Consider the following 61,477-nt stretch of genomic DNA (forward strand, 5'->3'; position numbering starts at 1 on the left):
GTCTTACACGTTTCACCTAAATGAAAGAGATCTTCTAAGTTACTTCCACCTTTACCGACTAAGACGTTTCGGTTTATTATATAGCCTTTTTCGTATTGGAGACTGGTAACTTTGCAGATGGTATACAGCTGTCACTACTCATTCGAGGATTCTATCGCAAAAATTTGACAAATTTATCGTTGGAGGCTGCAGCACCCTTCTTTCAACATTGAATTGCTTGCCTGATTTAGGGAACATGCTAGAAACTCCATTTTTACGTATTGCTACACCAATAGCTCATTATAGATGTGGAACATGTTCATGTGCTGAACGCTTAACGTTGAATTAAACTAGCACACGTCATTCAGCAGTATTTAATGTAGTTCAATTACAAGCTTCCAGCTCTCAACAATATTATTATAACTCCACTGAACATCATGTTCGTCTTACCTGCTCACTTTACCGCACCTCGCCTATTTTTGTAAATTTGTAATTCCGTATAAAAGGATGTATTTTCACTTTTTTGTCGATGCATTTTGTGCAATGAAAATTATACAATTATCTTTTTTGCAGCATATTAGGAAACACTTTTTGTGTAATTCAAATTGTGACTTGTAAGGCTTGTTAAATTCCAAACCGTCCTGTGAGCAGGATAATAATCTGGCTCCTCCAGTCACCACTTCTACTCTTCTAGCTCGAAGAAAGAAGGGGTGTTACCTTTTAAATCACCCTATAGGCTGACCAGAACTGTAAAATTAGTACCTAAGTCCTGAGGCTTATTTGCATTTCCAGGCCCAGGATTGGACACATTTTTGGCACATTATAGAATATCTGTCTGTGGTTGGCTCAATAAATCTGTAGCTTTATTTTCAGTTCTTAAGAATAAGAAGCTATCCCGTGATCTCCTGGCTTAAGACCAAGCGAGCAAATCTTTATTTTGAGTATAATATTGAACTCATGGCTTCCCTTCACTACTTGGTATTTTATTTTTGGTTTTTAGTTTAACCCCAGACTCTTAACTTTTGTTTTTGACTTTATCTGTCCTCTGTTTTATCTCGATCATTTGTACTCGAACCCGAAGTTGAATGGCCCGAACCAATCAAGTTGTCAGGGCATGGATGTTTAATATTCAAATAATTACCCCTCTTGTACGTGGGAGTGGGAGTAGGGGTCATAGATTTGTATTTAATGAGATTAAAGGTTTAGAGCAGTAAAAGCAGACAGCTGTGCTCCGAGTTCCGGTTACCAGGTTACCCACCAACTCTAGCAAATGTTATACAACTCACAAACCTGCTACCTGCTCCATGTTTCAAAATTAGCCGCACGGAAGAGTGCTCAGCACGGAACTAAAGTTGAAGTTATTAGAGGGAAGCTAAGGCTCTGTTCCAACACCTGACCGAGTTTGAGTTTAAAGCTGTGACCTGAGCAGCTTATAAAACAAAGTAATGAAATTTATCCGTTTCGTGGCAACCCGTACTCGGCCTCTCTATTTCTCTCTGTTCCCTTTGACTGCATTTTCTTCTGCGTAGATTTCTTTGACTGCATCTTTAGTATCTGCAATAGCAGTATTGAGTACAGTCGTTTTATTTTTGTATTTGTTTCTGTGTCTGGTAATGATGAAAATCTTATAATTTCTTTACCCTTTGTTACTTATTTAAGTTTGTTATTGGGGCAGGTAATTTTGATTTAAATGTTAAATCTTATTCAAGTTTGCTACCAGAATTTTTCAGAATAGCCGAGAACCAGGGATCCTGAGCTTGACGAAAAGTGCGTGAAATATTTCGTATCCTTTTGTAATCGCAATAATGACGGGGGTAGATTCTCACATTAGTAACTTTGCATGTAACATACCATTTCAGCATCATACCACAAAAATTAAAAAACTTGAAACAACAATTTATAGCGAACGCTAAAAAGTTTAAGAGGCTATTAAGCAATATAGAAGGTTTAAGGTGGTATTAAAAGAGGTAGGTTTTGTTTTAAGAAAGAGCTTTTACAAATATTTTGAAGGTTCAATATTATACAAACATTCTTCCTTTGAAAGTACTCATTACAAGCTTATAACAAACTTGTTTTCAGGAGGATCTCAGTTATCAGGGCTGCTACCACAGCGCCAGCACAGTTGATGGTCTTACATCGACCATCACGGTATCCTTTTGCGCAAATTTGACCGCATGCACGTCTGATAAACGAAATATTATTTAGGATAATATCTAGCAGAGAGACTATTGTAATAGTCCCAGAGGAGGTTTCAAGGTTTTGAGTAGTTCGCATGCCAGAGGAAGGCAATTGTCATTTTAGTCAAAACATCTTTTAAGGTTTAATGTTATCGTCTAAGTTATCGTTAGAATCATCCCTGTTTTCGCAGCTGCAGGTTTACTGGATTCGTTTAGTCGGTGTCTCTGTCACTAATCTTGGTTTCTTAATGCTGATTTGGTGATAGTCTGACCCAGATCAATGGTTTACGAGCAGATCGACGGTCTCTCAACAAGTAAATATATGCCCAAAATCTTAATTTAATTTCTCAATTTCAATCGTATCTAATCATCTAATCGTCAACATGTATACTGGTATACATTGATGTTAAGTTATTAATAATGAGTCTCGTGATAATTATCTTAAAGTTAAGATCATCTTTCTTAAATAGTCCTTTTCACTAACAATCAACAACCGTTTTTCAGATAAGAAAAAGAAGAGACTAGCTATTGTATCCTTTTGTAATTCCATAATGAACCGTTAACTTAAGACAGGCTAGGTAACAGGCTAGGTAAGGTTAAAAATATATTGGTTGTAGTACAGGTACTTGTGAGAACGCAGGTAATCATCGCGAGGTTAAACTGTTAAGGTAATTATCTGATATGTTGAAAACGCATGATGATATGCATGACGGAGAATTATCGTTGCATCGCTCCACCCCATATTGGAGGTGATCATGACAGTAGTCGGGGTGGTTGTTGGTAACCTACTAACACCTCCCTCAGATCTTGGAGATTATGACAACCTCTACAAGGGGCTGGCAGACATAGTTCTTGAATGGTCTGATGCCAGTATAGAATCTTGTAAAGAAGCTGATACGTTCAGAATTGACCTTAGTCAGCAGGCTGCGTGCGTTGACGGGAATTGCAGAGTGGCCTTTATTCTTCTCTACCCTGAAGAGCTTGACTTTCAATCAGTGAGAAACACACTCAATGCTGGACAATATGCCCTTTAGATTAGGCAAACAAACATATTATGTACAATGATCAAAATACTGGCTATAAGTCTTATTTGCCGAAGCCAAAGATTCGGATCAACTCATCAACTGTTTTAAAATTAATTTCGGTTGCTTATTTCAGATCTCGTGGACTGACACGGCAAACGAACAAAAAACAACGTTGAGAAATGACTTAACAATTGAAACAGATGAACAATTCAAAATAATAATACCCGAGGAGGTTTTGCTGAAAGATCTGACCATTACCTTCGATGGATCTGTCAGTATTTGTGAAGTTATTGTTGCTGGAGAGAGTGCGGGTGAGTGTATTTCTTTTATCAGAGAATGTCGAACTCTCCATATCATGCATACTAGACTTACTATCTCGTTCACCTGAGTACTTATACTTATATTATGTACTCTGATATTTTTACTAGAATACTAAGTAATAGCTACTCTATCTCTTCTAGACAAGTACGAGTGCCCGGCTGGGAAGTTCCTCAAATCCAATCCAGTTCAGTGTGATCTCTGTTCCGAAGGTTAGTCCAGACAGTCTCACCCGTTCTCTTTATTGTTTAGTTCTCGTAAACCACTCGTGGTGGCCACTTTATCAATGACGGCTTATCTTATTTGTAATCTATAATGGATCTGATTCATTGTCATCATGAATAGTTCTGATTTCCTATTTCCGGTTGTGTTATGAAGTAATTATGTAATAAAGTATAATATGTGTAATATTTACAGGTGAATACAGTGACGTAGCAGGACTGAAGGAGTGTAAACAGTGTGCTGAGAATGAGAAGACAGAAAACACAGGGGAAGGTAATTATATCAATTAAAAACCACGTCATTATTATACATTACACTCAATACAACAGCATATTCGAGTTTGTATAAACGTTTCTCGAAACTGATGTCGATCTGTAAATCTTCTCGAATGCTTATTATATAGTTACCCATAATTACCTATTAATTGACTATTAATTACCTATTAATTACCTAATTACCCCCTCAGGTAACACAGGATGTACTCCCTGTGATTATCTACAGTACAGTGCTACTCGTAGCTCTGCTTGTAGTCCGTGTGACGGAACCTCCCAGAACAAAGCTGCTTGTTTTCTGAGCAGAGATCAAACTGATAACCGGGTCCCAGGCACTTTCGGGCACACAGATCTCAGATCCCTCGAAAGAACAGATGAGTACGCGGGGTACGATATTATGAGCGGTATATCTACTATCTCATTACAACCTGGAACCTTCCTCATCTACTCTGTAGTCCTGATTGCTAAGGAGCCAGGGGTAAGACTGATTAAGAATCTCATTCAGCTTAGCATTATAAACGCTTTTTCCTCAGATTCATTAAAAACCCAAACCTTTACTGAGTATGGCATATTCATGATAATATTGGTACAATGATTCCCTCAGGACCAAAGTATTCTAGAATCTCTGACAATAGATTCCTGTGAGAAGGACACCACATTAAGTTTCCCTGCTGGAACTGCTGTATTCACTTGCGAGAAGTCAGGACTTGCGTCTCTCTCGGTCACAACACAGTCACAAATAACACTTAAGAAAATGTTTGTGTTCGGTGTCCCGTTTAATGAGGCCTCAGCTCCTCCAGGATACAGGAACACCGGGACTCAGTTTGAGATATGTCCTCCAGGTACGAACTTTATATTCTCTCCTCCTATAAACCGCCTGGAAAGTGAACTTCATTTATTAAAACTCATCGCTGTTACTACAGCACTGTGTCATAATTTTGGCGCGTTTGATCTTTCGAGTAAAATTCCAGATTAAGCTCTTTTCTTGGTAATATTATTTTAAATCACACCTCCCCTCCCACAGGAAGCTACAGCCAAGGAGGTCAGGTGACGGAGTGCACTAAATGTCTTGATAACCAAGAACAGGCCGCAGCAGGACAGACTAGCTGCACCAACTGTAACCAGGGGTTCTACTCCAATATTGGGGACCCTACCTGCTCTAAATGTGGACCTGATTCCCCGGAGTGTAAAGGTGAGTTCCTCTCACCAGCTTAAAAAGTTAGGATTTTAGTTTCGGAAACAACAGAGTTTGTTGCTGACAAGTTATTTGCAACTACATCTGTTATCGAATAGGTCACACAATTTAAACAGTTTAAAATTACATTGCAATAATAATGATGATATGTCCCTCCCCAGACGCATGCCAGAGCGAGGAAGAGACAAATGAAATTTACGGAATTTACTCCTGGCCCTCAACCTCACCAGGAGAAACAGCCACAATTAAATGTGCTTACAATAACCACGTGAGTACACAATTCAGGGGCAGAGTTTACTATAGTTGGCTATAGTTGGCTATAGTTGGCTATAGTTGGCTATAGTTGGCTATAGTTGGCTATAGTTGGCTATAGTTGGCTATAGTTGGCTAAAGTTGGCTATAGTTGGCTAAAGTTGGCTATAGTTGGCTATAGTTGGCTATAGTTTGCTATAGTTTGCTATAGTTCGCTATAGTTCGCTATAGTTCGCTACTTACTTTTTTTGTTATATTGGTGTGCTTCATAGAATTAATTTAATTTTAAAGACGGGAATGTATTTCAGAATGCCGGCAAAGCCTTTAAGATGTGCGATTCTTCAGAGAAAACATTCGGAGAATCAGACTTCGCACAGTGTCACTCCAAAGTACACGAGAACATAAACATTATTAATAAAGAGGTAAATTTGAAACAAGAATAATCACTTATAATTGATTAGTCTTATTTTAAATGCTTATAAATAAGACCATTATGTTGTGTTATTACTCATGCAGCTTAAACTGTACATCACTATTCTCCAGCCGAGTTAACCTATCATTTCTTGACTATCACTGATGTCCAGGCTGATAAAATGGCGTCACCAGAAGATCAGAAAGCCGTGTCAGAACACATAGAAAGTGTGACTAAGAAAAGCTCTGGTATCATGAACTCAGATGACGTGAAGATGACCTCTCAGATTATTGACAAGCTTGTCGAGTACGACGAGGCCACAAAGTTGGATGAAGATGTAAGAATGAACAGTTTCCAGATAATCAGAACAAATGTTAACTTTTTTGTTAAGTTACAACTTATACCACGAAGTTGGCCAGCTTTGTAACCCAGTTATTTGTTTAGGTGAGAAACAACATCGTGAAGACAGTGGAAGGAGTTCTCGACTCTACCAGCGCCTATGAGATAGCTAAAGGAGACGTTGCCTCCAGGTTAGACTGAATATTCGATCGGAGCTGCAAAATTCTTTTCTTTAATTGTCACATTTTCATGTCGCACATTTGCCGATTACTGTGTTACTCATTCATCGCTTTCAGTATGAGGAACTCTGTAGAAAAGTTATCAAATAAGATCTCCAAAGACTCTAAGGATACTGAAGACAACTCGCCGATCTATGTGAAGGAGCGGAAGATGGGAGTTATCGTCTCCAAGACAATAGGAGACGACACTTCCTTCACCGTATCAGGAGATAAGAGTAACTACACTAACACTGACCTGGCTACTGACAAGAACAGTCCCGTCTTGTTCACGGTGAGTTGTGTCTTATCAGTAGCAAATAGTGCTTTTGTAGGTAGCCTTGCCCCTTACAAGGAAATAACCATAAACTATTCATGGTTTTCCGCCCTCATTATCTTGGTTAAGTTTTGTAATCAAATAAGAAACTGTTCATAATTCCTACTCGCACACAGTTGAATGACCAACCTTCTTTTAGCCATAGAAATGCTTATGGGAATGATTTGTCAGTAATTGCCATTACCAAAGCGCGACTGAAATCAGTACTCCCTAAGCCAAACAAGAACCAGTCTCCGGTATTCCAGGTGAACAGCCCTCTAACAACTGCATTTCTAATAGCCCTCTAACAGCCATTTTTGGGGGACAAAAACCTTACTGAACGGCTCTCTAAGAGCCGGCTAATTGCAATTTTAATCGTATTTCTAACAGCCCTCGAACAGCATTTTTTATTTTTGAAGAAAATTCTAACAGCCCTCTAACAGTCCTCTAACAGCCCTCTAACAGCCCTCTAACAGCCCTCTAACAGCCCTCTAACAGCCCTCTAACAGTCCTCTAACAGTCCTCTAACAGCCCTCTAACAGCCCTCTAACAGCCCTCTAACAGCCCTCTAACAGCCCTCTAACAGCCCTCTAACAGCCCTCTAACAGCCCTCTAACAGCCCTCTAACAGCCCTCTAACAGCCCTCTAACAGCCCTCTAACAGCCCTCGGCTAATAGCAATTTTAATCGTATTTCTAACAGCCCTCGAACAGCATTTTTTATTTTTGAAGAAAATTCTAACAGCCCTCTAACAGCCCTCTAACAGCCCTCTAACAGCCCTCTAACAGCCCTCTAATAGCCCTCTAACAGCCCTCTAACTGCCCTTGAATTTCTTCTTTTAGCCATAAGTAATGTTTATGGGAATGTATTGCCAGTAGTTATATTATAAATATTAACCCAAAATGTAATTGCCATTGTCAAAGCAGGACTGAAATCATTACTCCTTTAAAACTAAAGGGAGTGATGATTTCAATGAACCAGCCCCTGTATTCCAGGTTAAAGTTCCAGCGAATGAGAATAAGAGTCCAGTAACGGCTATACTATACGACACCCCCAAATTTTATCCTGACAAAATAACTGTCGAGGACTTCTCATCCGCACTTGCTGCACAGTTCACCAGCCCCAACCGTTCTAAGAAGGTATTCTGCCTTTACTTTTCTCCGTGTATTGTTTTATATTTGTAGATAGTATAAATATATTAGTATAAATACTAATATTACTAATATTCAAGTAATGTTGCATAATATAAAAATGTTGCATAATATAAAATTTTTAATGACCATTCTTATATTACTACGAAGTATGAAGACAGCTGTTCTTCTTGCAGGCTCCAAGTAGAGTAGTTTCCATGGTAACCGAGATAAAGTACGCGGAAAGCACAGGAAGTGTTCAATTTGAGGATGGCAAGGAGATTGAGATGAAATACAGTGTCAAGGTAACTTTACTGAACTTCTATCATGTTATAATTCGAAATCAAAGTTTAAATTTCAATAATCGATATACATTCTGAGACATTGAGCCCTTCTTTTGCAACAAATTACTGTCAATTAAATTAGTTTTTCTGAGAATTTCAAGTGATCAACCAATTGCCAATTACAGGAAGAGAAGCCTCGAACACACTATAAGATGCACTTAAAGTCCAGCTACGATTGTGTTTTCTACGACACAAAAACAGAATCCTGGATATCAGGCGAGGAGTCAGGTAATTTGCTTCTAACTTTAGGGTTTTGTGAAAATCAATATTGGTCAAGTGATAGTCTCAGTAACTTAGCTAGTACACCGCAGAGCCGTATCTGATGTGTTAATACTTCAGGCTGTGTCACGAAGGAGGAGATTGGGAGCAACGGAGAGAAGCTGGTATCTTGCCAATGCTCTCACATGACTAGCTTTGCTGTTCTCATGGTTTGTTGCGACAGATTTACACTTTCAGCACTACAAGCACTTACAGCTGCTTATACGATGTTTTATAGCTTATAAATTATACTTTTAAATCGGTCTACCTAATAACTTTGCCTAAACTACAATAAGTAGAGACTACTTCTTCTCACCGTCCAATAACTGTTTCCAATGCTCTTCGATCAGTCTTATCTGTAGACTAGCTAGCAGTCTTATCTGTAGACTAGCTATTAGTCTTATCTGTGGACTAGCTAATAGTCTTATCTGTAGACTAGCTAGTAGTCTTATCTGTAGACTATCTAGTAGTCTTATCTGTAGACTAGCTAGTAGTCTTATCTGTAGACTAGCTAGTAGTCTTATCTGTAGACTATCTAGTAGCATGGAAATAATCAAGATACATGAGAAGAGGAAGAGTATAACAGCTTACAATTTCAGTCGTTTGACAGTGACTACGACCCACTGGAAGAGACGGTGACTTCCATACTCCTGGGAATCAGTTTGGGATGTCTCTTCTTTACAATCATAGCTTACCTTCCAGCCAAGTATGCAGTTTAGTTTTTACGGATAATATGTTTAAAAAATAGTATGATCTGTGGGTTCAAAAATTCTAAAAAATTTTAATTTTGATTCAAGGTATCTATGAGATATTATTTAACAATTAACCGCACAGTATAGCAAGCCCTCCATTTGCAGGGATATGTTACGGACCCGGTCAGTTCGGATAAACCTGCTGCTAGTCACATCTCTCATGTTCTCCATCATTATCTTCTACTTTATGGAGCTGGTCGTCACTACTGATATAAAGGAGGACAATGCCCGCTCTGAGACTGATACCGCTGCCTTCCCTTGTGTTATCGTGAGTTTCTCTTTCTGTTCCTCTTTCTGTTTCTGTTTCAGTTGTACCTGTACAAACTTGTACAGGTACAACTGAAACACTAAGGTACTCTAAACGTACTGATAATGTTTGACAAATCTCTGAACGTCCCTCCCTCCTCAGGTTGCATTCCTGATGAACTACTTCTGGCTGTGTCAGATGGCGTGGATGGTTTGCGAGGCTCTGGTCATGTACAGAGCCCTCGTCAGCGCCGTCATGGATTCCCATATTCACAGATACATGCTGAAATTCAATCTGGCTTGTTGGGGTGAGTAGTTTTTAATTTATTTAGTTGTTTTCACTCGTTTATCACCCTTTTATTGTTGTCACAGAACGAATGTAACATTCGTTTATCCTGTAAAATTGCAGATACAGTCAGCTTTTAGAACGTCACAACTAGATATCCAACTCTTAACTACTTCGTGATCATTCTTCACTACTTGTAAGATATACTGATATATATTATATACCCAAAAGATTCCTGGAATTAAATGCTAAGTTGGGTACGACTAATCGCGTGGTGCTCAACACCGTGCGTAGTGCTTGCTTTGAACGGTATAAATCTTCAATCTCCATAAGTACTTTTAAGGCTTAAGTGCCGAAAGTTGAGTCGTGGTGTAAATACTGCAATAGTGTCATTTTAGGACTCTTTTAGCCGTGATATGATACTTTGGTGAAATTAAGTTGAGCTTTTTTATTTTAGCTGCTGTTGTTAGTTGGACCGAGTAAATTAATTTATTCTCACAGTTCTGTGATAAAATTGTACTTTAATCATGCGTTATCATAACAAGAGCCTGATTCCAAGCAATATCTAGCTATGTTATCCCTTAAACACTCCCCTTCAGCACAAACTCAGCTGAATCTATTCTTGTACGTTTACGTAGACACTAGACAATCGTCATTTCAAAGAGATGGTTCTACTGCAATATCATTCGGGGATTAAACGATTTAGCTTTGTAGTTATCTTGACAATTCAGGCGGTGACCCTTGAATGCTCGTTCTGGTGATCAACAGCAATATCGTACACCTCCACTGGAGGTCACACAATATTTCTGTTAATCACCGAATATTTGGTGCCCGTTGTCATCTGTCTTTGAAACTATTCACTGTCCACGACAGCATGGCTTGTTAATGATATTGATGTTAGAGTGTAGTGATAACGGTTTATCACGTACTACAAATATAATATTCATCACAGCTGACTTTTAGAAACAGGAGCTCCTCATTTTCTCCACTTTTAGAAACAGGAGCTCCTCATCTTCTCCACTTTTAGAATCAGGAGCTCCTCACCTTCTCCACTTTTAGAATCAGGAGCTCCTCATCTTATTCACTTTTAGAAACAGGAGCTCCTCATCTTCTCCACTTTTAGAAACAGGAGCTCCTCGTCTTCTCCACTTTTAGAAACAGGAGCTCCTCATCTTCTCCACTTTAAGAAACCGGAGCTCCTCATCTTCTCCACTTTTAGAATCAGGAGCTCCTCATCTTCTCCACTTTTAGAATCAGGAGCTCCTCATCTTCTCCACTTTTAGAAACAGGAGCTCCTCATCTTCTCCACTTTTAGAAACAGGAGCTATGTTAAGATGCTACACGATAGGATTACTTTCCTCGTTCTTTTTATCATCTTGGTTATTTTTCTGCTGTCCTATACTGTCTCAAAGGTAAACTTCTTCGTTTATGTGGAAACACAATTTGTTATAGCACTCCTAGAAATTGATATAGGTTGGGCAATGGAGAGAGTGATAGGAAGGTCAAGTTAGACATTGGAATGTTCTCTCTTCAGTCTTCGCTTGCTCCACAATCTTAACCTACTATCGTTTCAGGGATACCTCTGATATTCCCCATCATTGGCATTATCTGGGGACAGACTGACTTCGCCAACCCTAGAACGTGAGTAACGCGAGTGATTATATTCTTAAAACTCGTAATTATTACCTTCTTAGAATCTTAAGTATTTTTCAGATTTTAGATGATGTCGGTTGGTCATAAAACCAATTTATAGATTATCGATTAGGGGTCTTTCTTCATGCGACCATCTACAAATGAGTTTTGCTAAACGAATATGTTTAGTTACGTAAAAAAACGTCTGGTATTTTCTAAATCTGGATTTCAATTTATAACGTAACGTTTCCCTCCGCAGATGCTTCATCCGTCAGAAATATGGGCTGGTGACGTTCTACGGTCCTGTCATCTTCTGTATCCTCTTCAACATCTTCATCTTCGTCAGGATAGCCTGGTCCATATTCAGAAAACAAAGCATGGAAACCGGCAAGAAACCCGTCAGTGACCTCGAGAGGAAGAAGGTAGGCATTTAGAGTGTTTTTAGAGTGTTCTCTTTTCCCATTTTATAGAGACATATTGCACTTTGTGCAACGATTATTATACTGATTAAATTATTGAACTGATCTCTAAGCCTCTAAGATCTCACTCTTTGATGCCAATTTTAAAATAATCCCAAGCTATTTATTTAATTATCCCACTTTTAAAGACCCATTTACCCACAGAAGCAGTTCAAGTTTGCTATCACTGTAATGACCCTGCTGGGAGTTGCATGGATATTTGGCTTCTTCCTCATCATCAAGGGAGATAACACCATCTGGCTCAGATGGCTCTTCATCGTATTCAATTCTACCCAGGTACTTTCACTTTCACGTTCGTTTTCAGTTTCTCTTTTCATCGAATAACTTGAAGATGCAATAACCTGTCTACTCAGGGTATATTCATCTTCATTCTGTACGTTGTGATGAATGATAACCTAAAGAAAGTGTGGAGTAAACTGCTGAACATCGCCGACTCAGACAAACCGTCGCACTCCAGTGTCCCTTATTCTAGATCTAAAGGTAAGACTTGTCACGTGGTGTGACGTCACAACTCTTGTTTTGTGATGTCACGTGGTGTGACGTCACAACTCTTGTTTTGTGATTTCACGTGGTGTGACGTCACAACTCTTGTTTTGTGATGTCACGTGGTGTGACGTCACAACTCTTGTTTTGTGATGTCACGTGGTGTGACGTCACAACTCTTGTTTTGTGATGTCACGTGGTGTGACGTCATAACTTTCATGTTGTGACGTCACATCTCATTATGTGACCTCACGGGGATTACGGTACTTTCTGCTGATAGAGACTAGTTTCAGAAACTAGTAGTTTCTTGACTTTCTTGTATGCATTTATGCTTAATCCACAAATACATGGGTTGCTTACTTAAAGTTAATGATTTAGAAGCAAGCTTGTATAATGTAGAACTCAAAATATGGACTGCAAACTTTATCAGTATAAGCACTGCATGAATATAGCCCATAATTCCACCTTATCTAAACTAGGGCATGCATACATGGACATGAATAAAGCAGATATCTGTAGTGGCTCAGATATCAATATTAGTAAGTTGCATGGCCAATAACTGCAAACGAAGATCAGGCTTCATTCCATAACTTTAAATACTCAGGACATCAATTTTAACTTGATTGAAAATCTAGAGGACAATTATTTTAATTTCTTCTAAGTTTTTTCCTAATTTTTAAATCTCTGAAGATAGATCAGAAATTGTAGCTGCGAAAGGGCGACATGAGCCTCTAAAGCACGAATCCACTCGTGAAATAGAGCTATCCTGTAACTATGATTTCTTGAGCTCTTTTAACATGATGAGCATGAAAGTGATGTGCATGAAAATCAATACAATATTTGCCGAAGCTGAATAGCTGAATAACCATTGTTTACGCACGTAAAGCTGCATGGGTTACTTCCATCACACTTCACGTACCTCTAGTAGTTGAGATTGGATTGGTTGGTGTTTTGTAAGTATTCATTTGCCGAATGTTTCTAAAGCAGCTTCGCAGCACCAACCTCCCAATGTCTCAATGTCTCAATATCTCATTGTCTCAATGTTTCAATGTCTTATTCATGCCTCAATGTCTCAATGTATCAATGTCTCAATGTCCCAATGTCCCAATGTCTCAATGTCTCACTGTCTCACTGTCTGAATGTATCAATGTCTCCTTGTCTCAATGTCTCATTGTCTCATTGTCTCAATGTCTCATTGCATCAATGTCTCAATGTATCAATGTCTCAATGTCTCAATGTCTCAATGTCCCAATGTCCCAATGTCCCAATGTCGAAATGTCTCAATGTCTCCTTGTCTCAATGTCTCAATGTCTCATTGTCTCAATGTCTCAATGTCTCAATGTCTCAATGTCTCAATGTCTCAATGCCTCATTGTCTCATTGTCTCAATGTCTCAATGTATCAATGTCGCAATGTCTCAATGTCTCAATATCTCTAAGTCTCATTGTCTCAATATCTTAATGTCTCAATGTCTCAATATCTTAATGTCTCAATGTCTCAATGTCTCACTGTTAGAAACTGTCAAGAATCTCTCTTAAAGCAGCATCACTCACCTTTACACATCACAATAGAACGTGATACCCTGTTCTTACGACTGTACATTTCTGCGGAAGTCTGCTACGACGATTATAAATATCTCCCGAAGATTGAAACATTTCCAGATTTAACAGCTCTCTTCCCCCACTAACCGGTTGCATATATTATAACAATTAACAGGTACGGTCCTGACCACTCTGACTACTGCCACTGAGCTCTGTAACGAGACTGAAGCGTGAGATAAAGTGTGATTCTGACTATGAGTGAGCGAGAGGTCTGTGTGATCAGTTTGTGTGTGATAGCGTCAAGTGTGATTGAACGTTAAATTAATGTATTGATGTGAGAATTTGTGTGATTGAATAACTTATTAGGATAATTAAATGCACAAGGTGCAGGTGTGTGGTCTAATTAAACTAAACGTTTTAAGTGTGACATTGCCGAATGCTGTGAATAGGATGACTTTCGTACACTCTTTCTATTTGTTCACGATTCATTCCCAGCATCCACTAATCTCCTCATTATCCACTACACTAATCTCCTTATTATCTATCTTCTCGACAACACCTCACTAGAATGGCACTAGAGACCATCGTGGTGGGCTATACGGGTTATACTACACAGTACAAATTTTAATGTCAGAACATCTGCTCCTTCCTCAATCCTCCCCCGCAATAATGACCCTCCAGTGTCCTCTCTTCCAATAGAATAAATCAAAACCAGTCACGTGGCCCCTGACAACCAGTCCCTAGGCCCCTGACAACCAGTCCCGTGACCCCTGTCAGGAGCTAGTTTGACCGAGCAGCCACCTGGACCCAGTTAATGACCCGTTAAAGGACCCCACCGCTCTAATTTTTGTACTATCGGAGTGTGATACTACTGGTCTCTGGGCGGTCATTAGAGGGGACGTCAAGACTAGGAGTTACTGTTTCCGAACAGATCATGAGGGACCATGCGGCAAAGAATTAGTCAAGAGCGGCAAAATGCTGAGTTAGGAACGGAAAATTAAGGTAATTGCTGAATTTTTATGTGCTCGAGGAACAGTTCGCACGGCACACACCTGTGACCTTTACAACTTTTCTAATGGTATTACTGCTGCTGGTCAAGGATTCCATATATTCAGCCATCAGACATCACGTGGAAGAATACTTAGTAAGAGATGAAAAAACTGAGTTTATATATATGTTTTATGTATTATAAGTCCTGAATCAGAATAATGATTTGTATCAACATGAAAATTAATCATGTGAGTGACAGTGCACCTGCCACTTTAACTACAGCTGGCATATAAATCTCATATCACTAATCAAGTGTTTTTTTGTAATAAGCTGACGCATGGCTTGATGTTGAATCAATGGCGTCAATGAGTTCAAAATTCAAATCTGTGTCACCTGTCACACCCTAATCCGAGTCTAATCATTTTTAATCAAAATTCCAGAAATTGAGGATACTAAACCAGACCTTACCATCATTTCAATAACCACCATCATATTCAAACCCTAGCAGTTATAGTGAGAGTGAAATATCACTCAAAACATCGTCATCTCACACTCAACTTCCAACCTACTTCCAGGAGCTGGTACAAAACAGACATTCGCTGCGACCAAGAGTGAAATGGACCCTCTATCCACAGCCACCACCATCTCTACCCGCTCTAAGACCAGTAACGTTACCATGGTTTCAGAGGTGGACAGGTCGAGATCTGCTTCACCTCGCTCCACTCTGATGACAACCTCTCTGGTGTCTCCGGAGAGAAACGTCTACAAGAACAGCCCGGGAGGCGTGCACATCTACGATAATGTGGCCTCAATTATCGGCAGCTCGTTGGACAAACATACCTCAGCTCTCAACACCAATGCTAGCTCTAACTTTACTAACTTTGATCAGAACTCAAGTAAAATTGTTAATGTTAAGCATCGCAGAGCCTGATGGTTCTTTAATTAACAATTTATTGTGTTAATTATTAAATTCTACTATCTACACATTTTCAGATTTGTAATTTTCCATATGTAGTGCTTCAACTAGATTTTTATCGGTCTACCTAATCTCTATAGATTGTTAAGCTTGTAGAGATTAAATATATAGAATATAGATAGTAGTACCGATTGAATAAGTAAAATATTTCAATTTGATGTAGTCTAATATCGATTTAAATATCTCAAACATGTATTGATAATACTTGATTACAAAAGGGTTTGACTTAGCGATGTGGCCCGTTTAGCGTTTATTTAATCATCCATCAAATATCGACAACGCTACCTAAATTTATTTGTTTATCAATTGATGATTTAACTATATAGTGACGTAGCCAGCAATGAATTCTTAATATTTGATTGCCGAGTTAATGTTATACTTCATGCTTGGAGACAAAATTGCCAACGGTGAAGTTATTTTGTTACCTTTCAAATTCATAATGACGTCCTGTTTTAGAAAAATCTCGTTTTCTTTAGTATCTTTTAAATTTAGCTCACCATATATATGTCTAAACCTGAAGCAAATAAATATAAATTCGTTCATCTATCCTCTCCTATAACAGTCCTACTATTACTCTTAAGGTTTTGTCATCCTTCAAGTAGTGGTGGACGAAAGTTCTAATCTTAACAGTCCACTCTCCAGGTTTCATTTGTTATTTTTAATCGACGAGCTAAAAAAGATAACCTGCGATAAATTAGAAGCATCTTGGCGGATTCGTACAATTCAGTTGCCGCACAAATATCTGATAATGATATTCATCTCAACAGAGGGTCAAATACAGATAAGAAAAATAAACAAAAGATAAACGTCAGCTGCTCCTGTTACACTTACATGATTGGATTTGGTAGGATCGGTGTCACTTGATAATGATATAACGCATCAATTGCCATTGGTCGCTGATCAGGGACAGACCACATTTTGACCCGTTCCTAATATAATTTAGTGTTATTGATTGTATCGTGTTGGATGAAAATGCCAGATTCGTGGTTCAATATTCCTATTTTTGAAACACTGAATAACAAATGAGACACAATTTTAGAATTTTACGAATATAGAATAGAATTTCAAAATAAAAATACATTTTTTTCTTCCTTTTTCCCAGAAAGGTTTTACCAGGGAGGACCGAGGATAGCAAGTTGATTAAAGGTATGTCGTCAAAAGTTCATGTCTTGAAAAACACGAACATACTCGGCTGGATCGAAGGAGTCTGGCTCGTAGTGCGTATCTATCGGTGTTGCAGTATCTGAGGTGTTGCAAGCGTTCATGTAACTTGTCCAGCGTACTTTGAAATCGTAGCTAGGTCGACTGTCAGGATTGTAGATCAGGAAGTAGAAGCTATTCCATGTTACTTTAGCTGGTAGAGAGATGATGTAACCTTCGTTATCTTCATAATTATAGTCATTGGAGCGATCGAAGAAGAGTTCAAGAATTTGAGGCTCGACAGCTTCTAGTGCCAGTGGCCATCTGCACGCCCTCATGTCAATTTGTACATATCGAAAGTAGTAGATCTCTTCGGAGCTCTGGTTGTATGGATTCCAAACGGAATCGGAGCCTGGACTTCCTAAAAAGGTTCCAACGCAAAACTTGTCGCAACCTCTGTAGGTGATTCTTGGAGGGTCATTTCCGTAGTGGTCGTTTTTGTTTAGCTGGATTACCATTGGATCTTTGGGTAGAAACTTTGCCTCATTGTTCACTTCTACATCATTTTGACTTCGAGCGTCAGCCACTGAAATAATCAGTGCTGTGAGCACGAATACCAAACTCATCCTGAAGATGATTTACAGTTAGGAAAATATTTAAGAATTTAAACGGACTGGAAAAGCGAACCCCAAAATGAACTTCTTGGTGCTCCGATAAGACTTATTAGATAATTAATCCGTAATGTGGTACCTGCTCTGATCTCATTGTCTACTGTTTAGTGATTCAGATAATTTGGAGGCACCTGGACCCAACGTTTTGGAGTAAGAAAGAACTAAGCCAACCCTCCCTGGCATATTGAATTTCATCATTCTAGAGGCAAGGTAGAACCGAAAGTCTGGATGCGATCCTGTGTCTGATCACAAACACCAAAATCACGAGTCATTACTGATCAATTCATGCATATGACAAAGCCGTGGAGATTTTAGAGATTTTAACTTGCTACAATGGAATTTTCAAGTTTGATAAATCGATTTCTGACACTGTCGAGAATTGGAATTTAACGAGAAGAGAAGAGCCTCAACTATTGCCATTTGAATGTATTGAGCTAACGAATAAGAAAGGGCATGAGTTACAAGTTGAGAAGAAAGAAGCCGCAACTTGTCACTCGAGATAGTGGTACACACTACACAACTGAGAAACTTGGAAAGAAATGGCGCGCCGCATTCTTGTACACTCTGACCCTTTGAAGTATGTGCTCAATGACAATTATACCATATTTGGGGAAGACACGACGCCATGACTCCACTCACTATACTGTATACTCAGTGCAATATCATTTGTCGCAAATCAGAATAATCAGAAACTATTTGGAAAACCCAAAAACTGTCTATTGTATACTCAGTGTTAGATTTGGTATGTGTACGCTGCTACGAACAGGTAATACTGCGTTTTCTGGCAGACTACAAGGACCAGTAAATATCAGTTGTTGTGGTTCTCCAATCTCCAGTTATATGATCAAGTCTGAAGTCATCAGCAGAACGCAGGTATGACACTTTGATATATTATATATCCACTAAACCATAAAATAACCAATTATTTAAATATATCAGGGGCAATTTCGCGTACAATTACAAACCCTGATATCATATTCAGGAGATATATTAGACTGAAGACATGGAGCAGTTTTCAAGAGACAAGAAACCTAACCAATCCGTTGTCAACGAAGTCCACTGCTGTTTAGGTTAGTAACTAGATTAGTCCTATAACAGATGCATCTTCTTAAAAATTATGTGATCTAGATCATTAATGGATAATATGTATTGTTTCGTGAAGGCGGTGTGCGTTAAAGCGCCACCTAGCTCTATTAACCTTGTATTCCCTGCGTTCTTTGTATTCCTTCTATTCCTAATGGTTTTCTTTGTATTCCTTGTTTTCCTTGAAAACCATGTTGAATATCGGTCGTTAAATACTAGTAAATCATTAATGAACCCCCAATGTATTTAATTATAATGAAGTTGTTTAACTTATTGATATTCAAGAAGGATTTCTCGTAGTGTTGGGGATCTTTATATCGATGTTTGGTCGAAGGTAGATGGCTGATGGACAGCTAGGACTTTGCTCCTTGTGGGTTACTCAAGCATTCTGTCCTTCTACAATCTACATTCTACAAAGTGAATTGATGTAGGATACAACGAGAGATAAAGTCTTGGGTTAGAAAGAGGTCGGTAGATAAGGTCGAGCATATTATGAAGGATGCTAACTCGGGGGTAACTATAATTTAGGCATTATGTCTCAGTCTGATGAACTTAAGTTTCCTCGTCCTCAGGGAGTGGAGGCCTTCAGAAGATTAATGGCTGAAGTTGCTAGACCAATCGGGAAGATCAAAGCTTTGTGAGATTTGGGTATGATTGGAATTCTCTGCTTTTTGTTCATTGTTAATAGGAGTACTGTAGATGGTTTAAGTTCCATTTAAATGTTCGTGTATAGTAGTCGCTGTGGTAATTTTACATAAGCCCACTTATAACTGTATAAGTTCTAATAATTCTCCCAACCTCTCTTTGGGCGGTGCTCTCATGAAGTCCCTACTCCCTATTTTCATCGTCGGAGGTGTCTTGAGCCTAGATACCGGGCCTCCATATCGGTCCGTTTAAGATTTATATCTATCTCAGAAGTGATTATGATAATGCTCATCTTCTTTTTATCGTTCCAATTTTAATGCAAACGCTACCGAATTAGTACGAGTGTATTTGTTAGTAAATGATTCGTTATCTTCAAGTAAAATAGTATACGAAACAAAGACATAAACCCTTCTGGCGCCTACTGAAACAATATATTAACTTAATCTATTGTTTCAGTAGTCGTATAATATTAAGCAATACATTATGAAGCAATATGTCGAGAAATATTTTATAGTTATTACTTAGTTATTTTTTATTGCTGCGATGCCAGATTTACACAAATTTAGTGATTATTGATGTTTAGGTACATGTTTTCTTATAGTTTGCCCCGTGCGTTCATACAGAGTGAGTCACCCTGGGTGACTCAGAAATCTGTACCCACACGCACCCCCAATTTCAGTTAATCACAATGGCTGTGAACATACTCACTGTATTATCGTTTGTTTTAAAGAGATTCTTCCACGGAAAAAGTTGAACTCTGAAATCTAACTTACCGTTTGCAACCAAGTGTTTGACTATTGTTATGAATGGACATATTTGGAAATTACAGTTACAAGGGAAAAACAAATCGATGAGTTTTTAAATTATTAAACTCGATAATAATAGAAGCTTTAAAATGTTAACGAAGTCATAAATTCAATAGGACATTCAATAAACCAATAAATAAACATGCGAAGAGTTAAACCTTGAACCATGATATCAATAGAAACATTTAGTCACAAGATTCCTAGGTTGTTACAAATTACGTTTAGAAATTGATACTTCCGTTGCACTGTGCATAGTAAAATTCCTTAATATGTTCATATGAAGTTCCAGATGTGATAACAGGAAAATCAGTAAAAACAGTAACTCCCTCCTGCAACCAAGGCGCTGTATTAATTGTACAACAGACAAGCTTGATGCTGAGTGGTGTGTATGCTTTTATGTTGAATGTTTGGGCGATCGTTTATTAGCCACACAGAATATGTTGAATGGTTATAATTCAGTACCAAACATCTAAATCATCTTAACCTTGTCTCTCCATCCTCCTACTCATTTCACTCCCTCTTCCTACCCTTACCTTCCACACTCGGTAACGAGAAGCATAAAATAAGATCGAAGTGTTTTGAAAGTAGAAAGAAACTCATTACCCAACAACAGAGTCTAATCTCATTTAGAAACCATCCTACTGTGAAGTTTCCTAATTGAATATGACGGCTTCTTTTGAATTTGACGGGTTCTTTTGAATTTGAAGTTGTGTTTGGTCATTTTCCTAATTCCAGCGCAATTTCAATGGTTGCAACAAAGATATTGTAAAATTCAATTTGAAGAAATCTCGCCGGTAAAGAGTTTTGGCGGGTTCTTTAAGCATGTGCAAATTGAAAAGTGCCCAACATAATCTCATGTTACCTTTATGGAATCAGCCTTGGTTGTACATCGATAATTGTGGTGTCATCATTAAAATTTCTCATTTAATATAGCAATGAACTTTTTGTTTTGTTTCCATGTTAGCTTTGACTCCGGTATTTGACAAATTCCGCTGATATCACATATACAGCTGATATATTAACCAGATTAAAGTTAGAATTTCTTCGTTTGGCCACCAAGAACAGTCGAATGTTTCTATTTGTGATTATTGGCTGATTATGATTGATGATTAACGTTCAAAGAGATGCTGTAATTTAACATTTTTTTCGTTCTCTATTCGTTGAAAATACCGGATTCATGTTTAAATGTCCGATTGCTTTACGGAAAAGTTACTAGATTTCCTCATATTTAGTTCAGGCATTCATTCAATGACTATAAGTATAACTTTTCTGGCCATCTTGCAATTCAACTAGGGTTTTTATTCTTGCCAATATTTGCTTTGCATTTCATTGCCTCGTCAACTAAGTACTATAGTCAGTAACTTTTATAAATAATAATTGTATAATATTAATACTGCCCGCAGAAACCAATTTAAACAGTAGTATGCATGTCCAAAGTCCATTGAGCTGGATTGAGAAGCAATCCCAGCCGTGAGGAGTGACAGAAATCTTATCAATGGCAATTTCAATTTAATAATATTACACACGAGATCTGTTGAGGACTTGATAAATTTGATATAGCGATCAAGTAAAATGTTGAAAGCAGGGAGCTCGTTTTTTAAATATCTCAGATTGCATGCATGCATGGAGCTTCTTACCGCCATGACGCATCGGTTCATTACTATCTGTCTTTTTCATTGAACGTCAATTAATCTTGGTCGGATGATGCCGTTACTATTAAAGCTTGTTAATGTTCGATTGTCTACTTTTCACTTTTAACTCGGATTACATCTGTAGTGAATTTGATGGTTTTAATTCTCGTTTCCGATTAACTGTGCTTGATACGGTCGCTACGATTTTAGCTGATGATGAGGAAACAACAGTACCTACCTGTACTTGGTGAGTGAGTGAGTGTGACCATATCTTGTAGCTATCAGCGATTATTGATATTTTTGTTCACGATCTTTCAACCAATTATTATTAATCTGTTCAACAATTTTTGAATTTTTGGTATTATGCTTATTGCTTATGTTAGATATAATACCACATCAGCAATAACTAATACAACTAAGACGTACTATGATTGTCAGTATTACTACTGTAAATTTTTCAATGCGTTTTGACGGGAAAGTATTACATTATCACGAAGTCACTGCAACCATTTATTTAGTTGTCAGATAGTTGATGGAAGGGTCACAGCCAGCTTTTAAGCCACGAAAAGCAGTGACAGGTTGTTATCTTGCTTTAGATACCCGGGCCGGCTCATTTACAATATTACTATATATAAAGCGATACGCTATATATATATACTTACTTGTGCTTGAAAAGGTCTCCTCCTATTCGTTGGAGTGGCCTGTACCACATACATAGTAACTCCTTTCTCCGGTGTATTAGACCTCTCCAATGTACCCTGTTTGTTGCTTGTTGTTCTGCATCTTCTATCGTGATGTTATCGACACCTGTGAAGATTGCTGCATCCTCCCGGAAACATGACAACCAGTTTTTCCGAGGTCTACCTCTTGACCTTTTACCATGCTTTGGGATCCAGTGCAGAAGATAGTTGGGTATTCTTTCTTCTGACATCCTCACCACATGGCCAAACCATCGGAGTCTAGCTGCTCGTACGAAAGTATCAACAGGGGCGATGTTAGCCCGATTAAGTACGTCAGCATTAGATACGTGATAAAACCATTTGATTTTCAGGATTCTTCTCAGACATCTATGATGGAACACCTCGAATCTTTTCATCTGCGTTTGTGTGGTATTCCATACCTCACTTCCATAAAGCAGTATAGTGAGGATGTATATATATCTGTTTATACCATTTTACTGACACCATGACTTCAACTTTAACAAGACTTTCCGCGAACACCGTGAGAGATATACTTTTGAAATTATTTTGGTTGGGTCGAATGCTTTTTTGGCCTTTTGATCAGTATAAAGAAAGAAAAAATTGGCCAAGGAATAAACAATTTAGGTTCCGAAAAATGAACCCCCAGGTGGTGTCAAAATCACAAATTATGTAAAAGTACACCTTGCAGTTTGCACATGCTTCGATCTTGCTACAATAACAACATTTCCTATTTCGAATCAAGTCATATAAGCATCATTAGAGTAGTATGAATCTGCTTCAATCGCTGCATTACACAGTTGCTTTCTTCGTATAGTCCATATTGGATTAGTTGACATAATGAAAGCTATAATAAATGTTTCATGTTGCTATAATGCTTACCTGTCACGTATGATGTACGAACCGTACGATGAACGAACGTATGATGTACGAACCGAAGTCTTCGAGAAAAGTACTATTTTAAGATGTCGGTGGAGCATTAGCTGAGATTGGCCACCGTTGCAAGTTACTTGCAGATGCTACGATTTAAAACCAAATCAGCCGTTGCATCGTTTTATCGAACATTTTTTCACATGGAGCCGATTAAAGCATGTTTGCAGAATTTATGACTACTTGGATTGGATATTCAATTGTCAAAAATATTAGATATCCAGTGAAATATTGCAATACATGTCCAGTTAGATAGTCAATTAAAAACTTTACTACAAATTTAAGCTTGTTACATGATCATGATGATGAGCTTGCAGTTCTAGAAGCATATCAAGACAAAACGTTAAGAGCGTTTCAATCTTTAAAATGTTGTCGAGCGTGATACTAGAGTGATATAGAAATAAATCGAGTAATAAATAGTGAAATAGCGATTTCCACATTTCATTTGCAGAAGTTGTTGTGATGCTGCTGCACATATCTTCACCTCTTGATCTGCAGGGAGAGTGATAGAGGATGACAAGAAGCGACATAGAGGTCTGGGAGGAGGAGATGGGCCTCCCAGACTCAGGACAGTGGTTGAGACGGTTAAGAACCTGCTCAATATCTCCAGGGATGTCAAGGACTGGCAGGCATCTATGAAACAGGTACTTGCTACTCATTACATACCACTATCATTTCACAATTCCTTATATTTACGAGGCTAGGTAGATTTGCTCCTCAACACTCAATCAAATCACCATTATCAACTTAATAACACCAGAATGTGTGTGTGTCTGTGTGTTCGTGTGTTCGTGTGTAATTTCCGGTCGGTTATACAAAAAAAAACGGTAAGAGTTACGGGACTGGTTTTTTCGGTATAGTGCCGACAAAACTCTGATGAAGCCCATAAGCAAATTGTTTTTAAATCGGCCGGTGGTAAGTGGTTTAATTGACGGTTTTGTACCACAAATGTTGCATAAACTGGCTTGAGCAGAACGGCAAGAGTTACGGGGCTTGCTCTCTATATCTCATTACTGTATAATATGTAGCTGCATTTAAGTAGCGTCATAATTGCGTTAGCCCGGGAAGATTCGCTGTAATGTTATACCATAAGCTTATTAGGGGAGGGGGACTGTTAGTGTTTGGGGTCTGTTTGGACTGCAGAGAGAGAGAGAGAGAGAGTTCATACGACAATGTTATGCGTGTTTTCAAATATAATAGGCGGGTGTGGTGCGGAGTTGACAAGGGTTAATTTCTATAACGATTTAAATAAAAATAGAAAGCGGTTCAAGACGGGAGTGATGAGGTGTAATACTCGGTGTTCAGACCTTATGATCATGGAATGTGGTGCCTCATGGCTAATAATGACTTAATTATCCACAAGAACTAACTGATTAACTTACTCGGGATTATTACGTCGGGTTTATTAACGACCGGTTAAAATATGGTTCGGGAAAAATATGGCGAAATTGCTCAAAACCCACCACATTTTCCCGGTCGCCATTTTACCGGTGTCCAACCTTTCAATTTTAGATTCAAAAATTTTGTCTCAGATGTAAATTTCCTTATTAGAGATAAGCAAGTTTAGAAATTTTCGCAATTATGAATAAATGACTGATGAAACTGAGTCATGTTATTGACAGTTTTAATTAATTCAAGTTTTAATTTAACTGTTACTTTTACTTTAAGTCCTATTTCATTATGTAGAGATAGTCAATACCTAAGAAATTAAAAATTGGCCTATTTAAATCAACTTTGACAATAAGGATATATGACAAGAATTGGGCAAAAAGGTGAATTTTTTGCAATTTTAGCCAAATGAAGTCGAAAAACCTACAACAAGTGTCCCAATAGTCTTCTTTAGTGAATATAAGACAACGATTAAAATATGAGCACCCATACCCCTTGGGAACCCTAAAAGCTGAGACGGTGGGTTTATTAACGACCGGTGAAAATGTGGTTCGGGAAAAATATGGCGAAATTACCCTAAACCCGCCACTTTATCCCGGTCATAATTATCCCGAGTAAGATATGAGATTATTGTTTAAGAAACTATTGGGTCACCTAATGCGGGTTTTGACTCAGCGGGTAATTACTCCTACCCTTTTTAACTGCAGCAGTGAAATCCCGGCCGAAGGCCGGGTTACACTAGTAACCCTACAATCCAAGATGCTCGTTGAATAATCATTATCTGATAATTATCTGATCATTATCTGATCGTGTTACTGTGTTAGCGGCATGACACCTAGCATGGATCTGGATTGCATTCTAATAGTCTAATATCATGTATAATATGGCGCTATCAGTGCTGGCCACAGTATTAATAGCGTGCACGTTGTTGCCACTTAGTAGTGGTGCAGAAAAACACAATATGCCGACAAGCACTGTTTAGACGTCACACTGTCAGAAAACACTGCCAGGAGAGACGCTGTGGGAGCTGTATTTCAAGTTGTGCACTTTGGTTGTGCACTTTAGCACTCAGTTGCACTTTAGTTGCACTCATGTATTGTCCCTTACTGTTATTCAGGTGTTCGCGAGCCTACTTCATGCCATTTTCATCCATTCTCAGTCTTATGAAGTGTTGTTATTTTTGCTCGTGCAGCAATTAATCATTCAACTGCTGACTTATAACGTCAACCGTTTCTGCTGCTTTCAGTAGTGTGCAGCTTTGCACCTATATATACTATACTATACTACCCTGAATATAGAATACAACGGTATTTGCACCTACCCTGAATATAGAATACACCGGTATTTGACAACATTATTAGTAAAAGTTATAAAAGTAGATTGTGGAATTTCCGATCAATCTCACACACACGTTGTTTTTCACGTTGTATCTTGGCATGTGCATTCTGTTCGTATATAGCTGTTGAATAATGGAAAGATGCTGATCAGCTCAGTTTTGGTCGCTTCTTATCTATTCTGAGCCCAGCTTGGATCTTCAGTGGTTTCACATGCTCATTTTCCTCTTTTAGTGTAAGAATTAAGGAATATTCACCCAATAAAGTTACAAAACAAAAATCATTCGGGATAAAATTCTCGAGTGTGTGCACATGGGTATGCCGAGCAAATTGCACTGTTTCTTGATATATAATGCATAACATACAATATATAATGCATAATATATGACGCATTATGTCACCGGTTGGGGAAGTCTATTTAAATCGATCGGTTCAATTTATCAGAACTCTAACTAGGAAAGCTAATGACTGCTCACGGGCTCACCTTGACAAATTCTATTTGACATGTTTCTTCTAACAAATTGTAAATTGAATCCGGTTATAATTAGAAGTAAATTCAACATAACTCTTCACTCATTAAAGTGGCCGTAAAGACATTAGGGAAGAGATGGTAACAATATTTCGTTGCCATGGCAGCAAATGAGCCAGAGTAAAATGGCCACATGTCATTACTCTAGGTGGTATACAATATGTACACTACTACTACTAGCTATCCTCATTATCGATTTTCTTCAGAAACGTCTGGACTCCGCCTTTTGTTTTTAAAGTTTTTCAGTGCTTTACCATTATGCTGCAATGTTTGGTTGCTAGGTTGTTGTTACGCAGCCTCTAGTGATTTGGATATTTGTATCCTGATAATGTAACCTCGTAATTTGAGACCGCAGTATATCCGGTTCTGTCTGATTCGATACGAGTTTAACATTGCTAGATATCATTTTCTCACTTGCTTACTTGTACCACCAACAATTCACAGAATATGCATTCGAAATCATAATTCATCAGTCATCGACAATCAAGCAAATATCGTGTACTACACGAGCAACAATTTTAGATCTTGTGCTTACTTCATTTGTATTCTCTATACTAAAGCTCTGTGCTACCTGCATTTTTGGTTTAGACTCTTTCTGCGGTTCAGTTTTATTGGTTTCTTGTCACTTTGAATGAGGTGAACTAAAGGTGGGATTAAAGCATCGGCTCCGGCTTGATTTTTAAAATTGTTTAAATATTAAATATTATTATTTTAAATATTTAATATTGTTTCACGTTCTATGCACGAATTGGGTTCCCTTTATCGGTTATCGGTAGGGATTTATCACTGATAACCGGTAGTGAAAAGTTGCCTTATAATCAGTGATGATTTTATCGCCGCAAATATTAGTTGCAAACCGGCCTATAAAGCAATGAAAGGCATTAGTTTGGTCAAATCAAACGGAACATATGCTATCAGACTTTCAACTGACTAAGGCAGGGTTAAAACAGTTTCGACGCTAGCAACGATCCCCTTTTACATAGTTCCACTAAAATGATAATTTAAGATTAAATATGTATAGTGATAGGTAAATAAAGTCAAAAATATTATAAAACGGTAGGGATAAAGTATACTGAAACTAAGTAAACGTAGTCGACACGTCATAAAACGAACTGACCCAAATTAAACTGAAAGATCTCCCGCGTAATTTCCCGCGCAATTTTAAAACTCCGTGTACGAGTAGATGTCGATGATAGCCGTTCATATAATTAACCCCACGTTTATATAACGACCCCTCAGGCTAAAGTAAAAGCAGAGAAAATGAAGGGGGCTAATCCTCAGAGAAGGCCTAGTGTCCACGAGCCTATTATACAAAGGTAGGGACAATATTTCAGGATAGGGACCGAAGGAGAAGGCTCGATTCTAACTTCTGCTATTTCTGTTCATAAGTTAGTGAGACATAATTGAAAAGCACTGATGTCAGTAATATTAACGGCTCACTACTATGCAGCTTCGACACAAAAGATAACATCCAGCTGGCAGAACATGTGACAATAAAAGACCTGAAGGAGCTGATGAACCACTTCTCTCGGGGGGACAATGGTTCACCCTCCTCGGACATTAGGCTTGATAAGGGCCAGTTTATGGGGGCCATTACAGAGCTGCTGGCTAACTCAAAGTGGGAGTATCTGCTGGGAAGTCCTGATTGGGAGAAACAGCTTGACATGCTCTTCAACAAGGTTAGAGACAAAACAAGGTGTTACATAAAAGGTTAGAGACAAAACACGGTGTTACATAAAAGGTTAGAGACAAAACACGGTGTTACATCGCTGTTGGAGAAAACCTCCTTATTTGCTCCAGAACCACATTATTGAACAAACCAGAACCTTAAATTATTAAAACCTCTGACGTTTTATTGCAGGTTGATGCTTCCTGCGACGGTATGGTGGATTGGAATGAGTTCTGTACCTACATGTTACTCCAATATCAGGAAAAAGACGCCGTCCATAATCGTAACGCTCCCTTCAGGTTACTAAATTTTAGTTGGTTACCAGATATGTTTAGGCTACTCAAAAATATCTTTAGTAACTCAACGAAACCTTAACTAAGATCACTAAAAAGTACTAACCGTAACTGCAGAACAGGTTGACAACTGTAACAATGTCTTCAGGAGGGAGGAAAAGTACGTTAAAGACAGTGCCAGTAAAGAGACAATAACCCGCGTGTGTTACGCTAGCAACCCCAGCAGATACCTCAGTGTTACCAGGGTAACTACACATTTGTACTATTAGATAACTCAATGTTACCAGGGTAACTACACATTTGTACTATTAGATACCTCAGTGTTACCAGGGTAACTACACATTTGTACTATTAGATACCTCAGTGTTACCAGGGTAACTACACATTTAACTCAGTGTTACCAGGGTAACTACACATTTGTACTATTAGATAACTCAATGTTACCAGGGTAACTACACATTTGTACTATTAGATACCTCAGTGTTACCAGGGTAACTACACATGTGTACTATTAGATACCTCAGTGTTACCAGGGTAACTACACATTTGTACTATTATATACCTCAGTGTTACCAGGGTAACTACACATTTGTACTATTAGATAACTCAGTGTTACCAGGGTAACTACACATTTGTACTATTAGATACCTCAGTGTCACCAGGGTAACTACACATTTGTACTATTAGATACCTCAGTGTTACCAGGGTAACTACACATTTGTACTATCTGTCAATGAACACTGGATAACAGTCTCAAAAGACTTGTAATATTTTATCCGGAATAACCTAGATCCCAGCACAATAAGACTTGTGTTGCAGGATGGTAACTTATCACTGTGGTCTATGAACATGGAGCTGCAGAAATCAGTACAAGTATGCGACACTCAACCCACCTCCTCAGTGCAAACCTTCAGGCTGGTGCTACTCCCAGAAAACAAAGGTGCCATCTTAATTAAAGACCTCTATTATACTTCTATAATTCACTGAATGGAATAACATGTTTATTGTTTAATCTGATATGCTATATCTGACACAACTTTGAAATGTACACTAGCGCTCCCATTGTCCAGGTTATGGATAACCGACATGTGTGTGATGGAGAACGTAAACAAGCTAGTGATAACAACCACCTCCCGGGAAATGTTCTTCTACGATATGAGCACTAAAACTTACTCCGTCCAGTTCCTTCTCTTTGGTAACAATCACAGATCATAGTTTTTTTAAATGTCTCCTCAAAAGATGTAACCTGCCAAAATAAACGGTGCCGGTCAGAACATCATAGTTCCTGAAGTTTATTTTCTGGCCATTGCCCATGTTGTCCATGCATGTTGCATATATATCTTATCTAATTAGTCAATGATGTTAGTTACTAATGTATTCCCTCATCACCTACAGAGTTAGAGTACGTGCCATTGTGTATGACATATTGGTACAATAAGTCGGACCCAGGAGGCAGGAGCTTCCTTATATTCGGGGATGATAGCGGGTGTCTCCACATCTTCAACTTCCTGCAGCCCATGAAGGGCCTCTTTGAGTCCCCCACTAAGAAACAAGAGGGATATCTCAAAATCAACATGAAGGTTAGACTCTCTGTAATATTTCATGTCCTGATTTCTTACATTCTGTTCACAAATAATCCATACGCATCTTACATCTAGTTATTCTAGTTCCGAACATGCTACGAAATCAATAATAAGCTCAATTTTGCTGTATTGTTTGATCGTTTATTGATTATAAATTTTAAAGATTTCGATTACAAACTTTCTTCCATTTCTGTTTACTTTTGGTTCTTTGCTACTCGGTTTTCTTCTGCTCCAATGTGAGGCATGTAATCAAATATTTTAGCCCCACTGCCAGAAGATTGCTTCAAACACGAGAAAAATAACGTTCTCATCGTCTGGGGCAAATGATGACAGGAAACTTGATACACAAACAAGAATATCGAAACAGTTTAGCATGACAAAAAGATGTGTAGTTGAGGTGTCTGAATTCCTTGCTAAGGTGTTTGATTTTCCTTGGCTTCTGAAAGAGCATAAGGAAAGGAAGTTTCCAGTGACCCCCAAAATTAATCTTACTGAAATGTAGTGTCACCGTGTCCATAATCATAAATTCATACCCAAGCTGAAAATATGATGGTTAGTTTATCCTTGTTTGATCGAAAGTATTCGTTTGATCGAAAGTCTTCGTTTGATCGAAAGTATTCGTTTGATTTTCACTGCACTACTATTGCATACTATGTGATTAGCTTCTGCACACGAACTTTAGAAGACAATCAGAGACAATAAATGATGTATTTTGTTTTACAGTGAGTGGAGACTCTCATTTCATCCCAAGTAATCTATCAATCAACTGATCTTACTAATGAGATCTGTACAGATGATGATAATATTGGCTAGTACTATTAGCATTGGAGTACTGTTAGAATCGCCATACAGCTGATCTCTAATTCATAATCTGGTGGATTTTTATTAACATCTTAATAAATGAATATACAAATGAAATAATCAAAATCAGAAACAGATCTTCGGCGCAGATGGTTCGGCGCAGATGGTTTGGCGCTAGTCAATAGTCAATAATCATAAATCTACATATAGTTTAATATGAAGTATATCATTTCAATATTTTAATATTTTACTACTATTTACTGAGAACATGCTACAGTTTACTTATAGTCGATTATGCAAATATGTGTCCTAATAATATCAACTAGCTTTATGAACTAATTCGATGTCTACCACGCATTAAATAACGACTTGTAGACGGAAACATTTAACATCGCAAATCTACTGATCCTAAAGATGGCATGTGCAAAATACTATATCTGTAATCTGTTGCCGCACAACTATCTTAAAAGTCGTATTTCCAAACATATGCTGTTTGGTTACAATAATATATCAGTGTTATTGAGAAGCAATCTACTGCTCCAGTGAACAACATACCACATCAATAAAATATATTTCATTGATGTGGGATATTTTGTGGAATAATATTAAATCTAAAATCAGCAACAGCCTGATGAATGCACGTCAAATTTGCAAGACAGTCAGCAGATCTAACGAGCGAATTGTATAGATTGGATAGAAATAACTACTGGGAGTAGTCCAAACTAAAGGGCACCTGGTCTTCGATATTTCGAAAGCTGGAGGATTTTTCTTTGTGTACTGTGATAGTTTGAAATGAGAGAGGCACAGATTTGTAATTGTATATAATATTCCTGTCACACAAGTCCTAACTGATCAAACCCCCGTGCTCCAGGATCTGTCAGATCACAGTCTAAAAGTACACCACGCCCTGTGCATGGGAGGACCTGTGCACTCTGACTGGGTCAGAAAGGTGGTATACATTCCGGAAACAGACTACATCCTCTCCTGCTCGAGCAGCTCCGAAGAGAGTATGGTACTCCAGGACAGACTCAAAAAGAAGAAAAACTATATCTACAAAGTCCGCAAGGTTTAGGTTTGATAAGAGTTATTTTCTGATTGTTGACTGATCAGAAAAGTATTCGTACTCTGGAAGCTGGTAACATGATATTAAAATAATGACAAAAAAACGATATTTGTTGAGTATAATTGGAAGTGTGTTTCTAAATTAGGCCCTCTTATATTACAGGGGATTAACTGCTTCGACTTCAACAAGACCCTGAATATAATAGCGACTGGCAGCACTGACCACACTGTACGGCTATGGAACCCTTATGTAGAAAGTAAACCTACTGCTCTGCTGAAGGGACACCAGACTTCTATCCTGGACGTGGCCATTCACGAGAGTGCTGGACAAGTCTTCAGTTATAGTATGGACGTGGTGAGTGATTAGTGTTTTACAAGAAGAATATCCTGCGGGTGGTGCTTGAAAACTTTCGGGATGAAAACAGGTTACTTGTCGGCAGATTATCATTGCTCACTCAGTTTAACATGACTATCTTTTACCATCTTATATCTTAACGACTGTATATAGTTTACATCTTTACTTTTGGATGTTTTAGCGATATCTAATTTAATATTTCCGTCAGGTCCTAAAAGTGTACGATATAAAGGAGCACACTTGTCTCCAAACAGTAATCCTCAAATTCCCCCGAGGCAGCAGAGTGCCCGATCATGGCCCCTTCGTGTTACATATTCAGGTAACACGTCTCTTAATTTGACAACTTCGTGCACTCTCTTATTCGTCTTTGTTCTCAATTCTTGATACTGGTATGGAAAGGGCACATTTCTCTTCGAAACATTAACATAATCTAAACATGAGCATGATAAAAAGATAAAACAGAAACATGAACATAATAAACATGAGCAACATTTTTTCATCTGTTCAGAAGAAAGTAACGAGCGCGCTGATAGTGTGCAGTAATGACTGCATGGCAGAGTTCAGGATGGGGAACAGAACTAACAACAGCCAAGTAAAAGCAGTTCAGAGCCACGCCAAACCAATCAGCTGCTGTGCTTACAGTCCTCAAACACATCAGGTGATGGGCGAGAGAGCTTAGAGTAAAAAAAGAGGGTTCTTATAAGTCCATGTTAACAGAGCCATCAGTATTTCTCACTAAATCCTCTTTCCCTGACAGATAATGACAGGCTGTGAGGGATCAGTGGTAACTGTGTGGGATATCAATACAGGTGCGAAGATGCTCAAGTTGAGCAACACTCACGGTAAACAAGAGATAACCTGTATGAGCATTGACACTGGCGGGAAACGACTTTTAACTGGGGCAAGAAATGGAAATGTTAAGGTGTGTTAAATCTCACTCTCGTTTTATGTTATATTTCATTGAGATATGATGTGATGGTATTTAATTTCCTGCCTGGAAGTAAATTTAAGTAAGAATTCTACTGTAGCTAATATTTTGATGTCAGGTGTGGAACTTTAACAACGGTCACTGCTTGAAGAAGTTGGAAGGTTTAGTTGAAGCAGAAGTGACTGGAATCCTTGCCTTCTCAGAGAAAAGTGTGATATATACAGCCGGATGGAACAAATGTATCAATGTCTACAGAGATGATAAGGATGTATGAGATTTATTTATACCTGGTATTTGTCCAACTTTATTGTCTATCTGTGCAACCCTTTTTAAACCCTTTACACCTTTAGTTCCTTCACCATCACCCCACAATCTCTAGGCGTTTTATCTGCGACCTCAGCCAGAGTGGCGAGGAGGGAACGTGCACAAAGACGACATTCTAACCACCGCCTACTGCCCTCCTAACCTCCTGGCTACAGCTAGTTTTGATGGGGAGATCATCGTGTGGAGCACAGAAACTCAGAAGATATTCAGAAGGTTCCGATCAGGAAGTAAACCCGTGAGACACAGAGGAGGAAACAAACGTCCCTCTAGCAGAGCTTACCAGGAGCGACCTGCTAATACTAACGGGTCAGACATAAGTTAGATTAGAGAATGTATCTAGCAACTCTTTTATCCATGTGATAATAATTCATATTAAACGATCTTGCGTAAAGTCGCGCAACCACGTCGTGACGTCACATCATATAACAGAGCGTCACCAGTGACGTCACATCATATAACAAAGCGTCACCAGTGACGTCACATCATATAACAAAGCGTCACCAGTGACGTCACATCATTTAGAGAGCGTCACCAGTGACGTAATATCATATTACAGAGCGTCACCAGTGGATAAAGTGGTATTCCTGGAGGAGAGAGTTAAGGAGAGACGTAACGAGGATTGCATGCTTGTGAGCAGCGAGAGCGGGTACGCTTTCTTCTGGAACATATACGGGGTAGCTCAGTGTGGGGGTAAGTTGATCGTTCCTCTGGAAAATGAACTTGATGATTTTAATGTTTTATAATACTGCTAGTTTATTCAACTTCTTTATCACAGTATTTAGTTTATAATAACGGTGTTTGCTCGTGCAGGTTCGTTCCAGACAGCGTGTCGTGATGGAGAAAGTGTGTTGGCAATGTGTACGGACTCTCAGAACAAACGGCTAGTTTGTGGGGACACAGCTGGTTACATCGCCGTCTACGACATCAGGAACTACTGCACCGTCAACAACAAGGTCTGTGTTTGCTTCACCACGCATCTTAACTTTTTGATTTCGAGGAACGTTTTGCGATGTTATTCTAATTTTAACGTGATGCTTTTTCACATGAGTAACGTATCCTGATTCCCCAGAAAAACACGACTCCTAAAAGGTTGACGGCGTGGCACGGTCACTGTGCAGCAGTGACAGCACTCGACCACATAGAACACGAACATGGCCTGTTCCTGGTGAGCTGCAGTACAGACAGCACCGTCAGAATGTGGACTGTGCACGGACACTTCATCGGCACTTTCGGGCAGGATATTCCCTGGAGTTTAGGTTATTTTCTACTTTCTTCTTTAGTCTTAGAGTGAGATATTGAGTCCAAACATATTGTGCAATTAGGGGCTAAGCTTTTGCGGACTTAAGGTATTGTCAATATTACGACTTCAGTATTGAATAATCAAACTGGAACGAATTTGACGAGCGACTTTGATTACATATTTGTACTAATCACTGAAAACTGGAGCGTTGGGAGAATAATTTAGGAATAAATTAGAAAAATGGGCATCATTTTCATAATTTTCGGACAAAAAATAAATAATTACATATATATATACATAAATATATACATATGTAAAATCCGGATTGGAGTATTGTTTATGAGTCGCATGGTTGCAATGTATAGTTCTTGTGTAAATTTGTATTAATCCCGTTTGATGCGACAAGGAAAAATGCTCTTATCAGGAAAGGAATTACTCAATTCCTTTCCTGATAAGAGCATTTTTCCTTGTCGCATCAAACGGGATTATAATACAAATTTACACAAGAATACATATATACATTTCACATATGTACATTATTTATAATTATACAGGTGCATTACAATAAGAACAGTATTAACCGGTAACCACCCTTGCAGCGGACAGAAACACGTTCAAGTATCCTCAGTCTCCGTTTGAAGCTGAGGGAATCACGCCGCCAACCTACATTCCCAGTATAGATGGAGCGGCTAGCAGGTAATTTTATATCATAATAATCTCTACTATAATTCAAAGAATTGTTTTTGTTTGTCTGTCGGTACGACCGCCCGCGTGCAAATCAGATGAGAAATAGGAAGTTGCATAGTAACCAATAACCATGGTAACGGTGTTCAAAAGCGTACGTGCACGTGCAAGGATTTGAGAGGGGCATTTTGATCGGTCTTGTAGTTGTGGTAATTATGTTGTGTTCAGTGCGAGCTACATTGTAAGATTGTAATCGGCTGTATCTTCGGTTACGCGGTGACGGATATTTTTTGATGTGATAAAAACTGACTTCCAAAGAATACTATTACTATTAGCTTCCTCCCGTGACCACGGGCTTTCTATCTTACTTATAATTCAGAGAATTATTTCTGTACACTGTACACTGTACACTGTACGACCGCCCACGTGCAAATAAGGTAAAAAGCAAAAGGTTGCGTAGTTACCATGGTAACGAGGATTGTTACACGCATGTGCACGTGCAATGATTATTTTAACGTCATTTTGATCGGTTTTGTTGATATTACGCTGTGTTTAGTACGAGCAACATTTTAATTGGCTGTATCTTCAGTGGGGATGAATACTTTTTGACACGATTAAAACTGACTGCCAAAGAATACTATTAGCTACCTCCCTGTGACCACGGGTTTTCTAGTCTATATTATAATTCAAAGAATTATCTTTGTACATTGTACAATGTACATTGTACGACCGCCCACGTGCGAATTAGGTAAAAAGCAAAAGGTTGCAAAGTAACCATGGTAACGAGTGTTGTTACACGCCCGTGCACGTGCAAAGATTGTTAGCTAGAACAGCATTTTTATCGGTTTTGTTGATATTATGTTGTATTTAGTCATAGTGCGAGCAACATTTTAATCGGCTGTATCTTCGGTTGCGTAGGATATTTTTTGACGCGATTTAACTACTTACTAACAAAAAGTACTATTAGTATTAGCTACCTCTCTGTGACCACGGGTTTTCTAGTCTCTTACTTATAATTCAGAGAATTATCTTTGTACATTGTATGACCGCCCACGTGCAAATTAGATGAGAAATAGGAATTTGCATAGTAACCATGGTAACGAGGGTTGTTACACGCACGTGCAAAGATTTTTAGTACGGCATTTTTATCGGTTTTGTGGTCATTACGTTGTGCTTAGTGCGAGCTACATTTTAATCGGCTGTATTTTCGGTTGTGACGGATATTTGTTGATGCTATAAAAACTTGCTAACAAAAAATACTATTAGCTTCCTCCCTGTGACCACGGGTTTTCTATCCATATTATAATTCAAAGAATTATTTCTGTATAATAATGTACGACCGCCCACGTGCAAATCAAACAAAAAATATGAATTTGCGTAGTAACCATGGTAACGAGGGTTATTACACGCACGTGCAAAGATTGCCAAGCGACATTTTGATCGATTTTGTGGTAATTACGTTGTGTTCAGTGCGAGCTACATTTTAATCGGCTGTATCTTCGGTTGTGACGGATATTTTTTGATGCGATAAAAACTGACTACCAAAGAATACTATTAGCTTCCTCCCTGTGACAACGGGCTTTCTAGTAATATGTATATATAATTATATTGTATAGAAAATATATATAATATAGCCAATAGTGTAAAATACATATTGTTTAATAATTAACAGTTAATATCTTATATTTTACATTAAATTATATTATATATAGTGCTCGGCTAGTTGACATGGCAACGGACGTAAGGAACACGAAATATTCAGACCTGCCTACCACGATCTCCAAAATCCACTTTTTTCTGCAAAAAATTACCATTCGTAACCTTTCACTTAACATTTTTTCAAAATTGTGAAATGAAAAAAAACCGGAAACGATCGTTCTTTTGAGAAACAGTAATGGTTTCACTTCTTCAGAAGGTCGTCATTCCATTTATGGTCATGAAAGTAAAAAAGTCATTAAAAAAGACAAAAAAGCAAAGTAGGACTAGGAAGAACAAAGGACCTGGTAAAACAATTTTTTGGGAACAACAAGGGACCGTTTTCATTTTCAGAAGTCTCCTCTGCAGCGGGCAGCCACTTTACTGTTACACATGGGCTATTGCGTAGAAATTATTTTAGCGTAAGCTTTTTTCTCCCACTAGGCTGGCGTACATAATATGTAATATGTGAACGATTCCTGCTAGATCTCAATGAAGTATTCTTGTATCCAAATTTGACGCTCTAATGCATCATAGTCGACTATTCAAATTCCAATACAGTGTCGATAATAACGCTTCAAGTATTTTCCAACACATAGAACTTGAACATGGTCTCTCCCTCAATCACGGCCTGCATCGTCAAATTGCGGACGCTGTGGAATGTGGATGCGGATTGTAGATGGGGCAACTATACCGTAGATTACAGGATATATAGCTGCTAATGCCCCGTGCATTATATATATATAATGCACGGGGCATTAGCAGCTACTAACGAACAATAAATTTAAGATAATAGCGTATACCTTATCAAATATGAATATGGATAAGGTCAAATAAGGTCAAATCGTTAATAATCCTTCTTCACTTCAAGTTCAAGTTTTTTTAAATTTTTTTACTGTAGTTTGATAATTTTAGTCAAAATATCATGACTTTAAATGGCCGTTGAGCTTTCATAAAGAAACTTGATAGTTTGATCTACGTTTTATACCTCTTTTCGCGCGCGAAAATATTTTCATCCAGTGCAGCTTTTTTGGATGAGGAAGAACAGCGAGCGTGCTGCCGTGCTAAAAGTAAATCACTTTACAGTTACACCCCCCCCCCTGACAGTTGAAAGCACTTTAAATCGATGTATTTTTGAAAATGAATGCTGATTCCAAATCACCCCACATGACATAGGGTAAATCTGCACTGAGATAATACTACAGACTTTTACAGTTATTGCATCACTTACAAGTACAACTGGTATTAGTATTACATCTGATTTAATTACTATTCAAAAATACATCGATTTAAAGTGCTTTCAACTGTCAGGGGGGGGGTGTAGAGTGATTTACTTTTAGCAAGGGAGCATTATAATATAATGCTCCCTTGGCGAGATATCGTCGTCGAAAAACCGTCTCAATCACGTTATATGTCCATAACTGTAAGGAAGTTGGACTAATTTCTCGTTAGGGTTAGGGATTTAGCGTATGCTTCAGCTTTAGGGATCGGGTGAGGGTTAGGGTTGGGGTCAGTGTAGAGAGGGTTAGGGTTTTGAATAGTCATGATCATTCAGGGCCACCGAGAGAACGTGTTAAAAAGTCACGTGTCAGTCCAGTGCAGAGTGATTAATCATCATCCGAAGAAAATACTGATTCAAGCCATTAGCAAACAATTAATCTTTTTTGGTCCTTTGTGTTTGATTTGAATCAGATAATCTCTAGAGTCTAGATTTTGATAAATCTGAAAGCTTTGTTCTCTTTTTCAAAATTTGATGGTTGCCGGTTGGTAAGAGTCTCAAATAAGGGGCCATCTACTTAGGATCCAGGCTGTTAAATTCGCCAAATTTTTGTAAAAAAGTACGGCGTATTTAGAGTTCTCAAAAAGTACGCGAATAATTCGCCAATTTAAAACTTCAATTTTTAGTTTTTAGGGCTGTTAAATTCGCCAAAAAATGCGCGGAAAATTCGGTAAAAATACGGCTGTGGGAACACGCAGCATTCTCGAGTCTATAATTTTATAATCTAGAATTGGATATGTGAATTTTGACGTTATACTTCAAATCTCAAACTTACAAATCTCGACAAGTAGACTAGACAGAGACTGTGGAGGAAATTAAGTGATCTCAAGTTTATTAAAATAAGTTAGTTTACTCCATAACGTCTTCGGGTATGAGCTAAATTAAACCCCTTGCGATCTTGGTCAGTACCCACGCTAGTCACTAACCAGTAACCACGCACGTGTTGCAGGAAGCACATGTTTTGGCAATATTCCACCATACAAAGCCAACTATCGTGAACATTTTGATGCGGGCACGTGATTCCTGTTCCCGTATTTGGTATATTTTTTTAAATGCGGTAATTTTCAGAGAACAATTCGTAGCGTATGCAAATTTAATTCGAATAGTTATAATACGTTTAGTGCGAATTTAACAGCATTGCAGTTAGGATGTCCGGCAAATAGGGAGGGGGTGGTTTTGGAATTTCGCACAAATCCGGACAAGGAGAGGGGGGGGGGTGGTTTCTGAAAATCCGGACGTCCGGAAATTTTGGCAGAATTAACGAAAAAGTCCCATTTATTTTAACTCTTTGAAATTTCAACTCTTTGAATTTTATTAACAATGAATTTGAGTTGGTTTTATTTGTACTCTTAAAAGTAGCTGGAAATCCGGACGTTCGGGGGAGGGGCCGGGGGTGGTTTTGAAAATTCGGACACACCCGGACAGGGGTGGTCTGAAAATCTGCGATTTTGGCGTACATCCTAAATAGATGACCCCTAATCGATTTGGAGCAAAGCCATTTAAAAGCTAGCATTTATCTTTTGTTCACTATCTTTACAGAGTTCTCTTAGTAGTCTTCACAAAACCTATATTTCATAAAAAGAAAGATATATGCACCAATATATTCTCCAAAACAATGAGAGCCGAACTTTGCAAATGTCTCCCAAATGATGAAGCCTGTAGCGTTTAATTGGTTTTACAGGCCAACGTCGCGACTTCGCGGTGTTCCTCAACATTTAGAAGATGCCAGACTCACTTATTCTTAACGTTTCGAAACCAAAGGTCCGCACTATATGGTGTTACCAGACGTTATTGTTAAGTACAAAGAGGTTAAATGCTACTGCAACGCATTTTATATACGACTATTTACTACGACTATTTAAAGCTCAAATTGTTTGAAATGATATATTCATATTTTGCAATCTTCCTCTATGACTAAGGGAGTGCTAGGAGAGATGATACGAGTGTTACGACTGTGTTTCCTCCTACAACTCCTCCTTGACAGGGGTACCACTTGTGCGACTGAGGTAATAGAGTTCTACAACTTCCTGCAGCTGGCATGTAAAAACACTTCCTCCTTGGTGATGAAATGCCCGTTCTCCAGCGAGACATACTTCCTCAGGACCACGTACCTGGGACGATTGAGGCAGGTGATAGTTAATGGAACCTGCTCCAATGACCCCATCTCCTACCAGGCTTGTGGACTGAGGGGATACTCTGATTTCCTTAACTTCCGGAAAGCCACTGACTCGTTCTATCAGGAAGAACGCAGGACTTTCTGCGGGTTCGTGTGTGAAACAATGAAGCAGGGCATGCTGGCGCCTGGTAACATCTGGTACATCCCCAATTCAGGAAAGTTTGGCATGAACTCAGACACAATGAATATTAAAGCGACCTGGTTAGAATTCTGCGATGGGACGGAGGACTGCAAAAACACTGAAATAGACGAGGAAGGCTGTTTTGACGACATGTATACTATGAGGACGGGCGGAGAGCTTGAGGCGAGTAAGATCTGTGACGGCGATTGTGAAAGAGTCACGTTCTTTGATAACAGTGACTACTGTGAAGATGAGGCTTATTGTAACGGATTCACGTACGGGATTTATTGTGATGCCGATACCAGGTATATTTCACCCATGGACATGAGATGTAATCAGTTGTCCTGTGATGAAGAGAGTACTGGGGTGAGTCTGTGTGATCAAGAGAACGTTACAGCCTGTACTAGGGGAGGTTTGGTGGTTCCCCTTCTCAACTCAACTCGCTGCTTTACCTTCTCAGACACACCAATGTGTGATAATGGGCTGGATCAGACCAACTGTTCAGACCCCTCCAGAGTAGTCCTCAGTTGTGAAATTAACGGCTACATTTCCACAGTATCCAGAACTGCGGTGTGTACCAAACAGAGCAGGTTTCTCCCTCAACTCTGTGATAATGGACTAGACAAGCTATGTGTGGAGACGAGTATATTCTGTTTGGTACACAAACACCAGCTGTGTGACGGAAGAGTGGACTGTCCTGATAAAACTGATGAATTGGGAGCTCCTTGTCTAAAGAGAACCGTCTACACCTGCACCAGACCCTTCAGTTTGGATACTAGTTCAATAAATGTAGTGAACTTTCCTCTGGTGTGGGTTAATGATGGCGTGGAAGACTGTCAGGGTAGTGAGGACGAGAATGAACAGTGGCCTACTTGTGGAACCGGCATCACCATGAGGTACAGGGGGATAGAAGAGATGTGCAGTGAAGTGTATCTCTGTGCTTCAGGCTCATTTGTAGAGTTACCAAGTTTGTGCGACAAAGTGGAGACGTGTGGTAACGAGATCAGGGTGTGTCAGATCTCCAGTAACACGGTTAGCACTTCTAACAGAGTGGTCGCAATTGAAGGATCCATCACCACTCCTAAAGTTGTTATCTTCCCAAGTTGCCTGGATGGTCTCATGGAAATCGAAAGGTTCCAAAACTCACTTTGTAGAAGAGTACCATTCAAGCTTAAGAACTATGAGTTCTTGGGTAAAACTAGTTCAACAGAAGTAGCAGCTCCCGGGAGAAGGCTCAGCTGCGACTATATGTTTGGTGAAGCATATGTTTATCTGAGCTGTACTGGTCAGTGTATCAACTCTAGCTGTCCTCTTACTAAACCAGTGCAGCACAGCTCCTGTGCCAACCAGTTCCCCGGTAGGATCTACTCTCTCAGGAATAACGCTGACATCACCTTCGCAGTTAGATCCAGAGACCATCTCTATCACAACGACTTCTTTGTGTGTGATAACAGCAACTGCGTTCCTTTTGAACATGTATGTAACCTGGTCGACAATTGCGGAGATGGTTCGGATGAGAGACAATGTACCAACAATTTCCTCTGCGTCTCTCAGGACTATCTTGCTCTGTCCCAGAAATGTGACGGTAGTATCGACTGTCCGGACACGTCTGACGAGTGTAATGATGAGTGTGGGAGACAGATCATCAACACGATTTATTTAAAGATCACTGCAGCGGTGATCGGAATACTAGCCATGGCTCTAAACTTTGTTGCTATGTCACAGTCACTGTTTGGAAAATGGGAGAGTAAACATGTAAATTCGGTGACAAACAAGGTTTTTATTGTGCTGATAGGATTGGGAGACCTCCTGACAGGGGTGTACTTGGTTATTTTGTCTGGACTTGACATTTATTACGGGGAGACGTTCTGCATATTTCAGATAGAGTGGTTGACCAGCAAAGTCTGCAGCCTGATAGGGGTGGGCAACACTATAGGTTCCCAGATTTCACTTTTTTCCATGACAGCATTGAGTATTATCCGCTACCGCTCTATTAACTCTTTTACAGCTCCTAGAAATGTGAGTTGTAGATTCTGGGTTAAGATTTCTCTGATCTGCACGTTGATATTTTTGGCATCAGTAACCATAGCGGTCCTGCCTCTTCTCCCAGTCATGGAGGATTTCTTTGTGAATGGACTGGTGTATGACCAACACATCCGACTTTTTGTTGGAAGTAAAAGTAAAATCGCCCATTTCAGTATCTTCCAGGAATACTTTGGTCGAATGAACAAGAAGGTATTGAAGTGGTCGGTGATAAACGAACTAGTGGACGCAATGTTCTCACGAGATCATGGTGGGATAAGGAGACATCCCCTTAGATTCTACGGAAATGACCCAGTATGTCTGTTCAAATATTTCGTAACTAACGAGGACCCTCAGCGAGTCTTTGTCTGGTCAGTCTTACTACTGAACTTTATTTGCATCTTCACAATAACCTGCTCTTATGTCCTGATAAACTTAATAACTGTATCCTCTTCGAACCTAGTTGCCGATGATAGGTCTAAGAAGTGTCTCCGCAAACAACACCGGAAAATGCAGAGGAAGATTGCGAAATTAATAACGACTGATCTTGTGTGCTGGTGTCCTTTCTTAGCTATTTGCATTCTACACTCCTTTGAAGTTCTAGATGCCACTCCAATGTACTCTTATTTTTCAATACTTGTTTTGCCCATAAACTCTGCCATCAATCCGGTGCTTTACAATGAGATTGTAAATTCGTCGATTCACGAAGCGGTTAAAAAAATAAAAAAAAACTTTTAATAAAACCTTAAATTCTGTAAGCGTACTTGTACGAAGGGGAAGGCAGGGTCAGGATGCTACTGTGGAAACTATAGAAATGGATGTTATGAGTTCAAGTAAGGTAAATAAACCAATGCTTAATCTCTTTAAGTCATTATATTTCATAAAATCACCTAATCACTCACTAATTTCGTTACGATAGGTTATAATGAACACTACTAACGTTTAATACTAACCAGCTTAGAAATCGAACCTGACCTTACTTTCACTTAAGTACAACTGTATAACAACTTCACCCCCTCAGGTCAGAACTAGCAAAGAGTGCGATGGACCGTCTGCAGTCTCCTGAGCACGACAGTAACGACGTCTCCCCCGACCTGCCCTCATTGTCAGTACATAAATTTATAACTACCGCCGGGATTTTAGTTATCCCAGCTTCTTCTTCTTATTTGATACAAGAGAAACGAGGCTACTCTAGGACACGAAGAGGATTAGCACTCTTCGAACTAGATTAAGTACACTCCTACCGTTAAACTGCATTTATATCTTTAAGAGAAAAGGAAATTGTTTTTTTGTCCGGGCTTAACCCAAAAAAGCCCGGTTTTTAGGACTAGGTCTCTCGATTATTCATCATTATTTGACTTTATGGTTTGTAACGGAGAATGTATGTTTACAGTGCTTTGGGTTTTTTGGACAGTATTCAAGAAGCGCGACACGATAGTGACATTACCTCATCGTGTCGGTATTTTTGGTACTGTAATTTTATTTGCTTCATGTTATTGTTGGTCCAATCGACACCATTTACAGGACCCCAGACTATTTGGGACCTGACAGAGCAGAAAAAGAAGTTCAGCAAAGGTGAAATAATATCTTATAATCATATAGTAAGGCCGAGTTTTAGCATTGTAGTGGTTTAATAGTTAGTAGGGAGCATTACGGCAGACAAAGTCTGTCGAGAGCCGTATATGATGCTCCCTTCTAACCACTACAAAATAATATCTAGAAGAGTTTTTAAACTTGAAGTTTTACAGAGACACGGTTTTAACCAATTTCCCCTCAGCGGTGTCCTGAGTCCGGTTGCTGTTCCCAGAATAATTGACAGATCGGAGCCCTGGGACACGAAAGACCTGGAGAGTTGGCTGAATACGACCACAGGAAGCACCATTCTAGGAGAATCGTGGGATAGGGTCTACAGAAAACGAATGATCACCAGACAGGTATAAGATTGGGATGATCAACACTTTATCGTATTGAAATGGTTACGTGAAAGTTAACATCTCCACTTTCTGTTATCTCCCCCGTCAACTATAAGCTACTACACTGATCTCTTTTGCAACTCAGGAGAGACGGCATGCTGTAGGAACTACAGACACGAAACTAGCTCTCAGATTTGGACACCACTGCTCACCTTTTGCTGCACTGGCAACACCGGTATTGTGATAACGTTTCGAGCGTGCTCAATCAAACAATTATCTGACCATTTGTGGTGTTTTAGGATCGAAAATACTTACAAACGATTATGTAAGAATTATACTTATAGCAGTTCAGAATCTAAGCGAACTCTCTCCCAGGTCATGACAGATGTTGCAATACCAAAAGATCTGCCAAAGACTCCCCGAATGTTGACCAACAACTACGGATTTGAACCAGCTTCTGACAATCCCAAAAAGCTGACTATCCGCTTCACTCCTGATCCGATTGTTCAAGCGGTAGCGAAGAAGTCCATGACCCACAATCAGTCGCGACCTAATTCGACAGTGGGACTGTTAAAATAGTTCTTATTAAACTAAAAACATCCGTCCGAAGATGAAATTAAGTGAACAGGAGAAAGCATGTTCGCGCTAAAATACCTTCCAGCTCAGAGACCTTGACTGATTTAAGAAATAATACTCTTTGCAGTTTTTTGCTTTACATAAAACCAGTTTTTTAGATTATGGTACTTTCACTGTACTTTGCTGTTGAAAAGATTTGTATGCAGTTGCCTTGTAATTTAAATTTTATATATCTGTACAGAATTCAAGAACACATTTTTCGTTATTGTTAAACAAAAAAGCTAAAGTACAGATATTTGATTGTAGGGATAAAAGAGAAAATGACATAAAATACACATCAAACAATCATAAAAAATAGTGTTTAAATGCCACACATTTCCTTGCTCTTTATTTACAAACGTGATCAAAATAACAATTCTGTTAAAACAAGTTGATAATGGTATCTACTCTCTTATAATCGTGATCTGATTTTAGTGACGTTATTAACAGGATTCTGAGACCATGAGAATGCAGCCCCTAGAAACTTGAATCTATATTTATTTGTAGATAGATAATGGACTAAATATTTTAGAGAGTGCTTACATAAAATCAAATGATAATAATAAGGGGACATACTTTTCATCAAACACATCTTCTATAAAAAATCAATTAAAGACCCGTATCAGTCACCCTTTTAAAAATACTGCATTGAATCGAAATATTATGTATACAAATTCACGAATAAACACAGACGTCCAACGAATCTACCGATTCAAAATGTGAAAAAGTCCATGTCATTACAGTTTTTTAATCAAGTTGGACGTATGAGGAGGGGAACATCCCTTTGTTCCCATCGCTAATCCCAATCCACCAGCCCTCGTCAATAATCTCGATATTTGTCACTCTTCCACTTTCTGTCAAGCTTGTTTCGTCTTCAGCAGCTGCGGTAAGAGAGATTATCAAATATCACTGGACACTCAACACTGTTATTTGTACTCATGTTTACATTTCGAATTAATTTAACCACGCGGCAAAACATTCTCTTGATTAGCAAAAAAACAAATCTAGCGTTATAAAATTTGATACGTACGTGTCACAGATACTCATAAACACTCTCATTGTATTCGGCGTCTGCGCGTGCCGTCTATGTATCAAGGAAGCAGAATACGATATAGTTGTACTTTCATTTGCATGATGTACAAGCGACAAACTGAAGGAAGAGTCGCAATTCAATATCGGTAGCGCATGGCATTTGAGTACAACATACCTGCTTCATAGTCATATATTGCAGTGCCGCATTTTCCTAGGTCTTCCTGTACATCACTTAGTTGAACATATGCTTTAGGAAATATTCCTCTCTTTCCTCGACAAATTCCTATCCACCATCCCGGATCTGGCATCTCAATATTGGTAATCTCCTCTCCTTCCGCAAACGAGATCTCGTCGGAATCCGCTGATGAAATAAGCAATCAAAATATTAGTCATCAACATGTTTAAATAAAAAGATCAAGCAAGACGCAAGATCGAAAATACACAAGATCGAAAATACACAAGATCGCGATCCGTTAACTGTAACTCGATCTGAGTGATCATAACTAAAACAACACTAAAAGACTAAAGAAAAATGCATATATGAGTAAGATGAAAAATAAAACACAAACCTGCATCGTAATCGTAGACAGCAGTCCCACTCAGCCCCTTATCTAGGGGCGCAAGAGAAGGTTCCGGTTGTGGTTGTGGTGTAGGTTGTGATTGGGAAATGGTGCGAGTAGGTTTACTTGGGGACACGTCCTCTACCATCTCTACATAGCCAATAGGGAACATTCCAGATTTGCTGTTAAGTGAGCCAGTTGCCCAGCCATCATCAATCATCTCTATCTGCGTGATAAGATCTCCCATTGAGAAGGACACTTCATCATCATCTCCTGCAAAATTGGGTCCTTTTGTGATTGGGTGTATTATCTAGCAGAAAAATATGTATTCGTATGAGTACAAGACTTCATTGCAATTAAGTACATAAGCGACATAAAATCAGAAGATACTGTCTGCCATACTCATTACTCATAGAGTTGGGCGAACTCTATTCACAGGTTAGTCAGGCAGTGGCTCACACTCTGATGATATCTCAACTTTACTTAGTTGAGTGTGTCCCACAACTAAGCACTTTGCCTAGAAGGCCGGCTTTATGTATTATAATGATCCTGGACCTAAGTGGCGAGTAGCTCTAAGTCAAGAAAAAAAAAACATAAGCGGCACCATTAATTTAACTTACATGATTCAGGAATTTTAGTGAAGTTATTGACATAAAAACCTGCTACATAATCGTAGATAGCTTTAGCCTGCTTTCCCCCACTTTTAGGGCTAACTTGTTGTTGTTGTTGTTGTTGTGCAGCTAGTTCTGCTGCTATTCTGTTTTCTTCCGCAACTCTTCTCTCTTCTGCTATTCTGTTTTCTTCCGCAACTCTTCTCTCTTCTGATATTCTCTTCTCTTGTGCAATTCTTCTCTCTTCTGATATTCTCTTCTCTTCTGCAATTCTTCTTTCCTCATCTCTCCTTCTTTCTTCAGCGATTCTGTCTTCCTCTACCCTCCTTCTCTCTTCGTCCCCCCTATTTCTTTCGTCTTCTCGTAGTTGTTCCTCAGCTCTTCGTTTCTCTTCTTCCCGACCACGCTGTATCTCTAATCTTCTTTCTTCTTCCTCACGACGTTTTTGTTCGAAAGCTTGTTCTTCTCGAGACCTATTTTCGTCCTCGATTCTCCTCTGCTCCTCTGCTGCTGATCGTTGCTCTTCAAGTTTTTGTTGCTCTCTTTCTGCGCCTAGTCGGTTAGCTTCAGCCTCCCTTCTCTCCTCTTCCCCTCTTCTTCTTTCTTCACCTTCTCTTCTCGCTTCTTCTTCCTTTGCTCTCTGTGCTTCTGCTGCAGCCTCCTGCTTTTTCGATGCCTCAACTCCCCGTTTAAACTCAGCATCTCTCTTCCTTTTCTCTTCCTCGACTTTCCGTTTATTTTCCTCCTCTGCAGCTGCCCCGAAGTTTTCGAATCTTGAACGGAAGTTTTTAACATCTCCCTCTGAAAAATTATTGTCAAATTATACAAACCACATGATTTTTTGCAGACATGAACTAACTTGCAAAGGTATTATCGTGGTATTTCTGGAAACAAAGAGGTAAATGTTTTCTTGAATAAATTTCTATTGATCCCGTTGTAGAACGTTGTAACAACAAAATACTAATTTTCAAACAATGAGTTCGTTACTTACTGACATCAACTTTTGTTTGGTACTGAGCAGAAGTGTCGGTTCTCTCTCCAAAGCTATGTGCGGACTGAAACAATGCAAAAGATAAGACAAAGAACAAGACGTGAGGTATTCGTTTGAGAATTTACAAAGTCACGTTATTTTGTAAACAGTTTGCAATTTCTTTCACTGTACCTTATCTACTCTGTCTTTCTGTACTCCGAACTTTCCCCCGAATCCTTTAGCAGCGTCAGTTTGTGAGCCGTGTTTACTTAACTCGGTCTGGTGCTCGTAACCTACTGAACTCTGAAATACAAAGATTCGGTTGATTTATGAACAGATTTTAAGTTGGTAGACCTACTAAGGAATGGGACCAAAAGCAACTGATAGATATCACTCCCCTCTATTAGGGAAAAAAACCTCCATTTTGAGAAAATGTTCACGAAGACCTCGACCCCCCCCCCCCCCCCCCTTAATAAAGGAGTCACTTGTTAAATAAATGTATTGACTAGAGTCATAGTTTGTAACCAAGACCACAGACAAAGCCATCCACCAGAATATAGTACGTAGTAAGAACAAGTAGTGCAGACGAAATGTTACTTACGTAGGTAATAGGTAAGCACATGAGATTGTGTGTCACATATTCCTCATCAGATCACTTCAATATTATAATCAGAGACATTAATCTCTACTTGAACCAACTTATCACGTAAACGATAATATTGCAAAGTGTATCTGGGTAGACATAATAACTTAACGTCTCCCTCCCACGTCTAACATTTCATGCGGCTTGCTGGACGTTGCTCTTATTGCTCTAGTTCAACTATAACTTACACTCGATACAACTTGTTGTTTACACTTTCATTTGCACTAGAGTTTGTACTAGGCAGGTTGTCACTCGTGTATATATTAAGAGTACATGTCATCACCTCAAGTACTAATTACTAATTATACGTGTACACATTATTATCATTTCAAGACTAACGAGATTTGATAATTTGCAACAAGAGCTGATCTTCAACAAATGAGTGGGGAATTACAATAATATTTATCTAGATTAGTTTTACCCCATTTATGAGATCCTGCACCTGAACGTTATATAATGAGAATAATCTCATGTATAATCCTATGTATTTATATTATAAAATTCTATTCATTGTTGTAAATACTCACCTTGTCGACCCTGTCTTTCTGTACTCCGAACTTTCCTCCAAATCCTTTAGAAGAGTCAGTAACAGAGGAGTGCTTACTTATCTCTGATTGGTGGTCGTAACCTACTGAACTCTGAAAACACCAGGCATAAGAGACCATCAAATTAGCCAGGGAACTTCTCATCGCCGTGATTTAAATAAATGCGCAAATCTTCTTGCTTTTGAGGTTGAATCATTACCTAATTAAAAAACAAAGCACGAAATTAGGCAGTCCGCTTCGGTTAAGATAATTATGGTAAACTCAAATAGTATCCTCATCTATGTTGGGATTTAATTGCAGGAACGTTTAAATGAGTCCATAAAATGCAAATCTGAGATATTATATAATGAGTTATTCATGTTAAATTAGATAGTCTATCTACCAACCAAGCACAGTGACACAAGCATAGTGGTTACATTTAGTTCATTATTAAACATTGCTTTATTTGTTATAGTATGGGCACAATTTGAACAATATTGACCACTTGTCTTGCGGATACAAAGAAGCCAAGTACCTATCATTCTATCAAGTACCATAAATTTGTCGTGGTTTATAATGATCACGTGACGTGACGTCAGGTTCCAATTCTCAGAACAAGTCGCCATATTAAAAGAATATACCTAGCACTAGATCCTACTAGTGCTACTTGTGCTCCGTAGCGAGCAGTGGTACCTCAGTACTAGATCCTAGTAGTGCTACTTGTGCTCCGTAGCGAGCAGTGGTACCTCAGTACTAGATCCTAGTAGTGCTACTTGTGCTCGTAGCGAGCAGTGGTACCTCAGTACTAGATCCTAGTAGTGCTACTTGTGCTCGTAGCGAGCAGTGGTACCTCAGTACTAGATCCTAGTAGTGCTACTTGTGCTCCGTAGCGAGCAGTGGTACCTCAGTACTAGATCCTAGTAGTGCTACTTGTGCTTCGTAGCGAGCAGTGGTACCTCAGTACTAGATCCTAGTAGTGCTACTTGTGCTCCGTAGCGAGCAGTGGTACCTCAATACTAGATCCTAGTAGTGCTACTTGTGCTCCGTAGCGAGCAGTGGTACCTCAGTACACTAGATTAATCTCATGTATTGAAATACATACAGTGTAGTTGTGTACTGTCAGCACTGATATGTTCTACCAATATGGGCCAAGTTTCTGTGAATTGTCATGCTCATTTGTTTTTAGTAAGCAAGTTTTCAAGATGTTTCCATTTGAAAATGATATTTACAGAGGTAAGGTAAACAAATGTTCTGAGACAAATTTTACTGAAAAAAGGCCTGAAGTTGCGGGGGAGTTTTCTACAAACAATATTTTAGATATTTCTCATTTGACTGATGTTTTTTGTTTCATCATATTGATTCTATAATATTGTTGGTTTAAACCATCAAGCGCAGAACACTTCCGGCTCACGTATATTATATAGGCCCCGATTAACAAAGAAACAAGTCTATTTCTTTATTCCTCCTACTCCTCTCTAAAAGACTAGTTTATTGTTGTGAAGACTCACCTTGTCTTGCCTGTCTTTCTGTACTCCGAACTTTCCCCCGAATCCTTTAGCAGCGTCACTTTGTGAGCCGTGTTTACTTAGCTCGGCCTGGTGCTCGTAACCAACTGAACTCTGAAACGAAGAGATAAGCACTCTATTGGGCAATAAAAATAAGAAAACGGCGCTTTTTCTCTTTTTAACTGAATACTTTGACCAAGAATTTAACCGTTTATTTTTATATTTTATTTTTAACACTATCTTTCATTATAATTGGGGAAAAAACAATAATTTGATAACCATAAATCAGGGAAGAGTTGTAGGGCATGCTGGCAGTTATTTGAACTGCTCATTTATTAGACTGGTAGTGAGAGCTGTAAGGTATCGGGAACTTTGTATTTTCGCGAACTAGTGGAGAGTTTACTGAGCACCAGGACAGGCTCTTACAGCCAGTTTCCCAGCGCGGTAGTGTCAGAGTTATCATCACCAATATTGAAACGGCTTTCAGGAATCAGTTTAGACACAAATCTAGTCGGTCAGGTTTCAGAGCACAGCTTCGAAACTCTAACTTTGGTGGTAAAATACCCTTGTTTTGTAAAGGTCTATTCTTTATCTCACCTTTAGAAACCTTTCAAGGTTGACTTACAATTAATTTCTTTCGTTTATGTTGGTTTTATTTAAAAATGAGAACCCCTCCCGATTTCGAGCAGATTTAACCTTTGTCTTTGAACATTCAGTTTTCCCGCAAATCGCCGTTTGCTAAATTATAGTTCAATTATAACGAGATTTCGACATTGACCCACCAATCACCATGTCTCATTTAAATCACTAAATCGCAGTTTAACACTTAACTCTCCTTGTAAATAAAGCGTTTGTTATCAGTTATTTATATATTATCCGCTTATATTGATGATAAAACAGTTTGGACCTCCCGATGCAAAGTCTAGCCGATTTAACCTTTGCTCATAGTGTTTGTCTTTGAACATTTCCCGCAAATCGCCGTTTATTCTATTATATCTAAATTATAACGAGAGCATTGCCACACTATGTGATATGTCTCAACTCTCATAAGCGGGTTAACTTTTTGTAAATAAAGAATTTATCTATTTATTTTCATATTACCTTGTCGACCCTGTCTTTCTGTACTCCGAACTTTCCTCCAAATCCTTTAGAAGAGTCAGTAACAGAGGAGTGCTTACTTATCTCTGATTGGTGGTCGTAACCTACTGAACTCTGAGGAAATATTTTACTTAATATTAAGTAATATTAACTGTGTTTTAGTCGAAAATATGATTACATTATGAATCATTTTGACGAACGTTGTCACACTGTTGATTATGCTAGGGAATATACAAGGTTCGACCGTATAAGTACATCGTCTCGCTTTATATAATATAGTAAGATACGATATCCGAGCCTCGACTTGAAAAATCGCAATCGAAAATTTGCTATCCTTTTTGCCGTAATTATTGTCTTTGAAAATCATGTCTTTGGCCACAAAAGTACCATTGCCGAAGCATAGAGCTGGGGATAATTTTCCAAGAAACGTTCTTGGATGAAAATTGTTCCCAATTTTCGACTAACCATTACTTTTAGATTTTTTGAAAAATAGATTATCATGATCGTAAGTTATATGAAGAAGCCACTATTATAGTATTACGAAAATTACTGAGACATTACTGTACAGTGTACAAGTTCGGCTCTTTGTGGGTGACAAATAGTAACGTTACGCTACAAGCACTCGTAGATAACAACGTCTTGGTTGATGCGGCTAGTGACCATTATTCAACATTTGCTAGATGTGACCACTGACCACGTGCCATACCTTCGTCTCAGACAATTAATAAAACAATTATTTTAAATATGAAAGGTTATTTTCATCTATAAAACAGACCTATGAATGCAATTGACCACTCAAATCATGAAGTTTTTCACTTGAATAGTTTCCACTTTGGTTTTATTTCAATATTTCTTAATAATTATCTTGAAAGCTTTGTTCGAGGAAATTTTAAAAATCAGTGAAGTTTTAATTTCTCTTCATCTAGCTCCGAATATATTTGAAGGACCCCTGGTTACTTTTTAATTTAACCATACTTCAATATTCCGTGATGTAAAAGAAAACTTTCGAATATCTCATAAACGGAAATATCTTGCCAGACCTTTGCTTGCATGCGAACATGGAACAAATATTTTGCAATTCTCACCTTGTCTTGCCTGTCTTTCTGTACTCCGAACTTTCCCCCGAATCCTTTAGCAGCGTCAGTTTGTGAGCCGTGTTTACTTAGCTCGGCCTGGTGCTCGTAACCTACCGCACTCTACATAAGAAAGAAGATTTATTGAACTTGTTGTTACGACCGAATATTTTTCAAAACTTAGGAAGGAGCGAATTAAGTTTGTTTTGGATTGCTTAACTTTTACAAGGACTACTGAATAACAATTATATTTTGACCGATAATTGATCACAAAATGAGCACAGAAATCGAAACGTACAATAGTTTATTAATCATTGAAATTCTATAGATAGTGTTCTTCGTTACAAATTGATCACTGACTCTTTAGTCTTTACGGTGCAAGACCATGCATATGCAATATGCATAGTTATACTAAGACTTTCTTTCTTCAAATTAATTTACAAGACTTAATCGAAATATCAAATAACATACAATATGTTAACAATAATCATTGTGTTTTGGAATATTATAACAAATCATAATGGTGTACGGGTAAACCGCCCCTAAAATGTCACCCACCCCTAAAACGCCACTCTTGATTAATTGGATCCCATCTTCTTAGAAGGTATCTTACCTAATCATTTGTAACTCCTAAACATAAAAAAATATCATTCAGACCCTGCCTCATCCTGAAATTGAATCTAAATGATGCCATAAGGGCATTTTTTTCACTTTGTACGAATTTTTTACTTTTGAAAAAAAGCGCACAATTTTATAACTCTGGAATTCATTAATATTAACTCGGTTTTGGTCTAGGATAGTGATATTTACTTATTTTAGCAACTTTGTACATATGACTGGAGATATGGAAAGTTATACATTACTCAATATTACTACCCTCCCCTAAAATGTCAGCTGGCCGCCCCCTAAAATGTCATTTTATCAGATTCTGGCTTTGAGACTACAATTCAAGCACCATAAAATGGAGGTACCAGCCTATTAAACATCATATTTAGCATCTAATGGTAATATTGGAAAGCTTTGGCAGCTCAAGGAATTAGTTTTATTTTATTAATTGCAATAAACATCCCCTAAAATGTCTAATTATCCCCCCTAAAATGTCATTTTAACCTGATCAAATTACTCAGGCTTTTCCTAAGATGCAATGCATACTCACATTTCGTTAATAGTTGATGTTATTAATTAACAAGTGCCAAAACAAGAGCTACTATCGCACACCATGCGAACAAAATACAAATTTGACATTTTAGGGGAGAAAAAAATGACATTTTAGGGGGCATATCATAGGTTTACCATAAACTAGTAAGTACCAAAAACCGTAGTTTTTGACATTCAATTTTGCTAAAAGCAGTCAAATCTAGTCTATAGAGAAGGTCAGATCGATTACTGGGTTGGCTTAGTTAACTACAGGTCACTAAAATTGCCAAAATGCAGGATGATGTTAAAAATCCCAAAAAATGCATTTAAAACATGCAATTTGCACAAGGTTAAAATCACATTGAATCCATTTCTTTTGTGCCAATTGTTAGTTTATAACTAGATAATCTAACTACAGGTGTAAATTTTGTTGACTGAGTTACTGTTTTGCCGTAAATTCTGGGTATTCAAAAAAAAGTCCCCAAAATGTCGCAAAAAGTAAATTGACTAAATTCCACCATTTTTTTTCAACAGAGAGAGAAATTCTGGTCGACACCTCTCAGAAATAGGTTATATTTGTCCCAGAAGTGGTTAAAATTAATAATTGAGCACTATTCTGAGTGCTACACAACCTGTTTTAGCTGACGTTTTAGGGGTGGTGCACGTGACATTTTAGGGGGTGATTACGGTTTTGAGGTACTTCCTTTAGTGAGTGAATGTTTTCAAGTAGCTTAATATTTTTATAAGACAAAACAAATAATACTAGTGACAAAAGATAAATCAGGCCTCCTGTACATTCTGTAATTATCACACATATAGAGTTGACATTTTAGGGGTGGTGTTTTAAAAGTGACTCCATTTCAACGTCAAAAAAATTGTACCTGATTTTATTTTCAAATTTCCAAATCTTCATGGCAGGCTAGAAAAAGGTTTAAATATTATTCCTAGACACTTCAGAACCCTGTAAATTTAGCCCTTACTCGGCAATCTGGGCCAAAAAAACAGGTGACGTTTTAGGGGCGGTTTACCCGTACATTAAGATGTTGGTTTTCATTTGAACGAGCATGAGATAATGATTAATAAAAGTTTAATTATAATAATACCATTATTCGACATAAGCAGTTACATAAAAATTAGGAAGTTAGAAACACTAAGACTTTACACAGTAGACCTACAGAATCCTTATTGTCCTTCAAAACACCGTACTTTCCACCGAATCCTTTAGAAGAGTCAGTGACAGAGGAATGTTCCTTCAGTTCCTCGACATGTGAGTAGGCAACAGCACTCTAGTGTACAAATACATTTCATATACATTTAATATACATTTAAATACATTGAGACATTGTACCACTATTACTACTACATTGTACACCTATCATACTAGTGTTTATGACACGTCGATCGTCATGTGTTGTTGCAATGTGGACAGGGAGGTGTGGTTTAATATATCGTGAAAAAAGTAGTTACATCATAATAATGTATTGTAAAACATATTTAGCTGTACTGCAAGGAGTAAACAAGAGATTATAAGATTATAAGATAAGGTTCAACTAGGATATTATAACAGTTTCTAATGTTGCTCTCTAATTAATCTCATCTCTATTATCTCCGTAATTTATCTGATTACAAAAGATATAATTAGCAGTTAAAGTTTTTCCCTGGTTAAGTTTTTGTTGTTTAGTGAACTGTGAAGCGTCGTTTTTACTTGCTTATAACTTTTATTTAATGATGTCTAATAATTAAACGAATAGAAATGGAGCCCTAAAGGTCTCTTTCTAGGGGCTGTAGCAACGTATACTGAGTAATTTATGTACTTAAAAATAAACAAACATAGGTTAAGAAAGACAGTTATAAGTTTATAATAATAACAATAAGTTACCTTGTCCATTCGCTCTTTGTGTACTCCAAACTTTCCTCCGTATCCATCTGAACCTTTGGGTCTATAATTCAGTTAAGGAAATCAGCTTTACTTTTATCGGGGTCAATGATTCACTGTTGGAACAGTAATTGTTGAATGATTAAACTCTAATGAGAGAGGAAATACCAACTTTCAGCACTCGTAAGTAATCTGATGGTCAGTTTTGTTCATAAAGAACAATTGATCGTACAAATTGTTATTGAAGCTTAGCTGGACGTTGTATACTATTGTATAGATTCAATATCAACAATTATCTTAGAACAAAGGCTGGTTTACACTCCTAGTTTATTATAAGTTGTTCATTACAAGAACTTCTTTTGTTCATGCAGCTAACCAGTGTCCTCTCTGTGTTATTGACAATTTAACCATATAAACCATGAACTAATAAAGGTTACCCACGTTTACAATTAATTTGCGGATGTTCAGATTAAAATTAGGACACAATTACGCATTAGTACACCTCTTATTTACATTGTTTTGCATTGTGGCACCAGTTACCGCTGTTTTTAATAACTGGACAGAAATTCGGCGATTTGGTAGATCATTGTGTCACAAACTGGTCTGCATTATAGTTAATAGTTTAACCAATGCTCTTACTTATTAACCATCACTTCGCAGCTGCCACTCGGTTCCTATAAATTATTTTCGATTATAATCGCATTAGTCGTTTGCCGCTTTAGCTATATTATACAGAGATCAGTATGCAGATATACAAATCTTAATATGATCATCCTGTCAGTGTCATTTGCTTTGCCCTGTTTTGCATGCTCTTGATACTCTCCCTTTCTCAGATTATAAGATTGCTGCTAAAACTGAAGTGTGCCGGAACTTTCTCAGAAGACTTATTTTAATCTAAGTAAATTAATTACTGTCATTGTTCTGTTTATTGTTTAATAATAGCATAATAATATTATAATTACATCAGCCATAATTTTATGCAATGGATATTATAATTTCTTAATTGTTATAATGCTCTATTGAGGTTTGTCTTGTTTTTATACAGACAGTTGTAGTAATTACTACGCTTCAATGGAGCTTCCTGGCTTAAATTAATGCCGGAAACTATCGATTATAAAATAAAGATAAGAGAGAAAGATGTTTAGAATAAAATTTTACTTGCGTTGAATTAAGAGCGTCTGTCACGATCATCTCCATACAACCTTCATCTTTACCAAGCAAATTAGTTTGCCAAAATAACCTTGTGAAAAATGTAAGACTTGATGATGTGCAAGTCGGTGCCCCAAATTTTCAGACGATAAACCTCATTGCTATCTTAGGAATCAGCAAGGATATTTTCTTCAATGCCGTACAATGTACAAGATCACTCCTGTTTTGGAGAAAATGTAACTGAAACCTGTGACTTCAGACATGTCAATGTGAGTAGAGTTCATTACGTTTGACATTTTAGAGCACTTTATTACTTTATAGTACATAAATTTGTTGCAAGTGTATAATCGATCTGTCTTCTTTAAGAATACTTACAAGACCTTATATTGAATATTGGTTTTAGTTAACTTGACATTCCAACTGAACAGGGCGGAGTATTGACTGGAATTAGTGTAATAGGTTTTGTTCTAAATGCTGCAGAGATATACGTCTTGAGCTACATGGTGGCTCTGTCCCAAACTCAGGTAATATTTGAAAATACCGTATTCATTATAAACACAATCACTTATTGGCAATCAAAACCATTAACCTTTTATTACAAAATTTCTATTCCGAACAAATTTCAAATATTTCTTCTATACATATACATGTATACTGATATAGGAATGCAGCTAAATCTTGGATATTTCTCAGAAAATATTTCTCCTCAATGTGGCTGTAAATGATCTACTCATGTCGCTTGTTGGCATGTTCAGAGGTCTCGGCATTATAAGTTCTATCTTCCTGGACAATTCGGAGGACGAGGTGAACGCTTTCTGTCCTACTTATGCAATCTTCATGAATTCAGTGACGTGAGTTAAACTGTAAGGCACACATTTCTGAGTGAAGATATTTACTTAACTTTCATAAAATATAATATTTTTTGCATGACAGATGACAGTATTCAGACACTCCGCTTTCGATGTACCAGGTCTCGAATATTGTATAGTTCAAATATTGTATAAAAGTATAAAGTGATGGCTTCATGAAACTATTTAAGATATTTCCTTCCTGCAGATCTGCGTGTATGCTTGTTCTCCTACCACTAACAATTGATCGCTTCCTGGCAATAGTGTTCCCCCTGCATCACAGATACCTAATCACTAACGAGAGAAGCAAAGCCCTTGTCATGGCGACATGGGTGCTTCCCATGTTCTTACTAATTTTTGACACTGTCACTTTTCTGATAGGACAGAAAAAGGTAACCGTCTATTTTAATTCAGTAATTCAACGATATTTTCATCTAGCCCAACTAGCAGAAGTTGTTCTGCTAACAAAATATGAAATTTTAGCAAATTAAGGTTATAAAATTAACAATTAAAATATTTTTCCATTTCAGATTGTCTTCAACCCAAAATATCACCGCTGTGTGAGCAAAGACAAGGTGGAATCTGCCATAGTACAGATTCTAGCAATTATCATCCCACTTGCTGTCATTCCCTGTATGTACACCATAATGCTGGGGACCATTTGTCATCACAAAGTTAAGTGCAAGAGGTTCTTCTTAACTTCCACTGCTATTATAGTGACTGGACTTATTGCCTACCTACCCTCAGCACTTGCCAGCATGTTCGATATTCCAATGAGCTACGAGTTTTCGCAGGTGGCAACAGTTACACTATACTATTCCAACTCCATAATCAATCCGATAATTTACTTCTGTTTTCATCCAAGAACTAAGGCTGCTATTATTGCAAAAGCAAAAGGGCTTGAAGTACCATCTAGACTCTCTGCAGGAAGCAGGGTCAGCACAGCTCCTAGTCCAGTAATGGGAAGATCAGTAAGACTTCAAAGATTATCACATAGGGAGGCAATATCAGACTAATACTTTGTACTGTAAGAGTTGCACAATTCCCAAACAAAGTGAGGGACTAATGAACAGAGTGAGGGAATTTGTATGGCTTATCTGTTATAATGTCTCAATTCTCAAAAGGAATTATAAAGTTGATGGAGCCTATCAGATAAACAATTTGTAACAGAGAAAATACAAACTTGCTACTTGTCTAGCCTCATCTTGAGGAATATATTTAATACATCATTTGCCAGGTCAAAAGGATACCCTTTCAAATACTGCGCTGAAAATGAATTTATGTTACGTTGTTTAGACAGTCCATAAAAAATCATGATATTATATATCTTTGAGCAGTTTCCAATTATAATTTGAAATTTGAATTGGTATGTCATGTTTGAATTGGTATGTTATGTTTATATTATAACATAAATATAATAATGAAATAAGTAAATACCTTTAACGCTTTGCTCATGCTTGTCAACCACATCTTGTCTAATAGCTCCGACACTGAATGATAATATAATGCATTGAATTAATGAATTATACATTCCTACATAAAATCTTTAAATTGTATATTTTAAAATTAAAATTTTAAGGCACCTTAATAGTATCAAGAATTCATTGAATAACATTATAAAATTCAACTTACTCTACTGTTCTATCAGTATTTAAAGAGTTTTCTATTGTTTTTGATCCCCAGCGCTGATCTTTTTCGGAAATATCATTCTGAAGACAATATTATTTCAAACTGAATACTTAAAATTTTAATGTTTCATAATTCAGTGATTTATTCATAATACAATATTTTAAAACTATTTCCACAACTAAAATTAAATACATTTATTGAGAATTATGTATTGGGATGGAACTGGTTTAACCAGGTGTAGACTGTTATAGCCAGTACACACCCTGGCTCCATAATATGAAGGATTTGTTTTAATTCCAAATAAAAAGCTTGAATACTAATTTTTTGGCATTGAATCACTCACCACAAAATCTGCATCAGTATCCCAGTCATCGTCGTCATCATCTTGAATAACAATATTTTTCGTATCAGCAACTTGACCTTTCCACAATGACATACTTTCTGAAAGTGCAATGGAATTATTTTTGTTCAGCTTTTCTTATTACACCAACATCCAATAATTCTAGCACCTTCGATAGAAACATCTGTGCCCAAAACATTGACAGCAAGATGTCAAGAAAGCACTATAATTTAGCTTTATAGTTTGCTATGTTATTGAAGTGTTACTGAAAATTTAAGTGAACATAAGATAAGTCTAACACCATGATAAGTGATGCAATGATTGCCTCTATTATCACTGCAATGATATTGATACAAAGGCCATAATCTTTCGCCAGCTCCACCTTGAAGCTGCATTTTATATCCTCAAACTACACAATATGAACTTAAGCATATTATAGTGTAGACTTTTTGTCACAACAAAACTGCAACCCATAGTAACAACTATGAACAAAACCCCTAATGTCTGCTAACGATTTTCTTCTGATCCTAATATGAGCCTTGTCTCTAAAAACTCAACTGAACTAGCGTTTCGGTGCATGCAAAAGCTTTCAGGCACGCACATTCCTTGCCCCGTTGCGTTAGTTACCTGTCCTTTCAAAATCAAACCAGCAGTTAAGGACAAAAAGTCATACACCAAATGGGCATTATATTTTTACGAATTGTTTTACATCTTTTTATTCTATAAAAATAAAATGGGGGCGAAAATCAATGCATGACTGCCGACTGGTCGTATCGAAATTAGGTCCATTTCACTACCACTGAATGTCAGTTGAATCAAATATGGGTACTATTACCATCGTGTGGAGATGAAAACAAGCCAAGGTTTAACAAATGAGATCTATTAATCAGCTTATACTACACTACCATGATGTGTGAATGTCCCACAGCCAGAAACGGGAAACCATAGCAGACTAGCAGATAATCTGCAAGGAAATTTCTGATTTCGGAGGAAATTTTTGGTGCCAAAGAGGAAATTTTCAAAACATAA

The 61,477-nt window shown here is 38.1% G+C and overlaps 4 protein-coding genes across 10 annotated transcripts; 3 read left to right on the forward strand and 1 right to left on the reverse strand.

Moving 5' to 3' along the window:
• Positions 1 to 1,703: 1,703 nt before the first annotated feature.
• LOC134826576 (adhesion G-protein coupled receptor G7-like) lies at positions 1,704 to 16,293 on the forward strand. Of its 2 annotated transcripts, XM_063838999.1 has the most exons (26): positions 1,704 to 1,746; positions 2,059 to 2,470; positions 2,661 to 3,151; positions 3,315 to 3,492; positions 3,643 to 3,711; positions 3,917 to 3,994; positions 4,188 to 4,471; positions 4,598 to 4,835; positions 5,018 to 5,185; positions 5,350 to 5,456; positions 5,749 to 5,862; positions 6,025 to 6,189; positions 6,297 to 6,382; positions 6,488 to 6,701; positions 7,717 to 7,860; positions 8,049 to 8,156; positions 8,321 to 8,423; positions 8,535 to 8,623; positions 9,053 to 9,159; positions 9,311 to 9,473; positions 9,615 to 9,759; positions 11,312 to 11,378; positions 11,629 to 11,791; positions 11,993 to 12,124; positions 12,202 to 12,328; positions 15,437 to 16,293. In XM_063838999.1, the coding sequence occupies exons 3-26, from the start codon at positions 2,912 to 2,914 to the stop codon at positions 15,790 to 15,792; spliced, it is 3,645 nt and encodes a 1,214-aa protein (XP_063695069.1). In that variant the 5' UTR covers positions 1,704 to 1,746; positions 2,059 to 2,470; positions 2,661 to 2,911; the 3' UTR covers positions 15,793 to 16,293. The 2 variants fall into 2 exon arrangements, with proteins under 2 accessions (XP_063695069.1, XP_063695070.1); XM_063839000.1 differs by lacking the exons at positions 1,704 to 1,746; positions 2,059 to 2,470 and adding an exon at positions 13,022 to 13,099 and having other exon boundaries at positions 2,828 to 3,151; positions 15,437 to 15,528.
• Positions 16,294 to 21,929: 5,636 nt separating this feature from the next.
• LOC134826785 (WD repeat-containing protein on Y chromosome-like) lies at positions 21,930 to 45,561 on the forward strand. Its single transcript, XM_063839282.1, has 25 exons — positions 21,930 to 22,060; positions 23,940 to 24,085; positions 27,933 to 28,009; positions 28,144 to 28,372; positions 28,555 to 28,661; positions 28,804 to 28,900; positions 29,475 to 29,595; positions 29,710 to 29,850; positions 30,051 to 30,235; positions 31,911 to 32,105; positions 32,265 to 32,456; positions 32,665 to 32,775; positions 32,965 to 33,114; positions 33,214 to 33,378; positions 33,503 to 33,652; positions 33,764 to 34,014; positions 34,265 to 34,398; positions 34,519 to 34,661; positions 34,778 to 34,964; positions 35,548 to 35,644; positions 43,947 to 44,030; positions 44,450 to 44,500; positions 44,703 to 44,859; positions 44,984 to 45,073; positions 45,214 to 45,561. Exons 1-25 carry the CDS (start codon positions 22,027 to 22,029, stop codon positions 45,415 to 45,417), a joined length of 3,498 nt encoding a protein of 1,165 aa, XP_063695352.1. The 5' UTR covers positions 21,930 to 22,026; the 3' UTR covers positions 45,418 to 45,561.
• On the forward strand, positions 40,517 to 43,663 carry LOC134811981 (G-protein coupled receptor GRL101-like). Its single transcript, XM_063819149.1, has one exon. It carries the CDS (start codon positions 40,517 to 40,519, stop codon positions 43,661 to 43,663), a length of 3,147 nt encoding a protein of 1,048 aa, XP_063675219.1.
• Positions 45,562 to 45,709: 148 nt separating the features above from the next.
• Positions 45,710 to 60,559, reverse strand: LOC134812025 (src substrate protein p85-like). 6 transcript variants are annotated; one of them, XM_063819203.1, is made up of 16 exons: positions 60,452 to 60,549; positions 60,112 to 60,188; positions 59,917 to 59,969; positions 59,730 to 59,745; positions 56,486 to 56,546; positions 55,782 to 55,892; positions 53,482 to 53,592; positions 52,400 to 52,510; positions 51,302 to 51,412; positions 49,797 to 49,907; positions 48,819 to 48,929; positions 48,648 to 48,711; positions 47,705 to 48,457; positions 47,055 to 47,318; positions 46,661 to 46,846; positions 45,710 to 46,334 (listed from the first exon to the last, which is right to left on the reverse strand). In XM_063819203.1, exons 1-16 carry the CDS (start codon positions 60,542 to 60,544, stop codon positions 46,201 to 46,203), a joined length of 2,367 nt encoding a protein of 788 aa, XP_063675273.1. In that variant the 5' UTR covers positions 60,545 to 60,549; the 3' UTR covers positions 45,710 to 46,200. The 6 variants fall into 6 exon arrangements, with proteins under 6 accessions (XP_063675273.1, XP_063675274.1, XP_063675275.1 ...); XM_063819204.1 differs by lacking the exon at positions 55,782 to 55,892 and having other exon boundaries at positions 60,452 to 60,559; XM_063819205.1 differs by lacking the exon at positions 51,302 to 51,412.
• Positions 60,560 to 61,477: the final 918 nt, after the last annotated feature.

The sequence above is a fragment of the Bolinopsis microptera genome, chromosome 2 (assembly GCF_026151205.1).
Source record: "Bolinopsis microptera isolate Bmic1 chromosome 2, MBARI_Bmic_1.0, whole genome shotgun sequence".
In the NCBI taxonomy this organism is placed as follows: domain Eukaryota; kingdom Metazoa; phylum Ctenophora; class Tentaculata; order Lobata; family Bolinopsidae; genus Bolinopsis; species Bolinopsis microptera.

Coding starts and splice junctions, on each gene's coding strand:
- LOC134826576 (XM_063838999.1), top strand. CDS start 2,912: ATGACAGTAGTCGGGGTGGTTGTTGGTAACCTACTAACACCTCCCTCA. Junction 6,702..7,716: donor ACAGTCCCGTCTTGTTCACG/GTGAGTTGTGTC, acceptor CCTGTATTCCAG/GTTAAAGTTCCAGCGAATGA. Junction 9,160..9,310: donor ATAGCTTACCTTCCAGCCAA/GTATGCAGTTTA, acceptor CTCCATTTGCAG/GGATATGTTACGGACCCGGT.
- LOC134826785 (XM_063839282.1), top strand. CDS start 22,027: ATGATGAGGAAACAACAGTACCTACCTGTACTTG. Junction 32,106..32,264: donor ATATCTACAAAGTCCGCAAG/GTTTAGGTTTGA, acceptor CTTATATTACAG/GGGATTAACTGCTTCGACTT. Junction 44,501..44,702: donor GAAAAAGAAGTTCAGCAAAG/GTGAAATAATAT, acceptor ATTTCCCCTCAG/CGGTGTCCTGAGTCCGGTTG.
- LOC134811981 (XM_063819149.1), top strand. CDS start 40,517: ATGACTAAGGGAGTGCTAGGAGAGATGATACGAGTGTTACGACTGTGT.
- LOC134812025 (XM_063819203.1), bottom strand. CDS start 60,544: ATGTCATTGTGGAAAGGTCAAGTTGCTGATACGAAAAATATTGTTATT. Junction 60,189..60,451: donor ATACTGATGCAGATTTTGTG/GTGAGTGATTCA, acceptor TATTGTCTTCAG/AATGATATTTCCGAAAAAGA. Junction 48,930..49,796: donor AGAAAGACAGGGTCGACAAG/GTGAGTATTTAC, acceptor TTTGTATTTCAG/AGTTCAGTAGGTTACGAGCA.